This window comes from Oryza brachyantha, chromosome 11 (genome assembly GCF_000231095.2).
Source record: "Oryza brachyantha chromosome 11, ObraRS2, whole genome shotgun sequence".
Classification (NCBI taxonomy): Eukaryota; Viridiplantae; Streptophyta; class Magnoliopsida; order Poales; family Poaceae; genus Oryza; species Oryza brachyantha.
Genome location: NC_023173.2, coordinates 7,253,994 through 7,314,941, shown reverse-complemented (window position 1 = coordinate 7,314,941; position 60,948 = coordinate 7,253,994). Strand labels below are relative to the sequence as shown.

At 45.5% G+C, this 60,948-nt stretch overlaps 2 protein-coding genes across 2 annotated transcripts; one reads left to right on the top strand and one right to left on the bottom strand.

Moving 5' to 3' along the window:
* Window positions 1-13,111: 13,111 nt before the first annotated feature.
* LOC121055812 lies at window positions 13,112-20,304 on the bottom strand. Its single transcript, XM_040529119.1, has 6 exons — window positions 19,699-20,304; window positions 16,510-16,974; window positions 15,232-15,804; window positions 15,084-15,150; window positions 14,866-14,988; window positions 13,112-14,784 (listed from the first exon to the last, which is right to left on the bottom strand). The coding sequence occupies exons 1-6, from the start codon at window positions 20,302-20,304 to the stop codon at window positions 13,355-13,357; spliced, it is 3,264 nt and encodes a 1,087-aa protein (XP_040385053.1). The 3' UTR covers window positions 13,112-13,354.
* A 33,897-nt stretch (window positions 20,305-54,201) lies between these two features.
* Window positions 54,202-60,362, top strand: LOC102721872 (protein RecA-like). Its single transcript, XM_006662822.3, has 8 exons — window positions 54,202-54,349; window positions 55,256-55,313; window positions 56,018-56,235; window positions 57,049-57,136; window positions 57,889-58,061; window positions 58,396-58,542; window positions 59,558-59,692; window positions 59,844-60,362. Exons 1-8 carry the CDS (start codon window positions 54,275-54,277, stop codon window positions 60,222-60,224), a joined length of 1,275 nt encoding a protein of 424 aa, XP_006662885.1. The 5' UTR covers window positions 54,202-54,274; the 3' UTR covers window positions 60,225-60,362.
* Window positions 60,363-60,948: the final 586 nt, after the last annotated feature.

Below are 60,948 nucleotides of genomic sequence, written 5' to 3'. Positions count from 1 at the left end.
ATGTAAATTTTGATATCTCTTGGTAGCTACTCAAGTACCGTAAAATTGCTCTCGACCCCATAGGTTATACCAATTTACACTAGGCATTCATTTCATGCGTCTTGCCAAGGAAAGCTTCAATTAGAATCAGCATCAGATCAATTATTTTTACTAATACCGATTAATATAGCTGATCCTGCAAGTTATCACCACCTATGATCCTGCAAGCTGATCCTGCACAACACTAAAATAGAATCATTGCATGAGATAGGGTCGTTTCATGGATTTTATATTTATTGATCATCTATTAGAGGTATATCAATATTGAGAGTGGATTTTAAGCTCTCAAGGGGACGTCCTCTCGTCTATTGCATGCTATTCAACTAGTCATCAAAAAATATATAAACATTTGTGAAGATGGATTAATATGTGACATATCACTACACAAACATGCAAGTTAAAATATGACTTCTCCAATTTATAACGAAAATAATAAATTAAACTCTAAATAGTATACACATACTCACAATCATATATTTGTTATTTCTGCTATTTATTGTAGAAGTCACATTTCAATTTGTATATTTGTAGTGATATATCACACATTAATCTATCTTCATAAATCTTTTTATATGTTTTGATAACTATTTAGATAGTATGTAATAGACGAAGGGACGCCCTCTCGAGAGCTTAAAACACTGTCATGCCCAGAAATTCCTCACACGAATTTCTGAACTTAATTGTGTATTAAAATCCCTGTCCAGGACCAGCCAAGGTACACAAAAAGACAATGTTGATTACATAACCGTTGTTCTTAGAAACAACTGACAATAACATTTATCCTAACGAAAATGCAACGGAAAGATAACGTAGACTAGCTCCAGCGGGTACGGCTCTAGTCCACAGGCAACGCTTCGACGGCGAATCAGCTCACTCCTGAGAGTCACCTCCATCAGACTCAACTTCTAACTCTGAAGGGGGAAATTGAGCAACGCTTGGTACAAACCACCGTATCAACAAGCAGCATGGAAAAGAGAGTAATAAATGATGTATAAAGATCATCAAGGGCATGCTAGGGTTAGTTGCAATAAAGCAGCATTTTAGTAAATACTAGAGATTAAACTGAATAAAGGTGACTAAGAAAAAGAGTCAATAAATAAATAACAGTTGTAAAATACCACAACACTGTCCAACGTTATACCACGTTGCAGTAGTCCCAAATAAAAGCCAGTTTACCTAGGTTATTAAAGGTTCACTAATCACAGTGAAGCTGGGAGTCTGCCTGTAACCGTGGACACGGCTATTCGAATAGATTATACTCTGATCAGAGGTGTACTACTGTACCCACAAGACACGACTCCACTACACTTGAATATACGCCGACATATCACCATGGTATACTGGAAAGGAGACCGTGATAGGACCCGTCACATAACACTCCCTGTTTAATCGCACCGCACTTCAGGTTTCACCCCCTCCTTTACACCAAGTCGAGCAGTCCCCTCTTGTGCCTTGGTAGATCCGGAAGTAGCAAAGGCTTTCGTTACACTAATATTGCCCGTCCATACTCCATCACGCCTACCCTTGCCTTGGTATATCAAATAGTTTGAAGCCATGCTTCAAATCCCATCTTACCCATTTCGGCATATGGTTAGCACTAAATTATTTCCAGGGTTTCCCGTGAACCGGTCCTTAATTGCCATGAGTGCGACTCTCAAAACCATGCACCCACAGACAGCCCACCATTAGCAACATTTTAGTTGTCATTAATCCTAACCGGGTAATGAATCATTATTAACTAATCATAATTAATGAGTGATCCCATGAGCTACTTGTTCTAAGCACGGCCAAGCATTAATCCTAGGCCTAACTCTAATCAAGTTACCCCTGGTAATCAAGAAATAAAGCTGGATAAACAACGGCATAATAATTGGTCACCCGTAAAATAAATACCATAAGTACTTTGATTGAAACAATGCATATTTGAATAAATAAAGAGAGGAATTTGCAATAATAGGTTCAATATGATCAAAGATTAGTGCCACTTGCCTTGCTCTAGTCCCTGGGGTACTATGGCGACAATCTCAAAATAAATCGGCGCTTCGGCGGGATCCTGTTAACGCCAGATTTTAGCAAATCGCCGCTATGAATTAATATAAGATTAAAGACCAAATTAGACAGGAAACATGACAATCAGATAGAAGACCAGGCGGAATACGACTCGGATTCAGCCGATGGAGTCCAAATCGAATAAGAGATAGAGTCCGATTAGGCCTCGAATGTTACAGATAGATTCGGGAATAATCAGAGTCCGTGTAATTTAATTTTATTTGTTAATTAGAGTTAGTTTAGATTTTTGGCAACACATTTTTGGCACGCCCAGTGGGACGCGTGTGCTATTTTACTCACAAACAATCGTCTGATTAGAAGCCAAAGATGTCTTCCGAAGAGGTCAATGTGAACAACTTAGTCACAATGGAAGATTTGACGAGAGAACAAAAGCAACTGGTGGAGCAATCCTTGCTAGATTATCAAAAGCGTTGTCTTCAATCTTTCGTCATGACGCCAGAAGGGCCAGTTCAGAAGATTCAACTCCCGAAGCCGATGAATGAAACACTTCAAGATACAGTTGATGAATCGGTTTGGCGTGCCTTGTTCGATCAGTTCGGAGTTTTGATGAGCATATTTTAAGACTTGATCAAGACAAAAATTGATGAATACACTGCTCAAGGAGTTCGACTCGGGGGGCAACATCGGCCAGAGGAACCTCATCAATATTGGTGTGGTGAATACGATGCAAGGGAAGATGAGTTGGCCGATAAAGTTGTTGAGGTAATGAGGGAACAATTTGGGATCAGGCCAAAAAAGCAAATAGATCTATATCGGCGTCCATATCCTGAGTGGTTTGATAGGGTTCCATTGCCACGCCGATATAGGATCCTAGAATTCTCCTTATTTTCAGGGCAAGATAATGTTTCTACAATTGAACATGTTAGCCGATTTCTAGCACAATGTGGAGAGGCATCGGCTCATGACACCCTGAAGGTTCGGTTGTTCCCACTGTCACTTTCTGGAACGACTTTCACATGGTTTTCATCGTTACCTCCGAATTCTATCAGAAGCTAGGCCGATCTAGAGAAGCAGTTTCACAGATACTTCTTTGCTGGCGTGGATGAGATGACACTTACAGATTTAATTCTGGTTAAGTAGCAGGAAGGAGAATCGGCTATGGAATATATACAAAGGTTTCGTAATGTTCGCAGCCGATGCTATAATTTGAGCTTAGATGATAAACAGATGGCAGAGCTTGTATTTGGAGGGCTACTAGAACCAATCAAAGACAAATTCTTTTGCCATGAGTTTGCAAGTTTGGCCCATCTCGTTCAAGCAGTATCGGTTCATGAAAGCTGATTGCGGAAGGAGGCAGAAGAAGAAAAAATTTAGAGTTATCAAAGCCGGAGAAGAGAAGATAATTTTGAAGTATGAGTTCTCATACTCCAAAATTGGGGGGCATGTGTTAACGCCAGATTTTAGCAAATCGCCGCTATGAATTAATCTGTGATTAAAGTCCAAATCAGACAAGAAACAGGACAATCGGATAGAAGACCAGGCGGAATACGACTCAGATTCAGCCGATGGAGTCCGAATCGGATAAGAGATAGAGTCCGATTAGGCCTCGAATGTTACAGATAGATTCGAGAATAATCAAAGTCCATGTAATTTAATTTTATTTGTTAATTAGAGTTAGTTTAGATTTTTCCGATCGGGACTTGTGTGTTAGAGATAAAATCTATTATAAGTTTGTTATTTCTTTTTATCTATTAGGAGTTGTATGTCGTGTCCAACACGGCCTAGCCTCAACCAGTGGGTATAAATATGTATGCCCAGGGTCATTGTAAATCATCTACCAATCAATGAGATCAACTTCTTTCGGCGCATCGCCACCCTTCTAACCGAGGTTTCAACTCCAGCAGAACTTGGCACCTAACGTGGGGCTGCATCATCTCGATCCCCGACGGGGGGTAAGTCCTACGTTCCGCCGGGCCACGGTAATCATTCGGTTAGATTAGAACTGTCTCGTTTCGGTCTGATCTTCTAATCTAGTTGCGCGATTGCTAGTTATCGTATCAGTTTCAACTTAGATCACTTTCGTGTTTTGAGTTGATCTGGTTGACCACTTTGGGTGATCTATGTTAGTTTGATATGCGCTATTTGACATATTCAATCTAGTACTGTCTCGGTTAGGTTCGATCTAGTAGACTGCGTCTGTGAGATGGTTTATATCAGGTTGATATATTTTACTCATTGTTTTATCGGAGTACTAGCCGATAAGTTACCAGTCATCGGCTCATTGGCTTGATAGCAATCTAGATCTGTTTAGTATCTATCCTAACATTGCTAGGTTTAATTTTGAACCGTCTTGGTTGGGTCCGATCTTTTATGATTATTCTTAGCAATCTGGGCTAGGTATTTTATAGATCTTGGTTGTTTGTCCGCCGTCTGTAGCCGATGATTTTTTGCCGATCTACATGCTTATCATATTTATATCAATAGATTAGCCGATTGCTTTACTGCATTATTTCTATACCAATCGGCTTGATTTAGTTAGATCGGCAGTTATTTATGTTGCATCGGCTTGTGAGAATTACATGCAAATTGGTTTAGCTGATCGTAACATGTGATTTATTGTTTATTCTAAGTAATTCATCGGTTTATTTATTAGCCTTATCGATCTTCATGTTTCCTATAAACATATTGTGCTCGACTGTGTACTGTCTTGGTTAAGTCTAATCTCTGCACGTCTAGTTCGATCTGGTTATAGGGGTTCGTCCGATCGACCTTCATTAATAAGTAACTTGACGAATTACGTTGGTCTAATATTTATTTCAAGTCTATTTCTATTGGTGTTTCTAGCCGATCCATGCTTTTTACACCCGATCGTTCATCCTATCGGCTAACCATTGCAGCATCAACATCTGATCGGCTGGATATTTTGTTACCTATCGGCTCGATAGTCAATCGGCTTGCTTTATTTTTTATCTTGTCAGTTGCAAGATCAAACTGACTGGCACGCCCGCGCATTCCAAGAGTTTAGGTCCTGCACTAGAGCTGTCTAAGATTGAATCCTATGCCTTCGTGTGTGACACGTCGAATTGTCGTTTTCGACGTCAACAGATCCGAATCTAAGCGACAAAGCACAAAAATAAATAAAAAAGGCACAAACTCTACTGAAACAGAAAAAGAAAGTATTTTTAATGGATTATTGACAATTTTATGAATTTAATGAAATTTGAAGGGACTTAAACGGAGACCGGACGAATTAGTTATGTAATTTAGAAGTTTTCTAGGTTTTTAACTAAACAGAAAAGTCCTAAATCAATTATTGCGCAATTAGATAGGGCGATGATGTCAACGGAGGGGTGAGGTGGCGCCGACAGGTGGGGGCCACCTGTCGGTGGGAGAAGGGGAGGATGAGGGGCTGACCAGTGGGCCCGAGGGGGAGGAGAGGGGAGGTGGCTGGCACGCGGGCCCTACCGGTCGATGACACTGAACAGAGAGGAGGGGGAGACGGCTTTGGCCGGGCGGAGGAAGGCGGTGGCGCTCGGGCGCGGAGGACGGCGACCAGCGGCGAGCAGCACGAATCGGCGGGCGGTGCCGAACAGCTACAACCCGACGGGCAGCGGCGCGAGGGCCGACGACGACGCTAGGAGCGGCGGTGCCGAAGGGAGGATGGCGGCGGCTTGGGGAGGACGACGACGGCGGCATGACATGAGGGTGGCGGCGCTCCGGCAACGACGGGGTCGCGTCGGTGACGGCGAGCCAACGGGGGTGGCGCCAGGACGGGGGCGTCAGCGGCGCTCCAGCGGCACACGCGCATGGTGGTGGCACCCAGGTCGGCGGTGGCGGCCGAAGAGAAAAAAGGGAGGAGAGAGGAAGGGAGATGCTCACCGGCGAAGGCGAGGGCGAGGAGAAGTCAGCGAGGCGGCGGAACACATGACGGCGACTGGTGGCGAGGCACGGGTGGCGAGATCGATTCGGCGGCGGCAGCGGCTCGGGTTGGGCGGTGATCAGCGGCGGAGGGGAAAAAGGTGAGCGGCGGCGCGAGGCGGCAGGATATTTATGGTGCGGGGAGGCCGGCTAGGGCGGAGGCGGCGGTTAGAGGCCAGGTCACGCACGCGAGCGCGACTGTCGGTGGGCGTTTCAGGCGGCGGAGTTGGGGACGGTTCCGGCGGCGGCGCGGACTCGGTCAGGGAGGTGGCGTCGGTCACTGACGGGCAGGGCCGGCTTGTCAATGGCGTGAGGGAGGGGGGAGGCTGGACTTCGCGGCGGGCGCGAGAGATGGGCCGACGGGCGGGCGTAGGGGTTGGGCCGGCGGCTCGGCCGAGAGGAGAGGGGCGCGCGGGAGATCAGGAGGAAGAGATGGGCCACGCAGTTGGGCCGGCCCGAGGAGGAGAGGAGGCTGGGGAGGAAAAGAAGGAAAGAAGAAAAAGAAAGGGACGAAAATTGGACTTCGGCCCAATTTGGAAAGGAAGGGAAAAAGATTAAAAAAGGAGGGGAAAAAGAAAAGCCCCACTTTTGCCGAATTTTAAATTATGTTTTTGGTCAAATTTTTATATTTTTTAATCTGAGTTTAAATTCAGTTAATCGATTTGCGAACCATGATTTAATTAAATTAATTCCTTTAGAGGGATTTTCCTGAGTTTTAAGCCAATTATTATTTACGAATTTCTTTTATGAATTAGGCTTGGGATTAAACTCCGGGTGTGACAAACACTTCCCCGTATATCAATAATCAAACCTATAATCTTGTTGGAGGGATCAATGGCTCGCGCCATAAGCACAGCTTCTGAAATGCTTCACTACTACTCCACTGCGGTACTTTTAGTGGCTGCCCCTCACTATCACGAAAAGTCAGAAGGCTGTCATGAAGAACTTAATTCGGTTAAAATTAATATATCATCACAAAAAACAAAGGACTTTGAACAAAGATTTAACAAAGAAACAAACTGGACAAAGTAAACTACAGTTAGTGTCCCCGTCTCAACTGCTATTCAAATTTTATGCTGTTTGTTTAGTATCAATATGAAGAAGATAAACCATTTGGTGCTATGATTAAACAGAAGAGGACTTTTGGTTTATACGGGTATTTTGGTACTTTAAACAGAAGAGAAACAATATAGTGCTATTTACCGGTAGAATTATACTACCAGTATAATCGATATGGACTGTTGTTTCATAAGGGTATTTTGGTACTTTACTAACTCAATGATTAGCCGTAATATTGGTATTTATGATTTTATTAATTCTTCATAAGATGTTTTATCTATTCATCATATTGTATCGCAACCTAGCACATACTTAATGGTATGCATCCTTCCACAGGAGCAATATGTATGATTTTACCCATCTAAGCCCCCTTTTATTGTGACAATCATGCCCTCCATATGTTTCTACTGCCACAAGTGAGATTGCAGTAAAAATAAATCTAAATCATTCAATAAAACTAGATCAATGGTTCAAATTCATTTCTAGTACTAGTAGAAAGCACGGTGGGGCTCGACAAGAATTGGTACACCCTCAATTGCGACACAAGTACAAAGTCTTTGCTTCGCTACTAGTCAATTGCAGAATAAACAGAAGGGGACTCCTAAATAGGATGAAGATGATCATGCACAACTAATTAAGTTTGTGTGCTTTCTTCAAACCAATGACAAGAAGTCGACACCTATCTTTAACGACACAAGGTTTAAATATCTTAAATCCTCCGGTTAGGAGGGCAGATGTAAGCATCTCCAAAATATTACACCTTGTTTGGAGATATGTTCAATGTGACCAAGTCTACGAATAAGCATGATAACCAGCGTTTCACTCATCATTTCATAATCCAAAATCATGCGCACGATTATCAACGATAATTGCATGAAAAATGTATGAATTTGGGTTCAAATTTTTATATAAAATCATGTGGTAGGGAGAGATTACCGCTGCGGTTTTGGTGCAAACAATAATCACAGCATCTAGGACGATAATTTTGGCAGTTCTAAGGATATCGATAATCACGGTTTTGTGTGAAAACCGTGTGATATGTTGTGGTTATCGCGATATATTACCATGTTTTTTTTGGACTTTTTTTCCAATTTATTTTTCAAAACTTTGAATTCTCACGATAATTACTGAACCAAATTGCGTTTTATCATTGTCATGCCTTGACAACATGGCCGGTTATCGTGATAATCACGATAGTGCAAACCCTGATGACAACACGGCAACATCGTGATAATCACGATAGCGCAAACCCTGATGACAACACGGCAACATTTTACTGCGACGGTGTTAGTGTGTTCTACATGCAATAGATCAAATTTTGGCCAAGTTAAATCGATCGTTTTAAGAGCCTCGAATACAGATTATGTGTGTGCATCCTTCAGCTATCAGGTGTGATCCCTTCAAAGTACGTTTGAAATATATGCAGTTTGGTTGAAACATTAATTCTATCATGCGGATTTTTCCAGTCAAGAAAAAGGGTCAACTAGGAGGGATTACACTTGGTGCATTTGGATGCTCACACCAACAGATACCACACTACCACCACAGAGCACAAATCACATGCACTGCATTTACACAAGCTCAAAATATTGTGGTGGACATCGAACAACATATGCATACCCGCTAAACGCATAAAGCACGCGTGTAAATTTCTAGGATTGATAGAAACCAGATCCAAACATAGGATTTGAACAATGGTGGGTTAGATCCCATGGACAACACCCGTGTTAAATCTAGGATTTAAAGCGTATGTGATGCAACACGACGCACACTAACTTTCATGAATAACCTCATTTGAACACGATGTATGTAACCATCCATACTTGTCTTTTATAATAACTTGTTACTATAATAAGTAGATCTTAAAACAGGTAAATTTTCTATTCATCCAATGGTTGATAGAATGCTTGTATTAGTCGTCGAACTTTGTCAATGGCAACTAGCAATCGAATTCTCAATTCCTGCTGTAGAACTAGTCAAGGCGCACGTCTTCCAAGTAAAACAGGAGCTGAATTTCTTGGAATTGCATAGTATTCCATGTCAGGAACGACCGGGTAGCATATGTCAAATTTAATCAAATTACGAACACTTGCTCACTTCTAGTATGCATGGTACGTGGCCATATCCTTCGATCTCCCTCCATTGCAACTGAAGATTGGATCTTGAGTGTCGATTTTCTAGGTTGGCAATAATACATATGACACTACGTGAGAGAGCTTAATAATGATGGTGACTCATGATGACAATTTGTACGTGTTTAGGCCCTCGAGGGGAGATAATACTTACTCCTGCTTGTGAATGGAATTGTCCTGTTTCAACGAGGCATGTCCAGGTTGTCCTCTCTTCCCATAGTTGGGACCCCTGCTCCCTCTTACATAGGATGAGGGGAAGGATTTACAAGAAATGTTATAATAGTTGGTTACAACTAAATCATCCTATTATACCTATGAAAGATATACATTTAGGATCCTTAAGATTTATATCTTATTCTGGGATTTATTTTTGTAGATTATCTAATATATATACTAAATTGAGTACTTGGTCTATACATCACCCTAATACGGAAGCGTTAGGTATGCTGACCAGAATTAGAACCCATGGCAACACTGATGATCTCTCTTATGTTGATCAATGTAGACGTCCATGTAGGCGTTGTAGTTGTTCGGTTGATGTAGGAGTACTTGCATGCTTAATCTCAAAGGGATCATCAACGTTCAAGAGGGTGGCGGAGGGGCGTCGGGTCACCGCCTACATTGTCCTTGGATAGCCCTTTGAAACTACTCCAGCACCCTAAGAAATTGTATTTAGGGTTTTTGCTGAGGGAGAGTAAGCCGTAAGTTTGATCATCACCCTACTCACGGTCGGCCTCCCCCTCTTAGAGGATATGTTACGAGTGTGTGCGCTCAATTTCGGCAGAACTTGGGATAAGAGTGTCGTATGCGGAGTTTTCATACAATAACAGTTACCAAGCTAGTTTGCAGATGACACCTTTTAAGACGTCGTATGGGTGGAAATGTTGTACTCATCTTTTCTAGGATCAAATAGGTGAACAACAAGTGTTTTGCATTGACATCTTGAAGAAGGCGACTACATGTACCTTCATGTCACTTCACAAATTTCACCAGTTTCAAACCAAAGTAAAATTAGCACTACGGTTTGCGAGTTCATACAAGATTTTGGGACGCAAAGGCAAAGCAGCATATTAGTTGGAGCTGCCTCCTAATATGGTAGGGATACATGGCATCTTCCATGTATCCTAGATGAAAATATGTTTGAGGTACCAACTGAAGAGGCTGACCTAGAATACAAAGAAAACTAAGAGGATTTCACTTATGTGGAGAAGTTGATCTGAATCTTGGAGACCAGTGAGAGAAAATACTAAGAGTCAGGTCATTCTTTTTTGTAAAGTTCAATGGAGACATCTCTAAGAGGCAAACCGGGAACATGGTTCTATTTAAGAGGGTACTTTTATCACGTCCCAAGTTTAACCCTAGGATTAAGTTGTAAAAGAAATTTAATTTTAGAAATTATTTAATTAAGTCAAGAGGCAAACAAATGAAATTAAAAGGCTTAATTAATAATGGGAAATGGACCAGAATAATTTTTCTTATATTCTTCATACCAAAACACACTAACCGGATTTTTACTAGAATTTTCAGAGAAAAATAAGTATTATTAAACAATAAAAATCCATTTCAGAAATTAAGAGAATTAAGAAAATATTTGTTTTTTTCCTTCCTTGGGTCGTGGGCCATTTTTGGCCCATCTTTCCCCTTCAGCCTTCCTTGGTGCGTTCACTCCTCCTCCTCATCTCCATCTCTCGCTTGGGCCCTCTCCCTTCTCCCTCCGGTCGAGCAGCCCAGTCGCCTACTCCCCTCGCACACCTTCATCCATCTCTATTGCCCCACTTGGCCTCTCAGGCCACAGCAGATTGGTTCACCGATGGATGGGGTCCACTTGTCAAGCAAGTCTTTCTCGACTGAGTGACACCACCGAGTCGTCTGTCGCCTCTCGTGTCGGGTTTCGCGCACCCTCGCACCACTTACTTGCATCCACCAGCCCCCATACAACCTCTTCCTCGTTTTTCCAGAGCACGCACGCGCACCTGCCGCTGCATAACCGACATCGTGCCACCTAGATCTGTCGTTCCGACCCCTCCGACTACCTACATGCTATGAATCTCCCCATCCCGAGCCTCCCCATTTGTTTTGGAATTTGTCGACGCCATTTGCCGCTCCTCCCCTGCCCTCCAACGTTGCCCAGTCACTGCCACACTCCCCTCTATCTTTCTTTCCCTCCGGTCACCGTTGTCGCCGTCGCACACGGACGCCCGTGTTCGCTGAGTGCTCACTGCCCTGGCCCTCATGCTCCGCTGCGTCATCCACTTCCTCTCGTACTGCCCAGCCGTTGCCTCCGGTGTGCTGGCTGAGCTTGCCCGCCGCTAGTCATGGCGCCACCGCCGCCGGTGGTCATTGCCTCCCTTCCTCCTGCGCCCGCTGTCTGCTCAACCTCAGGCCGATCTGGACCACCCATGCGTCCATGCGCCGCCCTCGCACGACCGCCCACATCTACGCCCCAGCTCAAAATTGTTCAATAAATTGTAAATACTTTTCTATTTAGCTAGAAAAGATTAGTAAACTTTAAAAATTCATAATTATTCATACCATCTCCATTTAATCCTATTAAAATTCTAGTAAATCTAGAAAAAATGTCTATAATCCAATAAAAATAGTTTCTTTTACCTTTTTGCCAGTGTATAATTTTGTGCTTTTTTTCATTTTATGCTTTAGATTTTAGCGATTCCAATGTTTCGGTCTATTAATAAAATGGTTGCCTAAGCTTTTCTAGAGTTGCAAGGCAAGTTTCACTTCAATTGTTGATCATATTGTATGTTGTTATTTTCACAGTTATGTTTCGGTCTATTGTGTATTATTTTGCAATTATATGCTATATGATTAATTCCTATGCTTATTCTATTTGCATATGCTGTATTGACCTTACCTTGTCACATAAGTATTCTTTATATGATGTTTAATTAAATGGTTAACCATGCTTAGTTCCTTTATCACATTTATCTTGGATGTGAAACTATTATTCATTCTCATTTGAATTGTTGAACTATTTCTAAATGAGAGTAGTTCATGTGATAGGGTTTATAAAACAACTAAAACTTAACTAATGGTGAGCTGTGAGTGTATGGTTTTGCTAGTTGCTCTCATAACACAGTTAAGGATCGATTCATAGAAAACTCTTAGAAGACTAAAGCATACTTACCATGAGCCAACGTAGACAATAGCTAGACTAGAAGTATAGCTCCATCCTCTCCTAAGCACCTAGGCGAGGGCAGAAGGGATGGAGTTAGGTTGGTTTGGGTAATGGGATAGCTTGCCTAACAGGGGATTATCCATGTGGGAAGTACAACCTGTTTGTGAAGTAAATGGCTAAAGGTGGGTTACACGAATATATCACATTCTCATGTGGGAAGTGCAAGCTCATGATGAGTGCAAGCTCATGATGAAACGAATGGTTAGAGGTGGATTACATGCATGGTCCTATCACATTCTCTTAGCAAGATGTTATGATAGCATACTGACATATAGGTGTGGTAGCATATTGACATATATAGGTACGTATAGGAGACTGTCTTTATGGATATGTTAAGAATAGCCATGCCCGCAGTCACTGTGGAATAGCACAATATTGGTGGATCCGCAGATGGTTAATCTTGATACAATACAGCGTAGTGTAGTGCTGCCTGTTTTAACTTTGTTTTAATAATTATTTATATTTTTTTTATTTTACTAAATTATGCAAGTTACCCTTGGAGTTTCTTTCCATTGTAATCTCTGTGCATTATTACTGTGTTTTATTTCTCCGGCGTGGCACAGATGGCTACGCCGAGAAAAAAACGGGCAAAAACTAAATGACAAATGACAGGGCAGAGGCCAGAGGGGCTTGCATGGGACTATGGGAGCTGCACAGGCCTCTCATGCTTGTCCAGCTGCCTCCCTGCACACCCTGTGGTATAAGCTGAAGGTGAATACAGTGCCAAACACAAGAAAAAACACAAACTACATCCGGGCATTCTATTCTATATGTACATCAGTGGCCATCGGATATATCTGGAAAAGGATGTTCTGCATAAAGGGCAGCAACGTCCCAGATACATACGCTGGGCGTTCTCCACATGCCAAAAGTGGCCCATCACATAAACAAAAGAGATTCAGCGGCACAACCAGCTCGCGGGGCAGCATCACAACATCTAGCATTCCTAACATACCATCAGTAACTATGTACATAAAGCATACCAGATTAGTTTGCGTGAAACTTACCACGGCGCACCCACGACGCTGCTGAATTGCTGCTCGGTGGACAGAGATGACCGCTTGAGTTCGCTGGCGTCTACTCTGAGTCTTGATTTCTCCACGGCGTGGCTCATCTTCTGTGAAATCGCATGCTGCTTCATGCAACGGAAGAGATGGGCATGTGTTTCGAACTGACGGAGAACCATACTTAGCATGCTGACTTCTGTACAGAGCTTCTGATCATCAGTTTCTTCTTGGGCAATCTTCCTATCCGATTGTTCCATCATGTCCTGTATTTTGGACCAGCTGTTCTTCAAACTGAGCAAAGTTTCTAGGCGAGATCGCAGGTGCCTGACATCAAAACCGTCTGCTTCCAACAATGAAATACCCTTCATTTTATCTTCGAACACTGCATTATTGTCATGGACATTCAATTTCTTTATGCTATCTGCTAAATTGGCGAAAGAGAACATCAAACCTAATGCCATTCCTTCACGAAGCTCTGGAACATGCTTCCATAACTGATGAAAATGTGGTCGCTGTGGCACTTTACTGAATATTTCCATTGCCTCGATCTGTGCCCACAACGGGGAGGTCCTCACGAATGGAGGTTCAACAATAGCCAAGGCTTCTGATGGTTGACCGGCCATAATAATCTCATGCACATGTAAAGATTTCTGCATCAAGGGGCAGCAAGGGTCCTGTGTTCTTGCAACATACTTGGATATTGGTGTATCCTGAACATTGTTTGAAACGATCAAGCTGCTACCAAGTTCAGCATCAATAGACTGGCTCATATCAAAAGAAGATAACTGAGTTATCGTTGAATAGTCGATGGACTGGCTACTTTCAGCAACACATTCTAGTGATCCTACCATGGGTGAACTGTGACCCTGCTGTGAAACTCTGGTTTGTTCATTGAGTGTAGACTCCCAGGTTGAACTTTGTGCAAGGACAATTTCACCCCTCACTGCAGATAAAGATGTGGTTGAGAATGGTCCACCAACACTGGCATGCTGAGTTTTAGGAGTAATAATGGCCAACTCCATCTCATTTGCTTCATGATCTACCTCGTACATGCCATCTTTCTTGTTATCCTCACAATTATCACTGACTGATGATTGGTTCGGCACCACATCATCGAACATTGCTGGAGACAAAACTGACAAATTCTCAGTTGGAACAGTACAATTCGTCACACACTCAACTATAGCTCCCAAGCTGTCCTTGCAGACCAGGTGAGCATGCCTGGCAGCTTCACAACTCTTTGCTGAAGGAAATAGATCCACTGTAGTATCTTCAGGCCTAACCAAAAACCTCTGACAAAAGTCTTCACGGGAGTCTTGGAAATTCACATCACCCGAAGTTGCAGGCAGTATTAGGTTCTCCTCTTGGTGAAGATCGCCAATTTCACTCAGTTTGATTATATCGACAATGCTACTTTCATGTGGACCTGAATCAATATTAGACATCATAAAATAGGCATTAGCAATCTAGTTAAGATGGCTTGTTTTTCAGTAATGAGCGCACACACCTTTACTGTACTCTAGTGCAGTTTGATCAATACAACTAACTGATTTTTTTGCTGAAGGAGTTCCAGAGCCAGCAACATCAGTAGACAGTACATCATGTTCATCCCCAAAGATCACTTTGGTCCCTGAAATATTTTGTTAATTATCAACTTGTTTCGAATTTTCTATATTATATTTTTTGGGGAGTAATCTACAGTAGTTTTAGTAGTATAAAACTTACGTTCTTCAAAGGTAGGAGCAATCTTGTTGGTTCCCTCAATTGTTTTGTGAACTCTGCATTTCTTTATCTGCATTTAAGTGTAAGAGGTAATAAAGAAAAATAATAATTCAAAGCTCACAAGCATTAGGTTTAAAAGAGTTAATAGAACCTCCGTAATGTGAAAACAACTCACACTTTCAAGATTCATCCCTGATCCCTCGGGTGCTTGAAAATAAATACACCCTTTCCTTTTCCTGGACATATCAATTCCAGCAAATGATCCAAAGTTTAAGTTATTTCCAGCACATGAAATCAGAAAACAGCCTTCATCAGTTGATGTCCTTTTTGATTCTTCAATTATGCTAAAATCAGGGTTATGTGATTGCACCCCTAAAAGTGGACCCTGTGGAATAGGTCTTAGTTTCCCAAACATCCCAAACAGTGAAGCTTTCAACTCCCCATTTTGTGGCACAGAAGGCATGATATCCATTCGAGAAGATGATGATTCAATAGGACTACCTAGAATAAGTGATGAATCTAAAGGAAGTGCTATCTGAGATGCTAATGCCAGTACTGCACTTTGTTGATTCACTGTTCCTTTAGGATAAGAACTAAGGTCCTTGATTTTGTCAAAATGTGAGCTTGGTTTATCTCTGATTTCACCATTGTCATGACATGATGCCAAGGCAGCAGGAATTGGCCTTTTTCGAGAAGTTGACTGTTGCCCTTCAGTGGCATGCTTCTGAAAAGAAAAAGGTATCACATCATATAGAGATCATTTTAATCCAAAAGGAGATCAAATATTGGGAAAATAAACAGATCAGATATCAGAGCAGTAGGAGACTGACAGAATTTACTTATATTGGTATTTGGTTCAAGAGCTAACTCTGTATAAGATCCCTGTGTGAATCAGAGCCAAGAGTGCAGATTCTAACTACAACTGATGTAAATCTTACAAATTTCAAATGTGTGTCCCGGTGTTTTGCCTTTTCATGTGCATCAATATTTGCACAAACATACAAATAACATTGCATATAGAGAATTAATGGATTATTCTATTAGTTAGGTCGAGGGGATTGAAAAGGTGTAGGTGGATGGTGCAATACAGCAACCAGCCCTACAAACAGTTCACAAACAACTATATCTCGATGACATAAACACTTGCAATTCATACATGATGCACATAAAAGGCATATCGAATACTGGTGATAATATCAGCAAAAAACACATTCTCCAGTGCTTCCAGACATGCTGAGCTCCCCAAATTTTTGTACATTCAAAAAAGGAATTGATTCCATAAAAGATGGGATCAACCAGTAAATAGAAAATTACTGATATTTCATCCTTGTGAGATTGTCATAACTTTAAGCATCCCATCATCATCAAAGTAAAATACACACCTAAACTCCAGATGTATTTCCAAAAAAAGGCAGAGAATATTTACTACCTTTGCTGCTGTCACACAGCGTATCCATTTTCTACCATCCCAGTCAAACCGTGGCCTCAGCCTTGTATTTTCAACTGTCAACTTATCCACGCATTCCACATCATCCATGCCTGTCATATGACTCTTCAGTTTAACAGTATACATCTTGCCAAATACACTACTTGAAGCATCCAAAACAATTCCAGGCCACCAGCTACTGTCATGAAAAACCTCTACATGAGAAGATGGAGAAAATCTGTATTTTGAGTCCATACGAGTGATTGTGTGTGCTGGCCGAATATACTGAGAATCAACAATTTCAGTTGTCAGTTCCCCATCTTCTCCGATGCGTCTATACTGTACAAAGAAATTGGTAGAACCAATCACTTTCAAAACAGTAGCAGGATTCCAAGACTCGCCAAAGCTTACTGCAGATCGACTCACTTCAACTAAGCCTCCCTTTCTGAATGCTGGACTTTCATCATCCTGCACATAAAAAGAGCATAGAACCAGGTTTAAATATTGCACCACATTGTAACACAAAAGGTTATTTGTCCTTCCCATTGTAACACAAAAGGTTATTTGTCCTTCCTTTTTTCTGATAAAAGATATTTTTGTTAGTGACAATTTCAAATCATTCACTCAGCCATCAACAGATTTATATTAAAATAATTAAAATGAATTCTCCATGAGATGCATAGACTATAACCTATTCCGCAGATTGATGGTGCCACCGTGCCAATGCTATACCTTGTAATAAAAAAGCAAGCCTTTACAGTCTTGTTTGTTTACCTCACAACAAAATATCTTGTTTGTTTACAAAGGCTTTATTCATTTATTCAGCATGTAATGGTGCGAAAATTTTGTGAAATTGTCCACAAACTTATTTTATGATTATGGGAAAATGGTCCACAAAACTTATACACTGATACTTGAGGTAAACAGTGACCATCTTTGACTTGCATATCTCAATCATCGCATCTCATTCACTTGCATTAACACCTGTACCCACTATGATCAATTCCTAAGACCAGCTGACTTGGCCATTGCCCTCTTAAGTTATTTTTATTTTACACAGCAACAAACCATAGTGGTCACATCGACATAACATGCCTCCATGTTTGATTATCTAGACACACGGATTAACATGTCGATTTGGCACACAGAAATACATTGAAAAGTTAATATATGTTTTTGATCATAAAGGAAAATAAATTATAAAATACTACAATCAAAAGAAAATGCATATTTATTTATTGTTTTCTACCATGAAAAAGACACTATGGTAATGTTTTTGTAAGAAAAGTACAACAGGAAGAGAATTTTGAATCCTAACCAAGCGGAAAGCAAAAGTTAAAAGGACCGACTTTTTGTTGTCGAGGTGCTATGGTGATGTGGTTGGGCTCGCTTACAAGCCAGATCTATGAAAGATCTACTTTCCAAAATAATAAAAATAAGTCTGTGACCACGACTTGATGAAATATTGATTGTGTTCACTAGACGTAATTAAATGTAAGCTTAGGTCATTCTTAGAAGGATATTACCAATTTCAGCCAAGATGCATGGGTATATTCTCAATTTGTTTTGTGTGTCACCATATGTGTCATATGAGCTCAAATTACCTTTTTTTTGTTGGAAAATTGCATGCGTATATTCTCAATTTTTTGTGTACGACACCATCTATTGTTATGTGAGCTCAAATTACAATTTCTTTGTTGCAAAAAAGCTGTAACTATTTTTTCCACGTAATGTTGAGTCAGATAATTCCAAAGCCTAAGTGTCTATCCATCGTTCAACGGTTTTCTCTCTATTCAGCCAGTTTTGCAGCCATGGTATCAAGAAATAAGGGTTCAGATAAATGGACAACCAAACAGCTAAAAACCTTAGTGGGTTAATTAGTGCTTGTCAGGACAGGTTTGGACTGGTCAAGATGATCCTATCAGGCCTTTCGATGGTTAATTAGCTGCAGGTCAACAACAAAATGATTGGTGTTTGTTTACTAGAGCTGTTCTCATTCATTATATCTGATCCAATTTTATTTCCTAGTAATTTATAAAGGGAAATTTTACCGTACTCCACATTCTTTTTTGTCCCTTTATTGCCCATCAATCCAATAGGTGATATTCATCTTACCTCATAGGAGGTAACAGGTAATATAAGTATTATCTAGGTCTCATGCACCTTGAATGGAAAATGAACTCTATGATCAAAATCTGAAAAAAAAATCAAGTTTGGCATTATAATATGAGTATTCGGATATTAAATAATTCAAATAATAAAATATCCATTTTTCAGTTTTCAAAAAAATATTCTGTTTATCTTTCACATATTCAGAATTTAAGAGTATAAATCAATCATTTATCTATTTTAAATTACTTGAACTTTAGAAGTTTCATCTGTAGCCGGATTTGAATGAACAAAAAGAAATTAATTTGTTAGTTTTTATTTACCCCTATTTTCTTGCCTGCGTAATTTAATCTATAAAGAATATTTATGTTCTTTGCATCTTTCCTTTCTTGATGCAATTTATAACGTAAGAGGAGGAAATATTTTTAATTAGATACTCCCTCCATCCCATAATATAAGGCGCAACTACCACTAACACAAAGACGAAGAAAGAGTTATAACTATCTTCTCATTTAGATTACCTAAGTGCATATATGTAATGTGGTTGGACGTTTTGATGGTGGATAATTTAAAATAAATCAAATTTAGAGAAAAGATATATACTAGTTAAGGCATACTTGTAGGCATGTCTTATATTATGGGACAAGGAAAAGATAGCAATTGTGTCTTATATTATGGGACTGGCGGAGTAGGTTTTAGCCATTTTAAAAAATAAAAAGAAAATGCCATAAAATACGATCAATGGCTAGGATTTGTTGTTGGGTCTTACCACCTTGGAGGTAAGGAGCACCATAAAACGGCTCATTTGTAAAATGAGATGGCATTCATTTACTACCCAAATCCGTAGAAAGAATGGCTAACCGCAAAAGACGACAATCGGCCGAGCTAGGGTTTGCGGATGACCAGGCCGTCCATGAACAACATCTCTCTAGATGGGCCACACAGATTCCCATAGGTCATACTCAGCATATTACTCTACCATGCTAACACTACATTTCCCCTCTGGTTTCTTCAAAAATCAAACGATATATTTATAAATAAAAAATAATTTATGTAAGTGAACGAATGAGCTCGGCTTATTACCGCATCAGCAGCCGGGACCCAGCGGCCACGGCGGAACACGCGGTGCGGCCGTAGCGCCGCCTGCTCGAACTCCATCACCTCCCGCGACGTCGGGAACGCCACCGCGTACACCCTCCGCCGGGGCTCCACGTCCAGCGGCAGCGGAAGGCCGGTGACCACGCCGGACCACCACCCCTCGTTGTGGAACGCCTCGACCATGTCGTGCATCGCAAACCCCTCGGGCCCCGGCTCCACCGCCGGAGGCGGCCGCGGGCGCACGTCGTGGGCGCGGACCTCCTCCCGCAGCGGCGGCGGCGGCGACGACGACGAAGACCCCGGGCCCTCCTCGCCCTCCTCCAGCGTGGAATAGACCACGGCGTAGCCGTAGCCGCGGCCGCCGTCGTCCGTGAGGTGGGCTTCGACGGTGGCCTCGTAGAACGAGCCGACGAAGCCCGGGTCGTCGCTCCCCACCTCCACCTCCGCGCCGACCGCGAACAGGAGCACCTCCTCCTCCTCCTCCACCACCACCTCCTCCTTCACCTCCTGCCCGTCCCCCTCCCCACCCTCCTCCTCCACTCCGACCGCGGCGGCCCGCCTGGCCCGCTTCCTCGAGCGGCCGCGGCCCATGGTGGGGGGAACGACCTACCGCCGCGCACGTCGGCTGGCTTCCTTCCTCTGCTGCGCGCTCCGGCGTTCGTGCGTGCGGTCTGGTCCTCGGCTTCTCCGGCGAGTGGGTGGGGGTGGCGGAGGCAGAGAGGGGAGAGGAAGGGGTTTTGCGGTGCGTGCAAGCGGCCGGCGCGACTACCGAGGCGGGTGGGGCGAAGCGGACGGTGGGGATGGAGGCTGCGGGACACGTGGAGGGACATGATGAGGTTGCGGGGATTGCGAGTGGAGGCGGTCTCGCGCCGCGAGGCGGGGAGGCGTGTGCGTGTGTTCTCGTGGAGCTCGGCAGTGTGAGCGGTGACGTGGCAGTGATGGTAGATACATCGAGGGCGGAGGAAGGGTCCACGCGTACGCTGCTCTGCTACTGCGGTTGCTCGCCACCGTCCGATCGATGATGCTTGAGTTTGTCGGTTGCTTTTGCCTGAGTTTGCCTCTGCTGTTTATTACTGCATCTGGTCCGTCTCAAAATATAATTGATTACTATTTTTTATTGCAATATACTGTACTATATATTAGTAAATGTATAATTCTGTTAAAGTATTTTTTAAGATAAATATATGCAGATACGTATAGTTACGATCAGGGTTCACGTTACCGTGGAAACCTGGCCCTCTGCGGAGAGTCGGCTTCGATAAGTCGTGATAATCGAATTTAAATTTGAGGAGAATTTAAAAATTTTGAGGAAATTTAATGGAAAAATATATCTTGTATAGGTTGATATATAGTGTAGTTTTGTAAAGAAATTTATTAAAAAGTGTATTTTCGGTGTAATTAAAAATCATAAACGAGAATTTCGGAAAAAAAATTAAAAATAGCCTATTTGTAAATAATATTTTATAGGAAGATGGTTAAGAATATTTTGTTGTTGAGTCATTATTAATTTGCACTAGAAACTAGGGTATATACTGTTGAAATACAAATATACAACGATGGATATATGGAAAATATGTTTGGAGAAAAAATTTATGCGCATGTTAGTAATAATGGATGGTAGGTATAGTTTTGACGTAGCAATCAAAATAAAGTTGTTGGTACTATTGATGTGAATTATTTGGTGAAGGGTATTATAACAATGTATGTTTGTATGTTGCAATATCAAGAATTTAGGAAAGGTCGTATGAAAATTTTCTTGTTTTCTGTATAACATGTCCTATTTTTCCTATGTCACAAATATAGTCACAAAATATTTTCCTATTTTTCATGTATTTTTTTGATTTTTTAAAGTTTTTTTTATTTGATATCACACCCGCGATCTCATCGCGATAACCGCGGTTTCAGCCACAAAAACCCCGCGGGAAACCACAGTTACTGCCATTCTCACGCGTTGTTCCAGCAAGTAGTTACTGCGGTTACCACGCGGTAACAGCGGTTACCGCGTGGTTTTGAATTCAAATTTTTTGTTTGCAAATTCGTTGCGGTTTTTGCGGCGTCCTGTTAACGCCAGAATTTAAATAATTACCGTTGGAGATTAAACTGTGATTAAAAACCGAATCGGACTGGAAATAGGGCAATCGGATAGAAGATCAGGTAAAATATGACTCGGATTCAGCCGATGGAGTCTGGATCGGATAAGAAATAGAGTCGATTGGGCCTATTTCCTTTTTCTCTAAGAGAGTTAGAGTTAGTTTAGATTTTTCCTTTATCTCTAAGAGAGTTAGAGTCCGATCGGGACTTGTGTGTTAGAGATAGAATTTACATGGGAGTTTGTTATTTCTTTTTATTAGTCGTTTGTCGTGTCCAACACGGATTAGCATCCACCTGAGGGCATAAATATGTATGCTCGGGGTTATTATTGTAAACCATCTACTTCTCAATCAATAGATCAATTACTCTCGGCGCATCGCCACCCTCCTAACCAAGGTTTCAACTCCGACGGAACTTGGCACCTGACGCGGGGATGCATCGCTTCGATCTCCGGCGGAGGGGTAAGTCCTACTTTCCGCCGGGCCACGGTAATCGCATCGGCTAAATTAGGGCTATCTCGGTTCAGTCTGATCTTCTAATTTGGTGGTGCGATTGCTAGTTATCGTATCATTTTCAAGTTGAGTTACTTCTGTATCTTGGGTTGATCTGGTCGACCACTTTGGGTGATTTACATTAGTTTGATATTTGCTATTTGACATATTCAATCTAGTACTGTCTCGGTTAGGTCCGATCTAGTAGATTGCGTTTGTCGGATGGTTTATATCAGATTGATGTATCTTGCTCATAGTTTTATCAGAGTACCAGTCGATAAATTATCTATCATCGGCTCATCGGCTTGATAGCGACCTAGATCTATTTAGTATCTAGCCTGACATTGCTAGGCGTAATCTTGAACTGTCTTGGTTGGGTCCGATCTACTATATTTTATAGGTCTTGATCGTTTGTCAGTCGTTTATAGCCGATGATATTTGCCAATCAACATGTTCATCATATTTACATCAATAGAGGAGCTGATTGCCTTGTTGCATTATTTTTATACCAATCGGCTTGATTTAGTTAGATCGGCAGTCATTAATGTTGCATCAGCTTGTGAGAATTACATGACAAGTTGAGTTTAGCCGATCATAACACATGATTCATTGTTTATTCCAAGTGTGGGATACCTATACCTGGGGTATCCGTAGACTACACGAATACGTACGTCAATAGGGTACCGGATAGGAAGGAGAATATATCTGTATGGTATCGGCTAGGAGTCTAGTACGTACCGGATTGCATGTCGTGTACTTCGGACCCAAGCCATAACCGAATTGGGATATATCTTAGTCTTGTTAGATTAGAACTCTATCATATCCGTAGCCCCTCCCCTATTATATAAGGGGGTACGGGGCGCCCCTTTGAAGGCAACAGAGATTTATCTACGCAATACGATCGCCAAGCAGGAGTAAGGTATTATCTCGCCACGTCGAGAGCTTGAACCTGGGTTAATCGTCTCCTTCATCTTAACTATCGAATTCCGAGCCCGATAGCCACCCTATAAGTTTATTGCCGACATCAATCGTCGACATTTGGCGCGCCAAGTAAGGGGTGCGCTATCTTTTTCTTTCTATCTAAGGCTCTTTTCAACGAAGTTCGATGGACTTCAACTCGGACATCATGAAGAGGAAGTTCCCATCTGGCTCGACCTTCAGGTTCGGCAGCATCGGGCTTCAAACCGACCAGTTCGGTGCACTGTCGTACACCAAGTCGAGCTCCTCCAACTTCGACAAAGAAGTTTGCCGGTTCGAGCCCGACGAGAAGACATCAGGTCAGACCCAGATCCAATCTGGGTCACACGACACTGAGATGCTCTCCCCCGAGTCGGCCGACTAGTAGGCAAGTCAAGGCGCAATTCCAATGGAGGTCGAAACCAATCTCCAGGTGGCGCCGATTCCTTTGGTCGATGCTTCCGAGACTCGCAGCGCCGGAAGCTTCGTGGCGCCTCGAGAGGTCTTCGCCACCAGCAAGCCAGTGTCACTGTCACGCCCAGAAATTCCTCACACGAATTTCTGAACTTAATTGTGTATTAAATCCCTGTCCAGGACTGTCCAGGACTAGCCAGGTCTTCATCCCTGTCTACTCGTCACAGTCGGTGGTAAACCCGTCGCAAATGGCATCTAGCTTCACTCGGGGATACATCGAATAGGCATGCCGGACGCCAACTTCACCGTCTCCCATAGCTCGGCACCGTGAGCCACAGGCATCTTCTCAAGCTGCTGGACCACGCCGTCTATGCTGATCCACGAGGAGCCCTGCGCCAACAGCGGTGTCACCCCGAGCACGTTGAGGGCGACCGTGACGAGTCATTCCTAAGCCAGCTCAGCTTCTTGGGCCTTGTCCACGGCAGCCTCTGTCATGGATTTCTCCCGGGATTGTGCCTCTGCTAGTAGGGCGCGACGTCAGCAAACATATTGAGGAAGAAGCCAAGTTGGGACAAAGAGAGCTTACCCACAAGCTCGGCTGTGGCGGTGTCCTTAGCCTTCTTGAGTTGGGCACATTTGGCTTCTAGCACGGTCTTCGAGGCCGACAGCTGGGAGCGCTCGGCTTCGAGCTCGGCCTTCACCGCCAGCAATTTGGCGCACTCGACTTGCAGCTCAGTGTTCGCCTTCTTTAGCTTCTGTCACGCCCAGAAATTTACACCAAATTTCTGAACAATAGCATGTATTAAATCTCGGTCCAGGCATCAGCCCGAGTACACACTATGACAAATCAATAAACAGTTACATGACTTAAAAACAAATAAAAACAATTTTCTATCGAAATGCAGCGGAAAAAGAAAACAAACTAAACCATCTAATCTTTAGCTTCAGCTGGCGATGACGGCTCCATACCACAGGCATTCTTGACGGCGGACTGAACCTCACTTCAACCTTGGGAACAACCTTCTTCTGACTTCTGGCTAAAACTCTGGCACTTGCTCTGGTGGGGGAAAAAATTAAGCAAGGCTGAGTACAAACCACCGTACTCAATAAGTAACACCCAAGAGAGGGAGAATAATGAATGCAATAGGGTATCAACGATAGGCCGGTTAAATTGCACAAAGCTGTAGTAATTTAGCAAAACAGTAGATAAAATAAACTGAAATAAAAGTAAAGTAAACATTTAAAATAATCATCCACTGTTCAACGTTACACCACGTTGCAACAGGCCCAAACCACTGTCCAGCGTTACACCACACTGCAACAGGGTCAACCCTATGTCCAATGTTAAACCACGTGTCGACAGAGCCAAACCACTGCCAATGTTATACCACGTTGCGTAGAGTCAAACTGGTTCCAAGATTAATCCAATTATAAAAGGTTCAACTAATCCCAGTGAATGGAGCGGTGGCTGGGATGATGGCAAGTGAGGCCTCGGTGGCTGATCTCATGACGGGGTTGGCTGCCGGAACGGGGACCACGCTCGGTGTCACTAACACGTTGCCCTTCGATGGACCTGTGGGCTAGACATCCCCGGGACCTATCGGGGTAGTCGGGTCAATGTCGCTTGATTTCCTAGAAGACCATGCAAGGAGGGGTCAGAGAGTGCGAATCCCAGATGGGCCATGACGCAGAGTCTGAGTCATGTTACCTTGATCCCGTTCTGAAGATAGGCTTCCGCAACCGCCTTAGAGGTGGCGGGCTCAGAGAGCGAGTCAGGGTCGAAGTGACATTGTTCGCCGGCGTCCCGATGAGCTCGGCATCCGAATCGAATGCTATCCTCTTCGCGGTGGGTTCGTCGGCCAAAGCTTCTGCCCTCTCTTGACCACAGGCATAGCCCGACTCGGAGGGTAGGATAGGAGCTGATGGCGATCCTGCATAAGGGCCAACGATTAAGGTACCCGAAAAGCAGAAGATAAACCTATGAAGACAGAGAACCCACCGTCGGAGGGGCGTTCCCAGCGTGGAATGGTGATGGGTGAAAGTGCATCTAGACCCTAAAGCGGGTTTTGGATGATTAATGAAAATCCTAGTCATAGCATGTGTGCACTAACCACTTGTGATTGCAGAGAAGTAAAGCGAAGCTTAATTTGCGCTCTAATGCGAAAGGTTCAAGTTAAACTAGAAGTGACCCGTAAGACGAAAAGTGAACGGATTTGAAGCTTTAGAAAGGCATTTTTCTTTTTTGCTTTGAGTCATAGGATAATCCGTACTATTAAGAGGGGTCACCTAGTCAACACATGCATCCGTGAGTGATTGAGTGTTAGAGGCTAGGACAAAGATTTCCAGAGAGCCTGGACCGGACAATCCGATTAGGACCGGACAGTCCGGCCCTAGGCAGCTTCTAGAACCCAAGTGTGGGCTGGACGGTCCGGCCCCTACGCCTAGAAAATCCGGCCCATGTAACTTTATCCAATGGCTAGTTGATGTTTGATAGCCCTATATTATCCACCTCGGGATTCAATAATGTTGGGGAGGCTTCCAGTTCAAATCATAGGGTTCTTAGGCTGGTTTTAGCCCTCTCGAAGCCTCCCCCACCAATCCCAACACCTCCTAGAGTGATTAAAGAGAGAATCTAGCCTACGTTGTGTTAAGAGGGATTAGTGAGTGACATTGAGAGTTCTTGAGCCTTCAAGAGAGTGATCAAGTGATCTTGAGCGACCAAATGGATGCATGTGGAGACTTGGAGGCCTATTACTCTTGGAGCTAGAGCTCCTAGACTGATAGGCGTCACCCGCGAGCCTCCAAGCTTTGTGGATCGCCCAAGATCAAGTTTGTGAAGGTTGGTGCCTAACCTCCGCAAGGAAAAAGGCAAGTTCTCTAGTGGATTCTTGTGCTTCTTCTTAGAAGGTTGTCGGGTAGAGCGAATTGCATCTAAGGGCTAGGCAAGAGGTTGATCTTGACCTTGGTGGTTGATCAAGGACTTGCTAGTGCCTTGGAGTGAATTAGAGACCCGTGTCGATCTTGTGTGAAGAAGCCAAGAGAGGAAAAGGATCGAGAGAGAACCCGTTCAGTGGAGCACCTCAACGGAGAGTAGGATTGAAGGATCCGAACTTTGGGTAAAATCTCTTGTGTTCATATTTGTGCACGGCCAGAAGAGATAGAAATGTTAGAAGAAGTATTGAGTTTAGAGTAGTCAAACTCAATAGAAGCTCCCTTTTTAGTACATCCTTCACCATCTTCATCTTTATGGTTGTTGGAAACATTGCTAGTCTTGTCTCCCATCTTGGATCACTTCAAGCTTTTAAGCCTTTTCAGAAGAATAGGCTCAGATACCAATTGAAGTCCCAGAGAGACAACCTAGAGGGGGGTGAATAGGTGTCCTAAAAAATTCTTCCAAATCGCAGCGGTTAGTACAGGGGCCGGACCGTCCGAGCCTATGGTCGAACCGTCCGGTCGGCACTCTCTGGTTGCGCTGAGAGCTCTGGCCGGACCATCCTGGTTAGAACACCGGACCGTCCGGTCAGTGAAAAATGCAGACTTGACAGTCTCCTTTTTGGTGATGTTCCTGGGAACGTGATGTGAACGTGATGTGACCGTCCTGGCAGAAAGATTGCAGGAACAATCAGAACACGGAAATCACAAGAACAATGACACGAGAATCCTGAAGATCGGATCTTTCGATCCTACTCTCCGTTGAGGCGCTCCTGCGAGCGGGATCTCTCTCGATCCTTATCCTCTCTTGGCTTCCTCCTACAAGGCCAACACGGGTCTCCGGATTCACACCTAAGGACTAGCAACCCCTTCGATCGACCACCAACATCAAGATCAATGCGGCTTGCCCAGCTCTAGGTTACAATCCGCTCTACCCTGCAGCCTTCTATGAGAAAGCACAAGAATCCACTATCAATCTTACCTATTTCTTTATGGAGGTTAGGCAATAACCTTCACAAACTTGCTCCCGGGCGATCCACACGAATCGGAGGCTCACGGGCGACGCCTATCCGTCTAGGAGATCAATCTCCAAGAGTAATAGGCCACCTTGACTCCGCATGCATCCATCGACGCCCAAGAACGAACACTCTATCACTCACTAACCTAAACACTCTCTCTAAGACATGATCCAGCGATTAATCTCTCTAGGAAGTGTTTTTGGGTTAGTGGGAAGGCTTGAGAGGTGCTAAACTTGCCCTAGCAACCAGAGAATTCGAACAGAAAGCCTAACCAACGGCTAGATCTCAAGGGGGCCTTATATAGGCTGGCAGACGTCACTTAGCTGTTGGAAAAAAACCTAACCAAACTGTCCGGCTAGGTGGTCGGACCGTCCGGCCAACACTTAACTCACTCACTCCGAGCAGGGGTTGTACCAAGGTCCGGACCGTCCTGCCACCGGACTATCCGACTAGGAGCCCGGATCGTCCGGTCCCTGCTACTTGTGAAAAACAGCGGCGAGCCTCCACTCGACTTAGACTCAAACCTAACTACTCTTGAATGCATGCTGAGCTTCTGGTGACCCCTCTTAATAGTACGGAGTTCCTATGACTCAAAATGAAAAATAAAAACTTCTTCGAGCCCCTTTGTTGTCATGGAACCGTCGCTCCGGGTCACACATGCATCAAATCAGTCGCATATTTCTTCAATCAAAATGATCCCTTAAACTTATCTGCAATCACAACTCATTAGCGCACACATGCTTGACTAGCATTGTATTAATCATTCAAAACTTCGTTTAGGGGCTAGATGCACTTTCAATCTCCCCCTTTTCGGTGATTGATGACAATACTAGTCAACGCATAACAATAAAACAGAATATATGCAGAGATGTAACAAATCTAACTCCCCCTAGATGTATGCCAACATCAATACACAAATATGCATGAGGCTTCAACTAGAACCACGTAAAAACACAGAGTTCATGCAATCATCACACATCAGGGTGCAGGGAATTAAAAGTATGATCTATCCTACAATCAGTACATCCGAGCGACACAAAAGTTTAGCAGACAGAATAGAGGGGCTGGACTGTCCGGCTTTAGGATGGACAGTTCGACTGACACAGACTCAAAAAATAGAGAGTTCTGTTGACCCCTCTTAATTCTGCAACTTCTCCTCCTTTGGCATCAATACACCAGAATAGGGAGCGCGCAGGAGAATGAGATGGTCAGTCCTCATCTCACGGGATAATCTCTATGGCACCGGAGGTCACGCTCGCGGTGTCATCCTCTGTCTGAATTCCATCACTTTCGGTGGCCTCTGCCTCTGCATCCGCAATAGTCTCCGGCTGAGCTGGCTCATCTATTTGAGGTGCGCCAAACACAAACTCCTACTGAGTAGTGTGCCCACCTGAAACCTGAGGCTCTAGGGCCTCTTGCTCTGTTGGCTGCTCCGCCTGCTGCTCTGGCTCCCCTTCAGCCTGTGCCTTTGCCTCCTCATCCTCTGCTGCCTCGGCCTCTTCAGATGCAGCCTCATCAGATGACTCTGCAGCAGGCACCTCAGACTCCTCATCACTCTCCTCGGTGTCTACATCACTGTCAGCCTGAGCAGGACGAGAAGAGGATGCGCCGGCGTCGCCAATGATGGTGCGTGCAGCCTCATAGGCAGCAAATGGATCCTTGTAGACTTCATCCTCGGACTCAGAGGGGATCTCATGTCCAGACTCACGCACAAGCTGATTGATCTTCCTTTCATTAGATTTTACTTTTACTGATGTCTTCTTATAGATCCTAAAGATAGCAGAGAGCACTTTCTTGAAGGGGGAAAGCGACCCTACGGACTGGCGATCAGGAACCTGTGAAGAGGAAGGACGAGTCGAAGCACTGGTCTTTCCTTTGGCTTTGCTGACCTTGGGAAGAATAGGCTTGTAGCTTCGGTGGGCACAGTCAGTCACAAAACGCATACCAGTGATAGTCTCAATCATCAAATGGAGGCATCTAGGATGATCTACTGCAACTCATACCAAATGTACTTCATGATACTGAAAGGGGACGTATTTTCCCTCATGCGCAACAACAAGGTGTGGTGACAGGAGGTGAGAGTTGTCTTGTCGCTACTCTTGGGCGAGATTGTGGTCTTCAGAAGCTTGAGTAGCAGATTGTAATGTGGGAGGAGCCCCTTGGTCGAGCCAAGTGCCCCAACCGGCATCTAATCCGCATACAAGGTGCGGACCACCTCTGAAGACGTTGGAGACTCTGCATGAATGCTGGGCTTGTTCAGATCAAGCGCATCGAGTCCCAAAATAGCAGCAAACTGAGACATGGTCATAGTATATTGCTCTCCTTTAGTCAACCACCTCATCTACTGCTCAGTACCATCCTCTGTTTCCCCAAAGAACACAGTGGCGAAGAACTGTCCAATCAACTCCTCATTCCAATCCTTCTCTAAGCACATGATGCAGCCGACATCCTTGTCGACGCACATCTTAATCACTTGCTTTGCCACTGGGTTGCTAGAGGCTTGCAGATAGTCCCAGTCTATCCACTTCATCTCTGTCAAAGAGTTGGTTCTGCCAAGAAAAACCGAGTTGTACTAATTCACTTGCACCTGGTTCTTGAACCGGTAATCTGCTTCACACAGATATTGTTGTTCTGGTGCCTTCAGTCGATCAACTCTAGTCTTTCCCATGCACCTCAGATAATCCACACTCTTTCTGGGAACTACTCACAGTGCACTATAACTTTTCTCTTTCTTAGCTCAAGGGGGCGGCCACTCGACTCACGACGAGAAGGTCGAGAGGAGCTACCACCAGCTGCATCCTTCTGCTGCTTTTTAGACTTCTTTGACTTTTTAGCTTTCTTTGCTTTCTTGCTCTTTGCAGGAGGAGATGAGGGAGAGACGGGAGAAGCAGTCTCTCTCCCAGCTTGACTGCGGGTGTGAGGAGGGGATGGGGATTCAATCACAATCCCCGTGGTGCACTTGCGGATTGCAGCCCGCTTGCCTCCGCCCTTAGTTGCCACTTTTTTCCCTTTTGTCATTTTCCCTCTTAGCAACTCAACCAGAGGTGATTCCTCACTGTCTGTCTCTGTAGAGAGCTCCTGACGAGCCTTCTGTCTCTTCTTTGAAGCTATGACTAAGGATATAAAATGTAAGAATAAAAAATCATGAAAGAATTGATTTTATGGTGAAAAGTGGAGCCAAAGGATGTAGTGAGAGGCTTTGGGCTGGACAGTCCGGTCATACACAGGACAGTTTGGTTGGAGCTCACTGTCTGGCCAAAGAAGCTGACCCGGACCGTCCGACCAGGGGGGCCGAACCGTTCGATCCAAGTTCTTTGTGTCACGCCCTAAGTTTTACCCTAGCCAAGAAATAATTAAATAATGCATTAAAAATAAATTGTTAATTAAAGTTCAGGAGAAAACTCAGTGTAATAAATTAATTTAATTAATTGGAAGCTTTTCGGAATGTTCTAAAAATGTCCCGAAAGCATTTGAAATGATTAACAAGATTTATATTTGAAATGTCCCGAAAGCTTTTCGGAATGTTCTAAACTCGCACCAAGTCTAGGCCACCTCCCTCTCCTCCTCCGGGCCACTGACAGGTGGGGACCACCTGTCAGTCCCGTCTTCCCCCTCCAGCCGCCGCGCTGTGTTGTCACCTCGCCTCGGCTGCCCGCACCACCATCCACCTGCGCACGCTTCCGCTCTGCCTCGCCGTTGCGCTCACCACCGTGCGCCGCATCCGCGCAGTCGCGCTGTGTCCCCGCCGCCTCGCCGTGCTCGCGCCCGCGCCGAGACTTGCCACCTCGCCGTCACCGTGGCCATTGCTGCCACGTCGCGCGCCACGTCCTCGCACCCGCGCTTCGTCGCCGCACGCGCTCGTCGCTGTCGCGCCGTGTCCGCTCGTCGCCGTTGTCGCGCCGTGACTTGGCCACCGAGCTATGTGCCACTCACGTGCGCCGAACCGCTTCGCCACCGTGTCGGCGCCATCGCGCTGCTGCTCTCCCTCGCCGCGCCTGTCTCGCCGTCGCTTCGGTTGCGAAGTCGTCATGCGCCACTGCTCCGGTTGCGCTGCCGTCATGCGCCGCTGCTTCGGTCGCGTCCGCCGCTCGGCCGCCATGCTGCGTCGCTGCTTGGCTGACGCCACCACGTCACTCTTCCCTCGTGCTCCCTTTCGTCACCGCCGCCTTCGGCGCGTTCCGTGCCTGCATCCTCGCCTCCGCATCCGCCTGCTGCGTGCCCTTGCCGCTGGACGACGATCGCGCACCCGCGCCGTCGCTCTGCCGGTTTGTGCCAAGCCGCCGCTCTCGCCAAGCCTATTGCGCCCTCACCGCCGCGCCGTCGCGTCCTGGCCACGCCACCTCTCCCACGCCCGTGCCGCTGCCAACTGCCGCGTGCAACTGCCGGCCACATTCCACGCCGCCGCTAACAACCTCCCCCGCCTCCTCCGCGTCGGACGCGCCGTCGCCAACCACCGGCCGCAATCCGCGCCGCCGCGCTAACGACCTCCCTGCCCTACGCGCGGTAGCCACCACCTATAAATCCCCCTCTCCTCGAGCCGCCGTCGTCTTTTTCCACACGTCCCCGAGCCGTCGCTGCGCCCATTGCCTCGCCGCCGCCAGTCGAGCTCGCGCCTCACCTCCGGTCACCGTCGCGGAGCCGCGTCATCACCCATTCCCGCTCGACGCCGACTCGCTGCCGCCCTTCGCGCTGCCGGTGAGCATCCTCTTCCCCTCTCCCTCCTTTTTCTTCCCCTTCGGTAGCCGCCGCTGGCCCATGTGCCACCGCCATGCGTGTGCGCCACTGTTCGCCGCCGACGTGCAAACCTAGCGTCGTCTCCCTTGCCTCATCATCGCTACAGCGGGCCCCCTCGGTCGTTGCCACCACGCCGCGCAACGCCAAGCCGTCGTCGCGCCGACACCGCCGCCAGTCCCCGGCCGCCGTCGCCACGGTTTCCCCTCCCTCCATCCTCCTCTGCCTCCCCGTGCATGTCACGCCCAAAAATTTACACTAAATTTCTGAATAGCATGTATTAAATCTCGGTCCAGGCATCAGCCCGAGTACACACTATGACAAATTAATACACAGTTCCACGACTTAAAAACAAATAAAAACAATTATCTATCGAAATGCAGCGGAAAAGGAAAACAAGACTAGACCATCTAATCTTCAGCTTCAGCTGGCGATGACGGCTCCACACCACAGGCACTCTCGACGGCGGACTGAATCTTACTTCAACCTTCGGAACAACCTTCTTCTGACACCGGCTCAGGCACTTGCTCTGGTGGGGGAAAATTAAGCAAGGCTGAGTACAAACCACCGTACTCAACAAGTAACACCCGAGAGAGGAAGAATAATGAATGCAATAAGGTAACAAGGATAGGCTAAGGTTAACTTGCACAAAAGCTGCAGTAATTTAGCAAAACGGTAAATAGAATAGATTGAAATAAAAGTAAAGTAACAATTAAAATAATCATCCACTGTCCAACGTTACACCACGTTGCAACAGGCCCAAACCACTGTCGAACGTTACACCATGTAGCGACAGGGTCAACCCTCTGCCCAACGTTAAACCATGTTGCGACAGACCCAAACCACTGCCAACGTTACACCACATTGCACAGGGTCAAACCAGTTCCAAGATTAATAAAATTATTAAAGAGGTTCAACTAATCCCAGTGAATCTGTCAGTTCGCCCAATAACCGCGGGCACGGCTATTCGAATAGTTTTACTCTGCAGAGGTGTACAACTTTACCCACAAGACATGGCTGCCAAGCATGTTACCATGCCCCAACGTATCACCACGATACCTCAGTACGGAAACCATGATAAGACCTTTCACCTAGCCCTCCCTAGACAATCGCACCACACTTCAAGTTTCACCCCCTCCTTTACACCAAGTCGGGCAGTCCCCTCTTGTGCCTTGGTAGATCCGGAAGCAGGAGAAGCTTTCGTTACACCACGATTGCCCGTCCATACTCCATCACGCCTACCCTTGCCTGGGTACGTCGAATAGGGACAAGCTAGATTACGAGTCTCACCGTTGCCCATTCTGGCTTGTGGTTAGTACGTGTAAGACCTTCAGGGTTTCCTGAGAACCGGTCCTTAATTGCCAAGGGTGCGACTCTCAAAACCATGCACCCACAGCCCACCATAAGCAATATTTTAGTTGTATTAATCCACCTCGGAAAATGAATAATGATAACAACCATTGAAGGCGTACCAAAGTGCAACAATAATTAAATAATAATTGGTGAGCTAGTTGAACTAAGCATGGCTAAGCATTGACTAACCCTAATTCAAGTCAAATTAACCCTGGGATGACAATAATAATGAAGGGATTAACGGGTATAAAGGTAAATGCCCAATAGATAAATACAATAAATAGATTAGCATAAAACAATGCATGTTTGAATGTAAAAGCGGGGGATTTTATAATCATAGGTTCAATATGATCAAAGAAGGGTGCCACTTGCCTTGCTCAGACCCACGAGGAACTTCGGCGACGACTTCGAGAACGAACGGCGCTGCGACGGGGTCAAAACCTACGACAAACAAGGCAAAACAAACAAAACAGGCTATAAAACTACTGAAACAGGGAAAGAAACTATTTTTAATGGATTCTTGGCATTTTTCTGGATTTAATGAAACTTGAATGGACCTAAACGGAGACTAGATGAATTACTTATGAATTTTAGAAGTTTTCTGGGTTTTTTAGCTAAACAGAAAAGTCCTAAATCAATTATTGCGCAATTAATGGGGCTGCTGACGTCAGCGGAGGAGAGAGGGGCTGACGGCTGACAGGTGGGGATCACCTGTCAGTGGGAGAGAGAGGGGAAGTGAGCGGCTGACACGTGGGCCCGATCGAGAGGGAGGGGCTGACGGGTGGGACCCACTAGCCGGTGAGCGGGAAACAGAGAGGGGAGGAGGGCGCGGCCGGCTGGCGGCGGGCGGCGCGACGGCGCGGCGGAGACGGCGAGGGCCGAGGAGAAGGGGGAGGTGGCGACGGCGATGACCGGCGGCGCGAGGGCGTCGACGTCGGCGACATCGACCGGCGACCGGAGGGCGACGACGACGTCGGCGAGCACTGGCGCGAGGCGACGGGCGGCAGCGCACTGCGAGGCAGGGGTCACGGTGAGCGAAGGGGTGGCGGCGACTGAGAAGGTGGCAATGGCGAAGGTGGTGACGAGAATGGCGACGACGAGTCGGCGCGGAGGAGGCGGAGACCGCGACGGGGTGGCGCGGCTCGGAGCGGCGACGAGCGGCGGGAGGGAAAGACGGTGACGGACGCCGGCGGCGGGGCTTGGCGACCGTGCGACGACGGTGACGAAGGGCGGAGATGAAGGTGGTGGTGGGCGGAGGGGCGACGGCGACGCAAAGATGACGATTGCGACGAAGTGGGGAACGGCGGCGTGGAGACACGGCCGAGAGGGGGAGGGATCGGGGCGGCGCGGCGCTGAGTCAGCCAGCAGCGCGGCGGGCGGAGGAGCTCAGCGACGGCGTCGTGAGGGAGAGGGGGAATTTAGAGGTGGCGGCTACCGCGCGTAGGGCGGGGAGGCGGTGACGGCGCATCGCGGCGACGGCGGCGTCGGCCGGGCGGCGCGCGCACGGAGGAAGAGCAGGGGGGATGCAGCAGGGCGGCGGTGCGGGAAAGCGGGGGCGGCAAAACGACGGCGTGACGGCGACGACGTCGGGCGGCGACCCGGCGGCGGCGGTGCGTGGCTCCTGGCGCTTGCCGACGGCACGGGGAGGTCTGCAGCGGCGGCGAAGAGGGAAGAAAGAGGGAGAGAGGAGAGGAGAGCTCACCAACGGCGACAGAAGGCGACAGCACGTCGGCGAGGAAGAGGCGGAGGTGGAGACGTGGACGAGCGGCGACTTGCGACGTTTGGTGGCGAGATCGGTCGACGGCGTCGAGACGACGGGCACGGCGGCGGGAGGGACGAAGGGGCGGCGACGACGCTCAGGTGCACACCGGCAGCGACGAAGACCGGCGGGAGATCAACGAGGTAGGGGCGGCGGTGGTGACGCGGGTGGGCGGCGACGTCCGACGGCCGACGAGGAGATCGGTGGCTGGCGGTGACGGAGGGAAGCTTCGGGCGGAGAGGGGAAAAGTGGCGGCGGGGCGGCGGCGCGGGGATTTTATAGGGTGGTGGCGCCGGCTAGGGCGGAGCTGCCGGTGGAGACCGAGTCGACGACGCGGCGAACTCGGCGGCGGCGGTTGCGGCGGTGGTTGCGGCAGCGGCGCGGCGGGTGGAGGTGTCGGGGCAGAGGCGGACTCGGCCGGTGCGGCGCGGCGTGGGCGCGAGCGAAGCCTGGTCGCTGACAGGTGGACCCCGCCTGTCAGTGGCACGGGGAAGGAGGGAGGCGAGGCAGACTTCGCAGCGAGCGCGGGCGAGCGAGCGGGCCGGGCGGCGGGAGGGACGAAGCGCGCGCGGGAGGAGCGGCCGGCCGGCGGGGAGTTGGGCCGGCTCGGCTGAGCCGGCCTGGGAAGGAGGAAAAGAAAAAGAAAAAGGAAAAAGAAAGAGGGAGGAAAATTGGACTTCGGCCCAATTTGAGAAGGAAGGGAAAAAGAAAGGAAAAAGGAGGGAAAAAGAAAAACCCCACTTTTGCCGAGTTTTACATTAATTTGTTTGGCCAAATTTTATACTTCTGCAATTTGAATTTAAATCCAGTTAATTGATTTGGAACCTCGATTTAATTAAATTAATTCCTTTTAGAGGAATTTTTCCTGAGTTAATTAAGCCAATTGTTGTTTACGAATTTCTTTTTACGATCTTAGGCTTGGGATAAAACTCCGGGCGTGACAGTGCACGCGCCACAACGCCAAGCCGTCGTCGTGCACCGCTCCTCCCTCCTCTCCCCGTTGCTTTCCTTTTCTCTTCTCAGCTGTTGTCGTCGCTGGCCGTTGTCCGTCGTGCCACCGCACTAGCGCCGCCGAGCGATCTCCATCGCCGCCGCCGATCTACCTCGTGCCGGCCATCACCACCTGTCCTGGGCCCTCGCCGACTTTCCGCCGCCGTCCTCGTCGCCGGTAAGCCGTCGCTGTCCTCTCTATCCCTCTCTTTTCCTCTCCGCCCATGGCCGCCAGAGCCGACGCCGCCGCCGCAATCTTGCGCGCTTCGGCCGTCTCCGTCGCCCGTCCGCCAGCCGCCACCCTCGCCTTGCTGTCGCCGACGCGACCTCACCACTGTCGAAGCGCCGCCGCGCTCGTCGCGTCATTGCCGTCGCTCTCCCCGAGCTACCACCGTCCTCCTTTGGCGCCACTGGTTCTCGCATCGCCGTCCGCCGGATCACCGCCGCCCGTCGCCGCCCGCTTGTCCGCGCCGCCATCCGCCGGTCGCCGCCCTCCGCCGCCTGCCCGGCCGGCGCCGCCTCTCCCCTCTGTTCGACCGAGGCCGCCCCGTCCTCCTCTGTTCTGGGCCACTGATGAGCGGGCCCCACTCGTCAGCCGGTCAGCCTCCCCTCTCCCTCTCTCTCTCACCGCCATGTGGGTCCCAGCCGTCAGCCTCCTCTCACTCCTGTGCTGACGTCATGCCTCCGATTAATTGCGCAATAAATCAATAAGGTTTTCTGTTTAGTTTAAAAACACAATTAATCTTCTAAAATTCATAAGTAATTCATCTAGTCTCCGTTTAGGTCCATTCAAGTTTCATTAAATCCAGAAAAATGCCAAGAATCCACTAAAAATAATTTCTTTCTCTGTTTCAGTAGTTTTATAGCCTGTTTTTCTTGTTTTGCCTTGTTTGTCGTAGGTTTTGACCCCGTCGCAGCGCCGTTCGTTCTCGAAGTCGTCGCCGAAGTTCCTCGTGGGCCTAAGCAAGGAAAGTGGCACCCTTCTTTGATCATATTGAACCTATGATTATAAAATCCCCCACTTTTACATTCAAACATGCATTGTATTCAAATGTATTTACTTTATTTATCTATTGGGCATTTACCTTTATACCCGTTGATCCCCATTTATTTTTATTGTCATCCCAGGGTTAATTTTACTAGAAATAGGCTTAGGCAATGCTTAGCCATGCTTAGTTCAACTAGCTCACCAATTATTATTTAATTACTGTTACACTTTGATAGACCTTTAATGGTTGTAATCATTATTAATATCCCGTTGAGGATTAATACAACTAAAATATTGCTTATGGTGGGCTGTGGGTGCATGGTTTTGAGAGTCGTGCCCATGGCAATTAAGGACCGGTTCTCAGGAAACCCTGAAGGTCTTACATGTACTAACCACAAGCCAGAATGGGCAACGGTGAGACTCGTAATCTAGCTTGTCCCTATTTGACGTACCGAGGCAAGGGTAGGCGTGATGGAGTATGGACGGGCAATAGTGGTGTAACGAAAGACTCTGCTGCTTCCGGATCTACCAAGGCACAAGAGGGGACTGCCCGACTTGGTGGAAAGGAGGGGGTGAAACCTGAAGTGCAGTGCGATTGTTTAGGGAGGGTTAGGTGAAAGGTCTTATCACGGTTTCCGTACTGAGGTATCGTGGTGATATGTTGGGGCATGGTAACATGCTTGGCAGCCATGTCTTGTGGGTAAAGTTGTACACCTCTGCAGAGTAAAACTATTCGAATAGCCGTGCCCGCGGTTATTGGGCGAACTGACAGATTCGCTGGGATTAGTTGAACCATTAATAACCTGATTAATCTTGGAACTGGTTTGACCCTGCGCAATGTGGTGTAACCTTGGCAGTGGTTTGGGTCTGTCGCAACGTGGATTAACGTTGGACAGAGGGTTGACCCTGTTGCAACGTGGTGTAACGTTCGACAGCGGTCTGGGCCTGTTGCAACGTGGTGTAACGTTGAACAGTGGATGATTATTTTAAATGTTTACTTTACTTTTATTTCAGTCTATTCCATTTACTTTTTTGCTAAATTACTGCAGCTTTGTGCAATTTAACCTTAGCCTATCCCTTGATACCCTATTGCATTTATTATTCTCCCTCTCTTGGGTGTTACTTGTTGAGTACGGTGGTTTGTACTCAGCCTTGCTTAATTTTTCCCCCACCAGAGCAAGTGCCAGAGCCTGTGTCAGAAGAAGGTCGTTCCAAAGGTTGAAGTGAGGTTCAGTCCGCCGTCGAGAATGCCTGTGGTGTGGAACCGTCATCGCCAGCTGAAGCTGAAGATTAGATGGTCTAGTTTTGTTTTCCTTTTCCGCTGCATTTTGGTAGATAACTGTTTTTATTTGTTTTTAAGTCGTGGAACTGTGTATTAATTAGTCATAGTGTGTACTCGGGCTGATTCCTGGACCGAGATTAATGCATGCTATTGTTCAGAAATTTGGTGTAAATTTCTGGGCATGACACTTTGCCAGACCGAGAGATCCGGCCGGACCGTCTGACTCTAAGAAATTTTGGCTATTCAACCTGAGAATCAGATTAAGCAATCAGCACAAAACTATGATTCTCAAGTCAACAACTATTTTCGCAATCTAGAAATCAAGTTTTCACAAAGCACTCAACAATTTTCGCAACCAAGTTAGAAAAAAAAGAATTTTGAAATTTTGTTTGGAAATGTTTGAGCCTTACTCCTGGTATTTAAGACCAATCCTATTTAAAAATTGACCTCTAAAAATATGAAGACTCATGTTGTTCTAACATGTGTATGAAATTGACTTAAGTATTGAAAAGTTAAGTCGATTTTCATGCAATGTTGCGAGAATCCAAGATATTTAGTTCATTTCTCAACTCAAAAACCTTTTCTCATCTAAGGGCTTGGTGAAGATGTTGGCTAGTTGGTATTCAGTTCTCACATGGGTTAGGGAAATGTCTCCTTTGGTTTCATGATCTCTCAAGAAATGATGTCAGATATCGATATGTTGGTTCTTGAGTGTTGGACTGAGTTGTTGGCTATTTTGATAGCACTCTCATTGTCACAAAGGAGGGGATCCTAGTCATGGTGTATCCAAAATCTTGGAGGGTTTATTTCATCCATAGAAGTTGGGCACAACACACACCAGCGGCTATGTATTCGGCTTCGGCGGTGGATAAGGCTATGGAATTTTGTTTCTTGGATGACCATGAGACTAGAGACCGCCCAAGGAATTGACAAGTCCCTGTGGTAATTTTTCTATCAACCTTACACCTGGCGTAATCCGAGTCGGAGTAGCCTACCAACTCAAAATTGCACCCTTTCGGATACCAAAGCCCTAGGTTTAGAGTGTGCACTAAATACCTTAGGATTCTCTTAACGGCCACCAAATGACACTCTTTTGGAGCAGCTTGAAAGCGAGCACACATGCATACACTAAGCATTATGTGAGGCCCAGATGCGCAAAGGTAAAGGAGAGAGCCGATGATTGAGCGATATACCTTGGTGTCTACCTCCTTACCATTAACATCGAGGTCGAGGTGTCCATTTATAGGCATTGGCGTCTTGATGGGTTTGGCGCCATCCATGTCAAACTTCTTACGGACATCTTTCAGGTACTTTGTTTGCGAAATGAACGTGTCATCCTTGAGTTGCCTTACTTGCAAGCCGAGAAAGAACTTCAATTCTCCCATCATGGACATCTCGAACCTTTTGGTCATGATCCTACTAAACTCTTCACTAAATGAAACATTAGTTGAGCCAAATATTATGTCATCGACATAAATTTGGCATTCGAACAAATCATTCTTAAGTTTCATGGTGAAGAGAGTAGTGTCAGCCTTCTCTATTTCAAAACCATTCTTGGTTAGAAAAACGCGAAGACATTCATTCCATGCCCTTGGTGCTTGCTTGAGCCCATACAAAGCCTTGTGTAGCTTGTAGACATGGTAGCGGTGCTTTGGATCCTCGAAGCCCGGCGGTTGCTCCACGTATACCAATTCAAAGATTGGTCCATTGAGAAAGGCGCTCTTGACGTCCATTTGGTATAACTTAAAATCATGGTTAGCGGCATAAGCTAATAGAATGCGAATGCACTCAAGGCGGGCAACTGGCGCAAAGGTTTCACCGAAGTCAAGTCCTTCGACTTGAGTGAAACCTTGGGCCACTAACCGTGCTTTATTTCTTGTGACGACCCATGCTCATCCTGCTTGTTCCGGAAGGCCCACTTAGTCCCGATGACATTTTGCTTAGGCCTTTCCACGAGAGACCACACTTCATTTCTCTTGAAGTTGTTGAGCCACCAGAGGAGTATGCCTACAAGAAACAGGTCAAGCATGCAATTTAGGTACCCGAACTTGTTTAAGTTTGGGTCCCTTAACAATAGTGATCAACTCCTTTGGGATCCATATGCTTGGCCTTCGCTTCTCTTGATTTGATCTAATGAAGATAGCAACCACATGTCCACGGTTGTTCTCCATGATCACATGAGAGCCATAGATAAGCCTGATTCGAGCTGGATCCTCATGAATTGAGGGGAGCTCAGAGTCAGCCTTTCTGCCCTACTGTGGTCGGACTATCTGGCCCCTAGGACCAGACCGTTTGGCTAGTACTCTCTGTCAGGCAGACAACTCAGGTCGGACTGTCCGCGGACCGTCCGGTCGGACCTTTTTGCCAGACCAAGAAGTCTGACCGGACTGACCGACCTAGACCGGACTGTCTGGTCTATCCTCTCTGTTGAACAGAGGGGCCAGACCAGACCATCCGGCATGCCTTCTCTGTTGAACAGAGGGCTCAGGCAGAACTGTCCGGCCATGTTCAGACTGGCTGTCCCCAGGGCTGATTTTTGCGTCCTCTTGAGCAATTGACTCCTCTTCCTTCACAAATGCAACACATGGTTTACCATTAACTATTACTCTTTTTGGGATTGCATTTGAGTCGGGGGAATAGCCAAGACCCCTCTTATCCTTGTTGTTATAAGAGGTGATTGTCTTGAAGAAGGCATCCTTGGATTGGTAAGTTCGAATGCATCCAAACTTTACCAAGGTCTCCAACCTCTCATTCTCCTTCTTCAACTCGTTGAGAGCTGCATTGTTAGTCTCAACAACACTAAGTCAATAGTTTCGCATTTCTCACAATCAAGAATGGTATTGACTATTGTGTTGTCCTTAGAGTTGAAGAGGTTGTGCTTAAGATTGTCAATTTCATTCTCAAGATCATTTTCCCTCACATTCATGGACATAGTAGTTTCCTCAAGAACTTCATTGACATTCTTAAGATTGGTTACAGTTTGATTTGCTAGCATGAGTTCCTTAGACAAATCAACCAACTTCTCATCTTTTCCGGCAAGGACCTTTTCAAGAGAGTCATTTTTCATCCTCTCTTGAATAAGGAGATCCTCTTGCCTCTCAAGAGAGCCTTCCTTCTCTTGTAGCACTTTCATGAGTTTAGCAATATAAATGAGAGCAGGCTTGCTAAAATTTCAAAGCATAGCATCATCATCATCATCATGGTCTATATCATCATCATCACTAGAATCAACATGATGATTAGGAGCAAGATATACCTTGCGCCCTTGTGCCATAGGGCACAACGGCGTATGGTCGTTGTCGTCGTCGAACAAGTTGGTGAAGAGCCACTCCGTACTTGATGAAGATATAGCCACGGTAGCGACGCCTTTGCTCTTGGAGTCGCTTGACTTGGGCTCCTCTTCTTTGTCGCTCTCATTGTCGCTTGAGAACTACTCTTCACCAATGTGAGCTCTTCCGGGCCTTCTCTTGAAGTACTTGGTCTTGCCCTTACACTCCTAGTTCTTAGCGAGCTTGAGGCAATCCGCTATAAAGTGCCCAAACTCCTTGCACTCATAGCATGCTTTCTTGGATTGCCTCTTGTATCGATCCTCATTCTTTCTCCCATAGCTCTTCTTGCAGAGGAATTTCTTGAATTTGTGGACCAAGAGAGCGAGTTCTTCATCCTCACTCTCCGAGTCACTTGAGCTCTCTTCTTGAAGCTTGGAGCTACTCTTCTTTGCCTTAAATGCAACCTCCTTGTTCTTGGCTTGGGCGGCATTTGTGACGTACTTCTTGACTTCCTTGGCTTCTTTCTCCAAGAGTTCACGCGAGATGATCCTTGAGAGCACGTCACTTGGAGTCATTCTCTTGAAATCGCTTGACTCACGGATCAAAGTCACCAAGGTAGGGTTCCTTTGGTGAGATCGATGGCCCGGAGCAGGCGCTTCACCACCACATGATCCGTCATGTCTTCACTTTCAAGGCCACGGATCTTGTTCACAATGAGCATCATCCGGTCATACATCTCTTGAGGTGTTTCATCATCCTCCATCACGAACCTTCCAAGCTTCCCTTCAAGAAGTTCAATCTTGGATTCTCGAACCCCTCTTGATCCTTCATGAGCAATGCGGAGTGTGTCCCAAATCTCCTTGGCTTCATCAAGTTGATCAACTTTGTTGAATTCCTCCACGCTCAAAGAGTTGAGAATCACGCTTGCCGCTTGAGCATTGCGCTGGATGAGAAGCTCTTGTGCCGGAGTGAGATCTTTTTCATCTTTCGACATATCCTTCACACCTGTGCACACAACTTTCCAAACACTTAGATGCAAAGAGATTATATGAAGTCTCATTTTGTGTTTCCATGCCCCATAGTGAGTACCATCAAAGTAAGGGCACGGCCAGAAGAGATAGAAATGTTAGAAGAAGAAGTATTGAGTTTAGAGTAGTAAAACTCAATAGAAGCTCTCATTTTAGTAGATCCTTCTCCACCATCTTCATCTTTATGATTGTTTGAAACGTCGCTAGTCTTGTCTCCCATCTAGGTCTCTTGCGGAGGTTAGGCAACAACCTTCACAAACTTGCTCCGGGCGATCCACACGAACCGGAGGCTCGCAGACGACGCCTATCCGTCTAGGAGATCAATCTCCAAGAGTAATAGGCCACCTTGACTCCGCATGCATCCATCAATGCCAAGAACGAACACTCTTTCACTCACTAACCTAAATACTCTCCCTAAGACATGATCCAGTGATTAATCTCTCTAGGAAGTGTTTTTGGGTTAGTGGGGAGGCTTAAGAGGTGCTAAACTTGCCCTAGCAACCAGAGAATTCGAACGGAAAGCCTCACCAATGGCTAGATCTCAAGGGGGCCTTATATAGGCTGGTATACATCACTTAGCCGTTGGAAAAGAAACCTAACCGGACTGTCCGGCTAGGTGGCCGGACCGTCCGGCCAATACTTAACTCACTCACTCCGAGTAGGGGCTGGACCAAGGTCCGGACCGTCCTGCCACCGGACTATCCGGCTAGGAGCCTGGACCATTCGGTCCCTGCTGCTTGTGAAAAACAGCAGCAAGCCTCCGCTCGACTTAGACTCAAACCTAACTACTCTTGGATGCATGCTGAGCTTCTGGTGACCCCTCTTAATAGTACGGAATTCCTATGACTCAAAACGAAAAATAAAAACTTCTTCGAGCCCCTTCATCGTCGTGGAACCGTCGCTCTGGGTCACACATGCATCAAATCAGTCATGTATTTCTTCAATCGAAATGATCCTTTATACTTCTCTGCAATCACAACTCATTAGTGCACACATGCTTGACTAGCATTGTCATTAATCATCCAAAACTTCGTTTAGGGGCTAGATGCACTTTCACCATCTTTGGTGCTCTTCGGAGGATCAGAGGGGAAGTACGGGCGTGGTGAGAAGTGGGGATGCAGGAGTCTGGAGAGCGGAGACTAGGATTTGGAGGGCGCGGGAATCTAGCGCGGCGGAGCAGAAGATGAATGGGCAGGGTAATGGGAGGCTTAAATGGGTAGCTAATGGGCCCAACGGCTAGAAAAATTCCGTTACCAGGCTAAGTATTGTTATGTTCCCATGTGGGCAAAGCAGGCCGAAATTTTTGGTGCTTGCATAACGGATACCATGCTATTTCTAAGGACTATAGCGAGTTTTATGGACGCGCCAGACGGTGATACGAAATTTGTAGTTTCCTTCAAATCAGGAATCGACAGTACGCCTATGTTATGGGTCCATGGCCGCACTCGGGCAGGCTTCGGTCGATATCGCCCATGGCACTTATTTGTGTTTTTTAGCCTGTGCCTAAACTTTTAATAAACCCGAATATACTCGGTATTAACTACTTGGCTGTAACGGTTGAGCCTGTCAGCGTAACCTATCCCTCGGGCAGAACATAGCTGAAGGTTGTATGTCTAGGGAACACGGCACAAGATCATTCCCAAACCACTCAGACCGGAAGCACTCCGGACAGCGCTGTCCGAGTCGGGAAGCTCGAAATTTTGAGAAAACCTTCGAGGTAATAGTCCATAGATGACTCTATGTTTAATTGTTACGCATTTAAGCATAGAGTCGGGGGCTACACCTATTAGGTGCATCTACGATGCACCTAATATCTTCTTCCGTTTGGAGCCGGGATCACTCGAGAAGCACTAGTTGAGCGCCTGGTAAGCACTCGGATAACATCAAGCATACCGTGTGAAGATATGCCTGATGATCAACAATCTACACGGATGATTTACGTGGCTATGTACGACTCTGGGGGCTATTGTGGGATACCTATACCTGGGGTATCTATAGACTACACGAATACATATGGTCAATAGGGTATTGAATAAGAAGGAGAATATATCTGTATGGTATCGGCTAGGAGTCTGGTACGTACGGATTGCATGTCGTGTACTTCGGACCCGAGCCGTAACTAAATTGGGATAGATCTTAGTCTTGTTAGATTAAGACTCTATCATATCCGTAGCCCCTCCCCCATTATATAAGGGGGTATGAGGTGCCCCTTGAGGTCATCAGAGATTCATCTATGCAATACGATCGCCAAGCAAGAGTGAGATATTATCTCGCCACGTCGAGAGCCTGAATATCACGCCCCAACCCTAGGAACCCCCCTAGGTCAGGCCTGTGCTCTAGGATATCAAGACTTCCCTCACACAACCAACACACATGTCTTTTCTGCGCACTTTGTCCTCACTCATGCGCACCCGAGAAATGACTTCCCGGTCGGTCACCTATCCCAAGATTACTCCAGGCCAAGCACACTTAACCTTGGAGTTCTCTCGAGATAAGCTTCCGGAAAAGAAGTTGCAACTTGTTGGTATGAGTATCTATCAAATCCTATTAAGGCTTGGGCTGGGATGTTACATACACCCACCCTCAAAGGACCCGACGTCCCCGTCGGTCCAACATACCCACACTTGGGCAAACAACCAGGAACGTTCCCCTCTTGGCCACGTCCGTGTGTCCAGGTCCGACCCATGTGCCATGCCGTGTCCCCGCAGGGCCCACGCGCCATGCGCAACATGCTCGCGCCCCTGCGCCCACACGCGCCCGTGAAACCGCGAGGGTCGGCTCTGATACCATTCTATCACGCCCCAACCCTCGCCCCAACCCTAGGAACCCCCCTAGGTCAGGCCTGTGCTCTAGGATATCAAGACTTCCCTCACACAACCAACACACATGTCTTTACTGCGCACTTTGTCCTCACTCATGCGCACCCGAGAAATAACTTCCCGGTCGGTCACCCATCCCAAGATTACTCCAGGCCAAGCACACTTAACCTTGGAGTTCTCTCGAGATAAGCTTCCGGAAAAGAAGTTGCAACTTGTTGGTATGAGTATCTATCAAATCCTATTAAGGCTTGGGCTGGGATGTTACACTGAACCTGGGTAAATCGTCTCCTTCATCTTAACCATCGAATTTTTAGCCCAATAGCCACCCTATAAGTTTATTGCCGACATCAAATGTCGACACCAAGTAATTCGTCGGTTTTTTTATTAGCCTTATTGATCTTCATGTTTCCTATAATTATATCGTGCTCGACAGCATACTGTCTTGGTTAAGTCCGATCTATGTATGTTTGGTTCGATCTGGTTATAGGAGCTCATCCGATCGACTAAGAGTAATAAGTAACTTGGCGTATTACGTTGGTTTTCTATCAAGTTTCTAGCCGATCCAAGCTTTTTACGGCCGATCGTTCATCCTATCGGCTAAACACTGCTACATCAATGTCCGATCGGCTGAATTCTTGGGTACCTATCGGTTCGATAGCCGATCGACTTGTTTCACTATTTATCTTGTCAGTTGCAGGATCAAACTGACTGGCACACCCGCGCATTCTAAGATTTAGGTCCCGAAGCCGTCTAAAATTGACTCTCAGGCCGTCGTGTGTGACAGGTCAACGTTCATATTTTGACATCAACACGTCTGCGGACCGTGCGGGATCCGTGGCGCCGCGGTTTTGGCAGCTCACACGGTAAGTGAAACCCTGGTTACGATGTTTCTAAAATAAATATCTTAAAAAAATTTATAGTCCATATTAGTTTTGATCAAAACGACCAATATTATAGAGCAGAATAGATTAATTGAAAAAAAATGGATGTCGTGCTGACATGAATTCGGCTAGTTTGGTAGGGTTTCTTGTAACCAATTCTAGGTAGAATTCCGTTAGAGCTAGCATAATGGGCATTCTACTCTTAGCTTTAAAAATAAGTCGTTGTACTTGACTTCAATTTTTACGAAAGGACGAAACAATTGGTATAAAGTCATCTCTGACTTATAATCGGACTAACCAACTATTAAAACCCAAAGAAATGTCTTACTTCTTTTGTCCACAAAAGAAGAGATACCACTAGTGAAAAAAGAGTCTATGGGTACGATCTCATGAGTATATGGTTGGAAAATATATAGTTCTTCGTTAATTTCTTAATAAAGAGTCACTAGAACGGAATCGGTTATCTCTAACAGACTTAAAGTGCCATCTCTATCGGGCATGGCTCCCGTCACTAAACTAAGGTCAGTGATGTGAGAAAATATCTCAATCGGGCATCCGACCATCACAAATGACACTCATCTCAATCGGGCCTAGATTATGACCCGTCACTGATAACTCTCATCTCTGACGGGCCAAAATTATGGCCCGTCACAGATGACTCTCATCTCTGAGGGCCTAGATTCTAGGCCCGTCACAGATAAGTATAATCCAAAAAAAATAAATTTTGTCATATGTGTGCCTCGTTGGTGGTTATTTAGATCAGTAGCTATTTATGTTGCATCGGCTTATGAGAATTGTATGCTAATTGGTTTTGGCCGATTGTAACACATGATTCATTGTTTATTTAATTATTCAAGTCTACTTCTATGTGAGTTTCTAGCCGATCCAAGTGTTTTACAGCCGATTGTTCAGCATATCAGCTAACCGTTGCAACATCAACATTCAGTTGACTGGATTATTGGTTACTATCGACTCGATAGCCAATCGACTTGTTTCACTATTCATCTTGTCAGTTGTAGGATCAAACTGACTGGTACACCTGCGTAATCTAAGAATTTAGGTCCTACACTGGAGCGTTCTAAGAAGTTACTCCCATGTCTTCGTGTGTGTGTTAACGCCATATTTTGGCAAATTACCGTTATGGATTGAAACACAACTAAAGTCCGAATTAGACAAGAAAGGGTGAATTGGCTGAAGGCAAGGAGATTAGAAACAACATGGATGCAGCAGATAGAGTCCGAATCAGACACGAATTGGAGTCTGATTGGGCCCAAGGTGTAGAGATAGATTCAGTGTTAGTTGCGAGTCTGTGTAGATTAATTTGTCTTTATCTCAGAGTTTGTTTAGGATTTTTGCATTTAATTAAAGTCCGGTCATAACAAGTTAGTTAGTAACGTATTCAGTGTTAGTGCCCGGAGTCATTGTAAATCATCTTCAGATCAATCGAATTCAGCGCATCGCCGCAAAAAAACCTTCGACTTGCTTGGGCTTTCGGTGCGGGGTTTGTAGCTTCGCAATGTAAGTTCATGTTTGTCAAAACCCATTGATCAACTAGAACAGGACTGTCTTGGTTAGGTCCGATCTCCTGCTTGGTTGATCGGCGGGTTAAGTTCTATTGCTTTGATCTGTTTAGCTTAAAGTAGTAGTAGTTCTCGATCAAATCCTCGCGAGTTCTTCTGTTTGTTCTGTGTCACGCTCAGAAATTTACACCAAATTTCTGAACAATAGCATGTATTAAATCTCGGTCCAGGCATCAGCCCGAGTACACACTATGACAAATTAATACACAGTTCCACGTCTTAAAAACAAATAAAAACAATTATCTATCGAAATGCAGCGGAAAAAGAAAACAAACTAAACCATCTAATCTTCAGCTTTAGCTGGCGATGACGGCTCCACACCACAGGCATTCTCGACGGCGGACTGAACCGCACTTCAACCTTCAGAACAACCTTCTTCTGACACAGGCTCTGGCACTTGCTCTGGTGGGGGAAAATTAAGCAAGGCTGAGTACAAACCACCGTACTCAACAAGTAACACCCGAGAAAGGGAGAATAATGAATGCAATAGGGTATCAAGGGATAGGCTAAGGTTAAATTGCACAAAGCTACAGTAATTTAGCAAAACAATAGATAAAATAGACTGAAATAAAAGTAAAGTAAACATTTAAAATAATCATCCACTGTCCAACGTTACACCTTGCTATGGTGACGTCTGGGGCACACACACGCGTGGCGGCGGCGGCGACCTCAGCGACAGCGTGCGGAGGGAAAAAGAGAGGGGAAGGGGGACGGCGACGGCTTGCCAGTGGTGGGAACGACGGCGGTGAGTCGGCGTCGTGGCGGGACAGGTGGTGACGGCCGGCGGCGCACAGTTGGCGAGATCGGGCGCGGCAGCGAGGTGGCTAGGCACGGCGGCAGCTCGGGCGGAGAGGGGAAAAGTGGCGGCGGCGGGCTGGGAGGCGAATTTTATAGGGGTGGCGCGGCTAGGGCGGAGGTGGCGGTTAGAGACAGCGTCGCGCACGCGTGCAAAGAAGGCGGCAGCAAACGCGGCGGTAGCGGCGACGTGGCGCGGAAAGCGCGGGCGCGGCCGTTGCGGACACGGGCGAAGCGAGGCGATGCGGCGCGCGAATACTGGCGCGACCGAGCGACGAGGCAGAGGCGAGGTACGGCATCTCGGCGAGGCGGTGCGGCTCGACGGTGCGGCCGGTCCGGCGAGCAGCTGGCAGCGGCGGTGCGGTGGCACGGCGCAGCGCGGCCAGCGACGTGGTGGCGGCGCATGCCCGGCCAGGGCGACGGCGAGGCCGACGCGTAGCGCGGCTGCGGCACAGAGTGTGAGGGCGCGGCGGGTGAGTGTGGCGCGGGCGGACGAGTGCGTGGCTGGCGACGGCGAGGCACGAGCGGTGGCGTCGCAGAAGCGGGCGGCGTGCGCGACTGACGCAGCGACTGGGCGACAAGGCGGCACACCAGAGCAAAGAAGAGATGGCGACGGGACCACGGTGACGCCGGCGGCAAGTCGGCGAGGCTTGTGCACACGCGGTGACGGCCGGCGGTGAGCGAGAGCGGCGTCGGAACATGGGCACGGCGGAGTCGGACTCGGCTGGCGCGGGGAGGTGGTGATGCCGGCCGACGGCGGCGACATTCGGCAGAGGGTGGCGAACGACGACCGACGCGAAGGCGAGAACCGATGGCGTGCGTGCGCACGACGGCGGCGCAACGACACGAGAGAGGCGGCGCTAGGCCGGCGGCGTGAGCAACGGCCGGCGATGGCCAGGGAGAGTTGAGGGAGGAGGAAGGAGGGAATGGGCTCACCGGGGCTGAGGAAGGAGGGGAAGCGGCGACGCGATTTCCACTGGAGTGGCCATGCGGCACGCGGCTCGGCAACGGCGCAGCGCGATGGCGCCGGCGCGGTGGTTGGTAGAGGAGGCTGGACGGACACAGCGCGGCGACGCGAGTGCGAGGGCGACATGGCAAGGGCGAGGCAGCGGGGCAGCGGCCGACAGCAGCCACGGCGAGGCGGCGGCTAGTGGCTCGGCGCGGCATCTCGACGCGAGGGAGAGGCGGGCACCGGAGGATGAAGACGCCTCCAAAGACGGCGGGGTCGCGTCGGCGACGGCGAGGCGGGGTGACGACCGGCTGAGGGGCGACAACCACGGCCGAAGAGCGCGAGAGCACGGCGGCGATAGCGGCCCAACGTCCACGGGCAGAGGGTGGCTGGCACGGTGTGAACCGGTAGCTCGACGGTGCGGGCGCGCGATCGGCGTCCAGCGGCAAGGCCGAGCAGCAGGCGAATGCAGAGGCAAGGACGCTGGCACGCACGGCGACAGCGCGCGGGCGCAGCGGGCGACGCGGCGCGACAAGGCACAGCGGCATGCTGGCGAGAAGGAGGAGAGCGGTGGCGCGCGACAGGGGAGCGGCGCAACGCGGACGGTGTGGCGGCTAGGCGGCTCGACGCGACGGACGACGGCACGACGTCACGGCCGAGGCACGGCCAACGCGGCGAGCGGCGCGAGCGGGTGCGGCCAGAGGAGTTAGACTGGCCCGACAGGTAGGGCCCACCTGTCGGTGTCCTGGGAGAGGGAGAGGGAGGCGAAGAGGACTTGGGCGCAGGTTGGGCCACGACTCGGAAAATTACGAACAGAATGCGGCTTCACACAACAGAACCGAAACATGCACGAATTAGAGAATCGTACGATGAATCGGATCCGGAACGTAAAACCGTGCGCTGTTAGCGGAACGACGACAAGATTGAACGACCCGTTAAATTGAGATTTAACGACTCGCTAAACTAGAACTAAACGACTTTAACCTAAAATCAATCTATGCTTACGAAATTGAATTCCACATCATAGATCAATCTCACGCTAGCTAATAGATTGGAAAACCTAAGCAATTACACGGTAGATTAACGATAGATTGATTTGCATGAATAAAACGTATGCAAACCTGAGGTTTGGTGGGGAGATCAGCGACAGATTGCGGTTGTTCCTCGCTGTTAGGCTAGAAAACCTGAACAATTAAACGGTAGATTAATTTAGATTGATTCGCAAGAATAAAATATATGCGAACCTGAAATTTGGTGGAGAGGGACCAGCCGGCGACGTGCTGCGAACAAGGATGCAACAGGGCTGCTAGCGGCTTGCTGCGCAGCTGCTGGGATAGGGGCGACACAGCTATAGCGGAGGCGGAAGAGGCGACTGGAGATGCACGGGAGAGGGAGACGGGGAAAAGAGGCAAGGGTGTAGGGGGTATTTATAGGGGGAAGCTAGAGATAGATCTTGTTACCCATCTCCTATTAACAAGGAATAGATAAGGTTTTAAAGAGATAAAACTAGAGTCCTAATTAATTGGAATTGATTTTTTTGGTGGAGATAGAGATGAGGTTGCATGGCTTGGAGAGGAGGAGGAGAGGAGTGCGGCACTGCATGGCGCAGGGCGGAGACGTGTGACCAGGGGCAAGGGGGAGGGGAGAAAAAGGGAAAAAGAGGGAAAGGAAAAAGAAGAAAAAGGAAGGAGGGAAAAAAAGAAATTGCCTCCAATTTTGCCGATTTTTATTAAGTTTATTAGACAAAATTTTATTGACTGCAATTTAAATATAAATCCTGTTAATCATTTAAAATGCTTTCGGGACATTTTAGAACATTCCGAAAAGCTTCCAATTAATTAAATTAATTTATTACACTGAGTTTTCTCCTGAACTTTAGTTAACAAATTATTTTAATACATTATTTATTTAATTCTTGGCTTGGGTAAAACTCAGGGCGTGACATTCTGCTAACATGATTCTAGTCGATTTGATTCTGTCTCGATTCGGTCCGATCAATCCGGTTGACCGAGTTCATGTTATCAGATTAGATTGAATGCTCGTGAGGGTTTATCGCTGGAGTTCTAGCCAATATTATCCTAAGTAATCTATTGATTTATTTATTAGGTCCATCGATCTTCATATTTCTATGATTATATCGTACTAGATCGCATACTGTCTCGGTTAGGTCTGATCTATGTGTATTTGGTGCGATCTGTTTATAGAGGTTCGTCCAATCGGCTGGGATTAATAAGTAAGATGACAGATTACGTTGGTTTGCTATCCTGTTACTCGAATGTCACAATGATTAGTTGGTTTAGCATATGACTATATTTAGGTCTATATTGTCTCGATTGAGTTTGATCTTCTAGATCTAGTATCGACATATGTATGGTTAATTATTATTGTCTTTTGCTAGTAACTAGCATAGCATTCCGGTTTAATATCAAATTCCATGTTTAGTCTACTATCGGCTATCAATTTTATGTACGATAAGTGTTGAATCAATCCGATCGGCTGATTAATCTTAAGACTATCTCGGTTGGGTCTGATCTTTTAAGATTAATTAGTTGGTTCGTCTGTTTGACGTTTATCTTGCTTCTGACTCAGCCGATTGAGTATGTTTATACCTACTATCATGAAATTCATGTAAAGCCGATCGTCTAGTTCATCGGCTAGGGTCCTATGACAGTATCGATGGCCGATAGCGATTTCAGGGTTAACTGTTTTCTATGTTATATCTTATCAGTTACAGGATCAAACTGACTGGCACATCCAGCATTCTAAGAATTAGGTCCTGCATTGGAGTGGTCTAAGATTAACTCTCAGACCTACGTGTGTGATCGTTGTTACTATTTTCAGCGTCAACAGTGTGACACATCAGCGATCACATTTTGACATCAACGTGATGCCAAGCGAAACTTCGACTTCCAAAATTCGCGCAAACAAGAAGATGTGATGTAAGAAATTGCTAAATTTTGAGAAGCTAGATGACACACTGAATACATATTTTTTCAGTTTGCCAAAAAAAACAGAGATGTGAAGTTGTGATAGAGAGTTGCTCCAAACGTCCAACTTCTGTATTAATATTTTTTATATAAAAACCATTTAGTCGTTCGAAAAAACCGATGAATATTTTTTTCAAAAAAAGACGCAGACTGCAAAATCAACCGTGCAATCGCACCCAGGGTTCGTGTTACCGCGGTAACCACGTCTTCCGCTGAGGCACGGCTTCGGTAAGCCACGGTAACCGAGTTTAAATTTAAGGAGAATTTAAAAAAATTGAGAAAATTTAATGAAAAAAATATATGTTGTATATGTTGATATATAGTGTAGTTTTGTCAAAGAAATTAATGAAAAAAATATTTCCGGCGTAATTAAAAATCATAAACGAGTATTTCGGGAAATAAAATTGAAAAAAGCCTATATTGCAAGTAATATTTTATAGAAAGATGGTCAAGAATATATTGCGTTGAGTCATTATTAATTTACACTAGACACTTGGGTACATAATGTTGAAATACAAATATATAACGATGGATATATGAAAAATATATATAGAGAAAAATTATACGTGCATCTTAGTAGTTTTATTTGTAATAATGAGTAGTAGGTATAGTTGTGACGCACTAATCAAAATGAAGTTGTCGTTACTTGTTATTGGAGCTTGGTGAAGGGTGATATGCCGGTGTATGTTTGTATGTTGCAATATCAAGAATTTAGAAAATGTCATGTGAAATTTTCTTGTTTTCCCAATAACATGTCCTATTATCATAAATATAGTCACAACATATATTCCTATTTTTTATGTATTTTTTAAAGTTTTTTTTTTGCATTTAACATCACATCCGTGATCTTCTCGTGGTAACCGCGGTTTCCTCGCGGTAACCGCGGTTTTGGATTAAAAAACTGCGCGGTAAGCCGCGGTTCTCGTGTGTTATTCCAGCGAGCAGTTACCGCGGTTTTCACGGCTTACCGCGCGGTAACCGCGGCAAACCGCGCGGTAAGCCGCGAAAACTGCACGAGTTTAAATTTAATTTTTTTAGATTTAAATTTATCACGGTTTTTACGGTTACTATGCGGGATCCGTGGGAGCGTGGTACCGCGGTTTTGGCGGCTTGCGTGGGAAGGGAACCCTCGCACCGCACGGTCCGCACCTGAGCCAGCTAATGCTCGCCGGCGGCAGGCCCCACCCGCCCACCGCTCATCGCCCCTGGGAGAGGAGACGCAACCGGAGCGCCACCTCCCGGCGGCCATGGCCAGCCTCCTCCTCCGGCGCCGCCCGCCCCTCCTCCTCCGCCTCCTGCGGCCGCCCACCTCCTCCGTACTGGTTCGTCTCCCCCGTTTTTTTTCTTTTATTATTGCAATCCCTCATCAAACGCAAGGAGAGTGCCCTCGTCTAGGTAGTCGGCGTAGGTCGCACAACTGCCGAACAGCTGGGCGCCCATGTCGGAAGCCAGATGCGAGCCGTGGTTGGGCCATGGCGGCGTTATCCGGGAAGTCTCGCGTGTCTCCTACCGCTATCCGAAGCCAATCGATCCCTTTCTGTTCGTTTTAGTTTTATCCTCCTTAGATTCAGTGGTGGTTTCGTTGTTTTTTTAGTGAAATTGATGAGGCATTGGAATACATGGATACAGAATGTTTCTGAACCTGCTGCGATGAATTGGTAATGATGCGCATGTACTGCCCACTACTACGAATTTTTTTATTTTTTAAACCTTTTTAATAAATAATTTTATATTTTCACCGTATGAACATTTTGGCTACGCCACCAATATTGGCGTGGCGAAACGGCTTGCCACACCATTATCTTGCCACGCCACTGATATTGGCATAGCAAGACTGCCACGTCATGCCACACGCCGACCAGGCTGCGTGACAACGTTATCTTGCCACGCCAGCAACACTGGCGTGACCAAAAGGTTCAGTTTTAGAAAAAAATTGTCCGGTAATTTAGTAATAAAATTACTTGCTAAAAAGGTTTATTTAATAAAAAAATTTCCACTACTACAGGGTTTTTTAAGGTTTTGGTTGTCGTTATCCCCTAGAACTGCAAGCCCCCATGACGAAGGCAGTAAGAGTAATTCCCTGCTTTTTATCTGCATCTGCATGGATTGGCTATAATTGTGGACAACTTTATCTAGCCTGCTAAAAATGGTGAAAGGATTATTGATGAGTCAACCAAAAAAAATCAATGTTCAGGCAATGATTATTTCATTCTATTTTGTTTTTGCAGGAGTCATGCAATGGATATGTGTCACCAAGAGTTCAGTTGCAGAGATTCTCTGCAGAAGGTGCGCCAAATGCCTGCCATTTTTCACACTAATGCAGTGACACTGTTGTACGATGATGACACCTTACTGACCATTTTTCCACATGCAGTACTTCGATTTACCGTGATAATTCTTTCCTATAACAGACATACTTTTTTGTTTCTGGATCTGGTTAATGTCTAAATATCCTGTTAGTTTTGTTGGAAAATCCTCATCAGAGTTTTATATAATTGGCCAATTCAGTAAATATTCATGTGCTACCCTTTGTTTTTGATTTACAATACTGATTGTTGTTAATGGTTTCCCTATACTTGAAAATTTTATATGATTGCATCTTGTGTTTGTTTCTAGATTCCAGACAACTTGAAATTCTATTCTAGAATAATACTTCCTCCGTTCAAAAATGTAAGCATTTATAGGATTTCAATATTGCTGCAATATAAGTATTTCTGGTGTTATTCATGCTACTACTTGTCCAAGCAATCATCCCATTCAAAATCATTCCCATTTTATCCCTACCTACATTTCCATCCTTATCCATTCCTCATCTATTAAAGGGCATCATAATCTTTTCTTGTCAACCTTAATCTCGGCTAAACAATCGAGAAATGCTTATATTTTGGAACAAAGGGAGTAATACCGATCCCATTTATCAAGTTGAGTGGTGAGTTTGTTCATTGTATAAATCCAGATTTGTCATTGACCCTACATATTTTATTTGTTAGGGAAAGACCAGGCAAAATCAATTGAAGATGATTACAGCGAGGCAAATATTAAGAAAAAGAACTTTGCGCTACAGCAAGCTTTGGACCAAATCAAATCTGCATTTGGTGAGGAGTCAATTATGTGGTTAAATCACTCTTGTGGTTCTAAAGAAATTCCTGTCGTATCTACTGGATCCTTTGCATTGGACATAGCTTTAGGAATTGGTGGGCTCCCAAAGGTGAGTTAGCGTTGTTAATTCTTTTGTTTAATAATTGTTATATGCTAGTATCCAGGATCACAGGTGCAGGCTCTATTTAGTAACTGACCTTTAACTATATGAAGGACAAATTATGTTATTTTTAAAAGGAGTAAATTGTATCAGAGCTCCCTTAATTTGTAGACTTTTCTCTGTCACCTGGCTCCCTGACTTTTACTTTCTAGGATCTTTGTACATGAATCCATTTGCATCACAGGCCATTTGTGCCATGTGCTAACAAAATAATCTGAACTCAACTGCAAATGGATGTGAGTTTGGGGGCTAGAAATCGAAATGAAAGTTTACTGAGATAGGTCAATCAAAAGGTGTAAGTTTAGGATGCTCCAGTGCAATTTAATCCTCTAAACATTACCGGCCTGTTTATCGCAATAGCCAACATGTCAGATAGAGGTGCAATTTTTTTTGCTAACAATTGTACTCCCTCCATGTTTTAATATATAACGTTGGTTAGTTCAATTTTGAATTAACCAACGTAATATATTAAAAAATGGAAGGAGTATTCCATTATTACTGTTTAGGGTTGCTTGGTATGATTTAGTTATTACATGAAAAGCTGAAACTCACTTATGTCAAGAGATTTATGTTAAAGCATGCATAAAGAAAAGAGTGGTTGAAAAGCATATGTACGTGCTTGTTATTCAGCACTCTATATCATTTGTTAACTGTTAAAATTCTAAATGAATTTCCATTTAGCAAATTATATTATAGAATTCTTCATCATTATCTCGTGTAATTTTTTCTTTGCACTTTGTTGACTTTTGCATTTTTCAGTAGGGAAGGGTTGTTGAAATTTATGGCCCAGAGGCATCAGGAAAAACCACTTTAGCACTTCATATCATAGCTGAAGCACAGAAGAATGGAGGTAAATAATTGTTTTGAGTATACATCTGATCTCCCTGTGAAAGTAAAGTATAATCTCCCCTGTGAACTAGTTTCCATGACTAACAGCAAAAAAAGTTAATTAAGAAGGCAATATATATAGTAGTTTTGGGTTCTTAAGGCATGATTTTGTTCTTTTTTTAGATGAAGAACATTTTTTTTGTTGAAAAATAAAGTAAAGTAAGTACTGGATGCCAGTGACCCAAGTTTTCAGTGCTAAGCTCTATGCCTAACACCATGTACATGAAAGCTATAAGCAAAACGATGGACTGCGTGAAGAATCTAATTTTGATGGGTTCAGGTTTAGTTGTGAAGGGAAAGAAGTCCAAGATGGCATTTGTAATGTAATATCTTAATAAACTAACTTACCCAGTAAGTTTGTACAGTAGCTGAGAAATCCTTTGCTATCATTTATCTGGGTCAGAGTCTACCATCTCATGTCAGGCCAGTGACCATGCCAATGAGCTGAAAAGTGAAAGAAAGTTTGGACTGGTTATTCAAGAGGCAAATATGGGTACTTTGAACATACAGTTGTTATTTTTCCACTTTCTTTTCCACAAATAAGCTTTAGATTCAGAAGAAAGTTACGGTCTCTTGCTGCTACAACAAAATATCATATTATCCAGTGGTGTAGACCAGGTTTTCTGTGCAAAGGCATTTGCCATCAGATTTCAATAGTCATGTGATCTGTTAGGAAATAAATCATTTATTTGATAATTTGATTTTATGTTTCAGGATGTTGTGCTTTTATTGATGCTGAGCATGCCCTGGATCCTACATTAGCGGAGTCTATAGGTGTCAAGGCAGAACATCTGTTACTATCTCAACCAGATTGTGGTGAACAGGCCCTTGGCCTTGCTGACATCTTAATCCGAAGTGGCTCTATCGATGTTGTGGTTGTGGACAGTGTACGTAGAAAGTTAGTACCTTCAGCTATCTTCATGCTTTGCTTTTGCCTTTCCGCCTCCCTGGCTCTCAACTTCTGTAAAGATATTAATAATATTTTATCATACATATAAGAATCATATTTTAGAACAATTGCATTATATAAATTTCTCCCTGAATTTAATGTTCCTTTTTAGCAGTCATTGACTCATTGTTAATTTATACTCCAGAAAGTTCTCATTTTGGTGCTGCACACTGCATAATGTAACTAACTTACATAGCAGCTATTATTGTTACATTTTGGTTACTACTGAGTACTGACAAATTGAGCATAATTATATATCTTCATACGTACAGGTAGCAGCTCTTGTTCCAAAAGCTGAACTGGACGGAGAGATGGGAGATTCCCATGTTGCGGTTCAAGCAAGGCTTATGAGTCAAGCACTTCGCAAGTTGAGCCATTCTCTTTCTCGCTCAAGGACAATCTTGGTGTTTGTTAATCAGGTTTGCCTTTTGTTTAATTCATTGGGTACTGCTGACCATCCAAGCTTCTGGATAAACAATTTTTGTAGTGAAATTTTAAGTCCTTACGCAATTGTGCAAAGTTTAAACCAATGTTTTCAAATCGTCAAGTCGAGGCTAGTCGTAAGGGGACTAATCAGATGATTAGTCGCGATTAGTCATCGATCAGGTTTGATTAGTCGAGGCTATTTGGTGTCTAGTCGTCCTTCTACCGTGGACATGTGTGTATATTTGTAGTCGTCCTTCTAGCATGTTAAGTTAAGTATAACTATACATTATATTACTACTATACTAGACAAATACATTGTAATACATATGTGTAAATAAAATATCAAACTTTTTTTGGTGGCTACTTTGAGGCCTCTTTCAAACTAGTCATCCATCTCCTAATCGCATGACTAACCTGATTAATCAATGACTAATTGGACGACTAGTTTCCTGATCAAGCCGATCGCCTCGAGTTGCATGATCGAGCCACAGATTTTGCATGATTGCCTTGGTCGACTTAATACATTGATTTAAACTGTCACTTTCTCCTGTTAATTTATTTTAATATTTTATAATATCCAGCTGTTTGATATCTGACCTAAACCTCCACGGTTGATGGCTGGGTCAGGCTTGACAACACTACTTCCAGTTCCAGCGTGTCTTTTTCTAAAACACGACCCAATTATATATAATATAATTACCAAATTTGTCAAAACCAAAATGTTACTTTTTCAAAAAATTCCCATAGGCTATAGCCAAACCTTGCTTAACACTGTAATGGCCGAGCAATACTAGGATCTCAAATTATTCTCTAGCCATGTTTGCGAACTAATACAGGAAATAGTTAAGTGCAGCTGTGCAGTTGTATCCTTGATGTGATATGAGGGCATATTATGGTCAGTATTTTAGTTCTAACTAATACTAATTTCTTTAGCCTAATCACTTAGTTCAAAAGAACTTTTGCTGTTTATTTCAAGCTAACAGTGTTCATTTCTGGGTATGTGTACAGGTAAGATCGAAATTAAGCACATTTAGTGGATTCGGAACACCAGCAGAAGTAACCTGTGGAGGGAATGCCTTAAAGTTTTATGCTTCTGTCCGCTTGAACACCAAAAGAATTGGTCTTATAAAAAAATCAGAAGAGGTAGCACAGCATATTTGTTCCAATTATATTTGCAGTCTATGTAGTCTCCCATTTGCCAAAAATGTTACTCAAAAATAAATATTGTATTTAGTAAAAATAATGTTTAGTTCTTTTCTTACTATATGACTCAAATCCTGTTTCAATCCAACAGGTTGTAGGCACGCAAATTCAGGTCAAGATTGTCAAAAACAAGCATGCACCCCCATTTAAGACCGTAAACCTTGAGATTGAGTTCGGTAAGGGCCTGAGTCGTGAATCGGAGATTATTGAACTAGGCTGCAAACACAAGTTTATAACAAAATCAGGAGTGTTCTATCACATGAATGGACAAAATTTCCATGGAAAGGATGCTCTTAAATGTTATCTCGCTGAAAACAAAGATGTCCTGGAATCTCTGATGTCAATGATAAAGGAAAGCATAATTCAACAGGAGTCCCGTCCAGATAGAAACAAGGAGAATGCCAACCCAGATACGAGCATTACGGAGTTTGTTTCGTCAACAGATGAAGTGCCTGAAGAGGTTGAGGGCTGAAGAAATAGAGCAGTGTATATTGTTTTTTTGGGGTGCAATACTCCTACTGTAAATATTCACTTCCCATCTCTGCTTCGAAGGTTTATGTATAGCCCGTGGGACGATAACCAAGGATAAAATGTAAATAACTTCTCGCCATTTCGGTGTGTACATTCCATTGTGCATAATCTTAGTTTGAGTAACAACAAATTTACCAAATATCCCTGAGTCCTGGTTATACTTCTCAGGTTTCGCCTAATCCTATCCTTGTTTTGAACGCGTGGTGTATATGGTTTTACATGTTTCTTGAAGCTTGATACTATGATTACTATCGTGTTTTCCCTTGGCCTTGTTCCGTTAGTTGGGATTTAATCCTCAAGAGGAATCTATCCTGAGGAGGATTGGGTGAACCTCTCGGGTGTTACTTAATCCCTGTGGGGTTTGAATCCCCAACTTTGATCCCTGTGGAGTTTGAATCCTTAACTTTTATTCCTTCTATAAAAACATCTGTTCGTTTTGGCAGAGATTTAAAGTAGTAGGTTGAGATTTTACACATCATAATACAAGATGACGGATTTTTTTCACACCACCGATGGAGAGGATTAAATCCTCGGCCAAGACAATGGTAAAATCCTGAGATGTGCCAGACTAGAATCCCGACTAGGTTTAACCGAACATCGATTTTTCTATGGGTCGGGATTTATTCTGGAAGAAGAAATCTATGGGGGTTGTGACCCAATCCCGT

Bases quoted from the DNA above. Each gene is read 5' to 3' on its own strand.
- LOC121055812 (XM_040529119.1), bottom strand. From the start codon at position 20,304: ATGGGCCGCGGCCGCTCGAGGAAGCGGGCCAGGCGGGCCGCCGCGGTC. The intron at 15,805-16,509 runs GTAGTAAATATT...TTTTCTTTTCAG, and splicing joins GCTGTGTGACAGCAGCAAAG to AAGCATGCCACTGAAGGGCA. The intron at 15,151-15,231 runs GTTCTATTAACT...ACTTAAATGCAG, and splicing joins GTTGTTTTCACATTACGGAG to ATAAAGAAATGCAGAGTTCA.
- LOC102721872 (XM_006662822.3), top strand. From the start codon at position 54,275: ATGGCCAGCCTCCTCCTCCGGCGCCGCCCGCCCCTCCTCCTCCGCCTC. The intron at 56,236-57,048 runs GTGAGTTAGCGT...ATTTTTCAGTAG, and splicing joins GAATTGGTGGGCTCCCAAAG to GGAAGGGTTGTTGAAATTTA. The intron at 58,062-58,395 runs GTACGTAGAAAG...TCATACGTACAG, and splicing joins ATGTTGTGGTTGTGGACAGT to GTAGCAGCTCTTGTTCCAAA.